Raw genomic sequence first — 72,089 nt, forward strand, 5'->3', positions numbered from 1 at the left:
CCTTTTACTGGTCCTCTGTGGCTACACATTTTGACAAATAAAGGCAGGTCTCAATTAGACTCCTGGTCTGTTCTTAGGATGTATAATACATCTTGCCCACTAGAGCTAGTTCTAAGTTGTTAACAACGTGCATACAACTATAATAGTTTAAACTATTGTCAACATGTACATACTACATTGTACATCAGTTAGATTCTCCACAATTCAATTGTTCAGTTAATTTTATGGAACATTTCAAACTGATGATACACGGAGCAGCTTTTAAAGCAATGGTGCTGGGCAATGTTGCCATCAATCGTAATGAATAAAGATGCCCTTCCCCCACCACTCCGCCACCCGCCCCGCCGCTATCCGTTCTAAACATAGTCAGACTTGCCACCAGCAACATTGCTCAAAAAATTGCCTCGTGTATCATCAGCTTCAGACTTCCTGGTATGGTAAACAAGTGAGAAGAAAAAGCCTAAATTGTATACAAGTAATATTCATACAGGTTAAAATAAACAACTTGATTCTAGCTTGTTTCCCATCTTTGCTGAGCAGGAGATTTGTGCAAAAGGCATTAAAGGCCTGTCCCACAGGCAGGGTGAGTTCAGTGACGTAAGAAAATAAAAGCCCGGGCTATTAATTTAAGTTTTACAGAAACTTAGTTTGTTTCATTTTTGTTTGTTTTGAACAGCATAGAATCACATAGTTGGATGTTTTATATTTAAAGTTTAGTGGTTTCTCCATGTTTTATGCAGAGTAGTGATGGGACAATATCCAGTACAAATCTTCCAAGGAGACATACAGGACATAGAGACACACTGGCTGTGGTTTCTAAGTGTACACTTTCACTCCACTCCGGGCAGCCACTGAGGAGTCTCCTTACAGTCAATATACAGGATACAAAAGTTTTTGTCAGTGTGGACAGTTAGTGCTTTGTTTCAGTGATGAACTGCAGCTGAAGTGGTTGTTAGGAGGAACCTCTCTGCCTCCTGGTGGTAAAAACATGTTTGTTCAGTATCCAGCAGCCTGACCATGAGCATGACAGGAGTGCAGGAGCCACTCACACAATCTTCAGGTTCCAGACAAAAATATATCTATTATTCATTTATACACACAAATATACACACTGTGGCATTAAATACACCTACTTGCCTCATTATGTGGTTTATTTTGGATCTTTGCCATTCCTTAACACAAATTATATTTACATAAGTGTGAAAACTGTTCTTACATGAATAATACAAGAATCTTCAATGTTTTTTTCTCTGCATTGCTCCACACAACTACAATGTACCCTGTACACAAAATTGCAGTCTTGATTGTTTAGAGCTCCACAGCCAGTGGTAAAAAAAGTATTTAGATCCTTTACTTAAGTAAAGTAGCAATATCACACTGTAAAAAATACTCCACTACAATTAAAAACCTTGCATTCACAACCTTAAGTTAAAGTATTTAGGTATTATCAACAAAATGTACTCACATTATGCAGAAAAATGCTCATTCATTCATCACAACACTGTCCACAGCACTTTGGTTCATGCATCTTATTCTATCTGGTGCAGCTCCATCACAGTGCGAACACACTATAAACTTGTATTACACAGCTGGTCCCTGACAAGGCCCTAACCTGCTCCACCTCTTATGTCAGGTGCACAAATGCAAACAGCTTGTTAGATCCTAGCTCTAGACTACTTGCTCCAACAGTAGGCCCCTCCTCCACTTTAAATGTCTTCCTGCCATGCATTTGCTCAATCCACTGTCAGTGTCCTTACTTCAAGGACACCACAAATCGGCCTACTTTACCAGACAAATGTAGCCTATGTTATTCCAACTATGTTATTATGCTATCCCTACATGTAGGCTAAAAATCATACTGTATTTTAATAAATATTGATTCATTAAAGATTAGGCTAATTTAAAACACAAACTCGTGGGGTTTTTTTTGCTTCTCTTGTCTGTCACAATCGCTATTATTTTCTTATCAACTTCCTTCAGGCATGTACTTTGACCCCACCGCAGAGCCGCACCCATGTTTACAATAGGCGAACGGCCTTCCTGTTCGCATGAGTGACAGCCCGCTCAGCCAATCATCTTCTTCTACAGGCGCGTAGGCGTAACTTCCTGTACAGTAATGCAAGTTAGTCCAACATGGCGGTTATGTCGCTCGCTTGAGTGTAAAGTGTTAAACCGCGTAAAAGTTCAGATAGTTACGGTATATTGCATTGGCAGAGAGAGTATATTTACACACATTAGTGTCTGTCGACTGCACGTATCGGCTTTTTTGGAAATGAAGGGGAAGGAGCGATCGCCGGTGAAGAAACGCTCCCGAGCGCCAGTTGATAGCAGAGACCGAGGAGGGAGCAACCCGAGCGGCAAGAAGACCGGAGCGCTGCCGACGGTTGGCAGCAACAACGGTAACGGCTCTGCTCAGGGTGGCGCTTTATCCAGGAGAAGTTTACACATCGAGAAAAGAGAGATGAGGGATTCAGACGGACACAATTCATCCAGTCGGGCTGGTAGCGGTTACGACTACGGAGTGGTTTCGGTGAACAAGCCTTACGGTGGCGCTGACATCGCAGCGGAAACATCCAGGTCCGGTTCACGCAGCGATCCACGGCCTCCGTCAAATCCCGACAACGAGTACAAGACTCTCAAAATAAGCGGGCTGGGCTCTCAGCTGAACGACGAGGAAATAGAGGACGGGCTGTTTCACGAGTTCAAGAGGTTCGGGGACGTGAGTGTTAAAATAAGTCGAGAAAATGACGAGAGGGTGGCGTTTGTGAACTTCAGGAGGCCCGACGACGCCCGAGCGGCCAAACACGCCCGCGGCAAGCTGGTGCTGTACGACCGGCCTCTGAAAATCGAGACAGTCTACATGAACAGACGCAGAAGCCGCTCCCCTGTTTCAAAAGACAGTTTCCCCTCAGGACAGAGGCATCTCCACTCTCAGAGACCCCTGTCTCCCACTGGGGTGGGGTACAGAGACTACCGGTTACAGCAGCTGGCCCTGGGCCGACTCCCCCCTCCTCCTCCACCGCCTCACATAAGAGATCTGGAAAGAGACAGAGATTTTTCAATGTATGATGCCAGGACGAGACCCCCGTTCATCCCTGAGTGTGCTGTGTACCGCGAGGAGGACCTGCTTAGCCCCGAGGATGACCATAGGGCAAACAGGACTTTGTTTCTGGGCAATCTGGACGTAAGTGTGACGGAGAGTGACCTGAGGAGGGCGTTTGACAGGTTTGGCGTGATAACAGAGGTGGACATAAAGCGGGCAGTGAGAGGCCAGAGCAACACCTATGGATTCATAAAGTTTGAGAATCTTGACATGGCTCATCGTGCCAAAGTAGCGATGTCTGGGAAAGTGGTGGGCCACAACCCAATTAAAATCGGCTATGGTAAACCTACACCCACGACCAGGCTGTGGGTGGGGGGCCTGGGACCCTGGGTTCCACTCGCTGCACTGGCTAAGGAGTTTGACCGCTTTGGCACCATCAGGACTATAGACTACAGGAAAGGTGAGGCGTGGGCTTACATCCAGTATGAAAGTTTGGATGCTGCTCAGGCTGCATGTACTAACATGAGAGGCTTCCCTCTCGGTGGCCCCGACAGGAGACTGAGAGTAGACTTTGCAGACACAGAGCACCGCTACCAGCAGCAGCAGCAGCAGTACATGCAGCTTCCCCTCCCCCTGCCACACTATGACTTAGTTCCTGAGCCCTTTGCCCACCGCCTTACTGACTCGGTGAGAGTGAGAGAGAGGTCCCCTCCACTTCCTGCTCGCTTCAGAGACAGGGACCTGTACCCCAGTGCTGAATGGTCTGGCCTGGCTGTCCACGACAGGATGCGCGGGGCAGCCTTTGATCCCATAGATCGTCTGGAGAGGCGTTCCCGTGAGACCTGGTCAATAGAGCGTGAGCGTGAGTTCCAAAGCCGAGATCTAGGCCGCAAAAGGAGACATTTGGATGATGGCTGCCGACTGGATCATTCACCTGAGATTGGTGACTATGGTCTGCGGCGCCATGGCAACTCATTAGAGCTCAGCCCTGGAGGGAGCAGTCGAGACGGCGGACGCTATAGTGACCCTGAACGTCTGCCTCGCTCTGGCAGAACCTCCCCTGTCAGAGACCGCCAGGATGCTGGCTTTGGAGACAAGAGAAGAAAAACACTCAGCCCAGCTGAGCCAGGCTGCTCAGAGAAGGACCGCAAACGTAAAGCCAGTGACTCATCTAAGAGCCCAGCGAGAAAGGAGAATCGCTTAGGACATCCTTCCTCCAAATCTGGCCAGCAGTCTAAGCCGGCAGCTGGGGGACAGAAGCTGAGCCAGGCCTGGCAGGGCATCCTCCTGCTGAAGAACAGCAGCTTTCCCACTTCACTGCACTTGCTGGAGGGCGACATGTCGGTGGCTACCAGCCTGCTGGTGGAGGGCTCCACAGGGGGTCAAGTCTCCCAGCTGAAGATCAGTCAGCGCCTGCGCCTGGACCAGCCCAAGCTGGATGAAGTCTCTCGTCGCATCAAGGCCGCCGGCTCCGGCGGATACACCATCCTCCTGGCCGTGCCTGGGAAATCTGAAGATGGAGGGCTCCAGGACGCCAGCAGCTCCACCGAGAGACCCCTGAAGAACCTGGTATCCTACCTGAAGCATAAGGAGGCGGCCGGCATCATCAGCCTCCCTGTGGGGGGAAGCCGTGACAAGGACCACGGAGGAGTCCTTCACATTTTTCCCCCATGTGAGTTCTCACAGCAGTTCTTGGATGCCTCTGCTAAAGCTTTTGCCAAGTCAGAGGACGACTACATTTTGATGGTCATTATCAGAGGAGCATCATAAAAAAAGTGCAAATTATAAACGTCTGTTTGTTCCACTCATGAACTGTTAAACTGTGAGCTGTAAAAACAGGGAGAAGTAATGATAACCAAGCAGGGTGACAGGGTTCTCCCTAACCTGCATGGTAGCTTGTATCTCATCCTGCTGAGGTTTATAGAAATGAAACTCATCGAATTGAATTTTGATAAATTGATGGATTTGATTATTAATACAGGTGACATGCTTCTACTTTTTAGTTGTCAGATAAATGTACATTACATAAAGGGTACTCTGCTTACCGTAGTTCAGAGCAAGCTCCAGTTCTGTGAATCAGTACTTTGTGTTGCCTTATCTCATTTCATAAGATATTCCTGTCATACAGTGCCTGCCTTTAACAAAAAAAGAATCTAAGATCCAAAACGGTATTTTATCTGTACACAGCATAGATTTAACTGGTCAGTGTCAACAAGTTTGTAGTACTATAATGTTTGTACAGCAAACCTAAAGAATTCATTAAATCAAACACCTGTACATAGAGAATTTCTCTTGATTAAGGAAATATATCTTTTTGCTCTATAGCGTATTCAAGATGTGCATCTGTATTACTTTTTTGCTGACTTAAGTAAACATTTTGAATACTTCCTAATTAAACGTTTCGTTATGATAGCTTTTCTATTTTTGTCAGTTTTGGCCAGTCCTGCTAAAGACAATTGTGGAAAAAAAATAATTCTCATGAAACAAAACCATTGTATTAGTCCTGATATCTGGCCTTGTGGACTATTTCTTCATAATTTACTTTTGGCTATGATAAATAGAGATGTAAGGGTTAAAGTATAATATCATTGCTCCTTTCTGAGCCACATCTGGAGGTTTTGAGACATTACAGTTTTTCCGATGTGTTTTCCAGAACTTGTATGTTGGGGTGGACACAAGCTGCAGGCACCTGCACATTATAATGCAGTTCAGTACAATAACCCAGCGAAGCATACTGCCTTCATGAAGCTAATCATGTTTAGTTTGTTGTTGAAATGATGTTCAAGAGGAGGTTTTAAGCTCTGTGTTTCTTTGTGACCCCAGGGTGTTGTATTGAACTACATTATCTTACAATCTAAATATTCAGGGCTGCAACATTTCATTATTCATTGATCAAGCCACTGGTTCTGTTCTTGATTGATCGGTCGAATCATTTGTTCTGTAGAACATCAGAAAATAGAGAAAGATAACCATATTTTTCTACGGCAATGTTTTCAAGCCCAAGGTGATGTCTTCACATGGCTTTGGTCCTACCAGCAGCCCCAAACCCAAAGATATTCAGTGTACTGTGATGTAAGAGAATGTTTGGCACTTTTTTGACTAATTGATTAACTAGTTATCAAAATTGTTGCTTAGAAATTATCTGTCAGTTGACTAATCATTTGAGCTCTAAATGTTATTACCATGGAGTTGACTCAACTCCCCTTGACCTCAAATCTGTGGGTGTTTTGTTTGGAATGGGGTTTGATTATACAGGGTTGCTTTTGTGTCCACTCCTTTTTATATTGTTGCCATCACGTTCAATTAGACTGAACAGTAATTGGTTGATTCAATTTATCACTTTTATTTTTCTCATGTTATAATCCACAAAGTATAATAACTACCCCAACAAAGCATATGTACTGTAAAAAAAAAAAAAAGAAAAGGAAAAAAAAGATGATGCAACTTACAAGCTATATGTAGGCCGTGCACATCTCTAATAACTGATCAGGAATCTATCCAAAACATTGCTACGCTATCAGTGGACTTTTGTGATTTAAAAAAAACCTCTGAATGAATCAGAGGACAGGAGGCCGCTCTCCAGTGGCCTTAAACACCACCTTCTGAAAAGACTGTTAATGATCGTTTTCATGCTTGATTTTATTTGTTTCAAATGGGGGGGGGGGGGAAAGAATTGTATACTCAGGATATCTGGAGAGAGAAAAGGAGAACATCAGTGCTCATGGGCCTAAAGAAGTTTACCTGTCAAAAAAAAAACACAAAGTGCAACATGCACTTGATTTTGTCTCAATAAATTTACTCTTTCGTGGGAAACACGAGTGCCTTGGAAGACAACTGTTGTGACCTTTTCTGTTCTTGGAATTGTCTATCAAACTCTCACGGCTTTATCGCTTTGACAGCAGGAGCCTTCCCGGCAGAAAGGAGAGGAAGTGTGAGAGTCCAGGGAGGTCAGCCTCTCAGTTCTGTGTTTGCTATTTATTGAAGATCACTTGTTGAATGAACTCTTTTGTGAAGAGCCTTTCATGTGACCTTCATTCAGATTGAAATTTGTCCGTACTAGAATACTGTTTTCAGCCTGTCTGCGAAGGCAAATCTAGAGTCACTGTGTCTCTTCAGATATGTGGCTTTCCCCTCAGTCGCCTCCGGCCTGTATGACTGGAGGTGAGGCTGAGAACTCGCCAAGTTCTGTCAAAATGGCCAGGGTCGTCTCCATCTGAAAGCCTCTTGGCGGAGGCACAGCAGCATTTGAAGGCCCCCCCTGTCTTCTGTCTCATCCGGCCCCAGCAGCACACAGAGTATTGGTTCAGCGTCTGCAGGAGCAGTGTTCATGTGTGTAGTTGCTTATTGTTCTTGCATTGGAGTTTTGAAAAAGATCTCTGTTCTGGGGCCAGACTTCAAAACATCTCATCCCGTGTCGGGGAGGGGGGGGGAAGAAAAGGTTGAGACGGTGAGACAGCATCTGCTTTATTTGCCAAAAAAATGGAAAGGAAACGCAACAGAAGAGAAACCATTGCCGTTACAGGGAATCCTAATCTTTTAGTTGATGTGTTGGTCTGATTTACACACTTAAAAAAGAAAAGATTCTGTGCCAAAACTGCATGTGAAAGCGAAGTGAAGAGTTTCCTGCTATGAGTCAGAAGCTGCTGCAGGATGTGTATCATCAAGACGGTGCTGTTCCTGCCCACTGCTGCTTCATCTCCAAACTAAAGGGACGTGAGCAGCTTCCCTGCAACTTCGGGCGTCCAAAACCTGCCGCGGCATGGGATTCAAGGTGTCCTGGAGCTGAAACAGGTTTGAGTCTCACCCCGGCTGCACCTGGTCCCGCTCCACAGGTAAAGTATTAAGATGGCCTAAACTACTGACCAGGGTATGTATTAAAATGTTTAAGCCCACTGCAAACACATCAGGCCCAGTTGCTGGTTAAAAAATAACAAATTACTAAAATTTAATGATACTGAAGTAAACTGCTTTTAGTTGACATAGAGATGCTGATTTAAAAATCCATGAGGTCTTAGTTTGTCATGTTGAACAAATATCCTGTTAGTGTCTTTCAGTCAGCGCTGCTGAGTGCCAGCTTACTGTGGGACTACTGTTCCCTTTTGTCTTTTGACACTTTTCTACTTGTCAGATTAGAAATAATTTAGCAGTGTTGGTCCCAAATGCACCGGCAAATCACACAGCCACTGCTGTAAATCTGTGGAAGAAGTACTCCGATTCTTTAGCTGCAGCTATGTATAAAATACACTTAAAGGTTTTTTCATTTTGTTGATAATTTACTTTACTTGAGTATTTCTGTATTGTGAGATTTCCCATTTCACTGAAGTAAATAATAAGGTAAAAGGGGCACTATCACAATGTAGAAATACTCAAAGTAAAGTAAGTGGGCGAGCAATTTATTAGCAAAATGTACTGTAAAATACAAAACAGCCCATTTCAGTATATTTTATTAGAGGATCATATGTTTTGTTTCATCTTAATCTGCAAAGTAACCAGCAACTAGGGCTGAACAATTAATCAAAATGTTATCGAAATGGAAATATGACCTAATGCAATATTCAAATCACAGGAGGCAAAATGTGTTACAATACCATTTTAAATGAAATATTGTCTACAGACATGTCCTGGCCTACATATCATATTCTACAGACTTAAGAAAACACATTTGTTTGGTACAGATCCCTGCAAGAATCACATAGTAAACATTAAAATATGTTTTTCAGTTAACATGAATAATTATGTGAAAATGATCATTCCCTCCAATATTGCAAATTATATTGCAAATGCAAAATCGATCAAAACAATCACTATTAGATATTCTTTTCAAAAAAATATACAGCCCTACCAGCAAATAAAGTGGTCAGATAAATGTGGTGAAGTAAAACGTAATATTCCCCGTGAAATGTAAAGTATAAAGAAGCATAAATTGAGAATACTCAAGTAAGTTACCTCAAAATTTTACTTTAGTACAGTACTTTGGTAAACATATATATTTATCTTCCACCACTGCAAAAAAATGTTAATTATCCTCAATTAGGACATCATGTGCCCAATGTGAGAAATCTGCATTAGTAATCAGGAACAAATAGAAGATGGTTAATGGAATATTTCTTTAAACATGCATCTACTGCATCTGCACATAACTGTATTTTCTTTTCTACTGTGTCCAACTCAGGTAGCTTTTGATAGTTTAAGATGAGCTATTTCAATTTATGAAAATGGATGAAATGAGTGTTGAATGCTCTTATTTGCACTGAGGGAAGGGGGATGCGATGAAAAGATAAGGTAAAAGCTTTTTGTAATGTCCAAGGTTTTGGATGACCGGGTATCACTCATCAGTTGGAGCACACAGTGGAAAATCCTCCTCGGGGTTAGTGAAAGTGGTATCATTGATCACACAGTTGTAGGTCAGATATGTAAACTTTGTGCTAAGATGACAAATTTAGAGTTTTGTTTATAAAAACAAAATGGCTGGTGTAATTAATTTGATTACAGATCTTAGGTGGCTGACATAAATAGTAAGTGTGTGTTTACTGTATTTGAGGGGGTGTTGAGAACTTGAATTACACGATTTCTGCAGTGTGATTGTGAAAAGGGAAATGTCACTGACAGTTCAGACCGTAGTTATACAATAAACCGACCCCTACATGAAGCTAAAAACTTTGAACAGGAGGTCTTTCAAAGAAGTTTCAGTTCATTCCTATAAGCTATATGAGGCATAGGTGTCATTTACACTGGGGACACGTCCCCATCCCTTTTTGAAATGGCTCATTTTGTCCCCATCACCTTTTGAAAGTATTTGTTAAAATAGTTCTGATAAATTGCTTGTAACAAGAAATGTTAAATAACAAATGAGAATGTTTTGAGAAAGGTTTATTTGCACAATAAGAAACATGCAATGCAATTTAAATATATATAATAAGTTCCTGATTAGGACATTATATTACATTATATTTTTATATTTTGTATTGTCACCTCACACCTGAATTTTGTGTTTCCATTTATATATATATATATATATATATGACATTTCAACCACGAATTGGTCCGGAAAATGTGTCCAGAATGCAGGAAATTAAGTGTTTAAGGCTAAATCTGGACCTGGGACCCCCAGACCCCCCAAATCATACATCACAGTAGTGAAAATTTATTCACGTTTCGGGAGCAAGAGTTTCACTGCACCCCTTAAATGTCCCCACCACTTTTAAGCACAAAGTGCCCTTGGGACGAGGGTTTGGCAACAAAGCCAGCATCTGATTTTATCCTCCAGCCATAACAAATTCAAGGATGTTGTTGTTGTGTTTCAGAAAGAGTGCTGCCTGTGAATCTGACAGAAAGCTGTCAATGAACCAGAGTTTAGATGTTTGAAACAGAGGATTTAATTGCAGCACATATTCGCAGCGTACGCTGTTACTGTGAGTTTGTATTATTAGTGTGATGAGGAAAACTGGGTACACTTTAACGCATTTGATCACTTTTTTAAAGAATCTCTTGATCCTGTATAAAGTCTGTTTCAGAAAATGTCTTCACTTTTTTACTGCTAATTTTTTATGAACTGTAACCAAACGGTGCCTAAACATTTTTTTGAACATGAGCTGGTCATAATTAAAGTGTTGAGTATTTCAGGTTGTCACCTCAGTGTGGAGGCAAGTGAGAGGAAACTCTTCTCTGTCTGTCCTCTTTGAAAAGACTGCAGTGTGACCGATTGAGCTCTGTAGAGCTTCACTGAACTCTGACGTTATGAGTGCATGTTGAATTCATCAGGAGGAGGAAGCATTCCTTGGTGAGTACAATTTAAAATAGTTTAAAAATGTGCACCTCTCCTATTTATACCTTCAGTGTTTTATATTGATGATGTAAACTTGCATTTGATTTGTGCTTGAATAAAGACTTGAAACACATTCTGACATTGTGTCTTTTTTTATTTTTTATCCTGCTTCGGTGAAAATGTGTGTTTACAGATTTGGAAATGACAGGATGTATTTGTCTGTTCTGGTTGATAGACCCTCAGTCCTCTATGGGGCAGGGGTGGGATGGACCAGAGAACAGAAGAGGGGGGAATGATACAGTGTCAGTATTTCTTTCTAACTAATGCGATAAGTTTATCCAGTTGATTTATGATGACGGAGAAGACAGGTGAGGTATTTATAATGAGACATTAATCTTCTTTCACACTTATGTCAATAGCATTAGGCCTACAGGCTTTTAAAATAACTCAAATTAAAGAGTAAACACTACTATATGGAGCAGAGGACCTTTAAAGTTGATGTATTTAATAATACTTGAAAATTTTTTATATGTATGTACTCAGTAGATGGGAAAAGTCAACAGAAACTGATTCACAGTCTGGGAAAGGTCAGACCTCATCTGGCTTTCACTGCCTATAAAATGGACTACTACTACAAATGAAGAGAGCACTTTTCAAGCCCTAACTGTGTGCTGAAGTGAACTTGATGTTGTACATTGCAAATGTCAAAGCCTGATGCAGGGAGTGGTTTTATGTTCAATCAAATATATTTGCATTAAAAGTCTCCCCACCACCTGAATCTAGGAGACAGAACTGGATTTCCAAACTGATTGATCCATCCTCTAACACCAGATAACTAAATCAAATAATTTAATTAGATGTAGAAGGTGTGTTTTCATCAGTAAGGTTTATAAGTAATAATGTTAAACAGGCCTGTAAGCTTTATATAAAAAAATGCTGTATATAGGTGCATTTAAAAATATGAATTTGAAACTTTCATATATTCTTATTTAATTACACTAAAGTGAAATATTTTAAGCCTTTTTGTTTTAATCTATGTGATTATAGCTTACAGCTCATGGAAATCAAAAATCCAATATCTCAAAATATTAAAAAATCTCTCAGTCTGGTTCAGTACACACAGCCACAACCATGGGGAGCTGTCCAGAAAAAATCACAGTTGCCGAGTCTAGAGGAAGAGTGGAGAGGCACAGAATCCAAGTTACCCAAGTGATCCATATTTTCAAGAGGAAATTGAGAGACGCCAGACCAACAATACCAACAAGCTGAAGGCCGCTGTCAAAGCAATCTGGGCTTTCATAACTCCTCAGCAGTGCTATGAGCTGATAGCCTCCATGCCACGCTGCACTGATGCAGTAATTCCTGCAAAAGTAGCTATGACCAAGTACTGAGTGCATAAATGAACATACTTTTCAGAAGGTTGACATTTCTGTATTATAATAGTCTAATATTTTGAGATTATAGTTTTTTATTTTCATAAACTGTAAGCCATAATAATCTTTATGTGTAATGAATCTAGACTTTTTTGACTTAAATTGCAGAAAGTAATTAAAAACAAACTTTTCCACAATATTCTATTCTGTTAAATTGCATTTTGGCATCATTTACCACCTGTACTGTAAAATAATGTATTTCAAATGTTAATGTAGTTTGAGGCTTAAGAATTTTTTATTATACAGTTACTTTGGATAAATGATTAACAGGAGTTAGAAACGGTCAATAGAAAAGGTGAAACACATTATTTAGCATTTTATATTCCACGATCTCTTAACACATGAGTGTTTATTTTATTACAGCAGCGTTGACATTTGATGCTGATTTCTGGCCTAAGTTTACTTTGAATAAAGAGCTGAGTAAACTTGTTATATTCTTATATTCTTAATTGGTTGATTGAATTAGATTAAAGGTTATTAGGAATAAAATACTCTCAGTACGTCTGTAAAGTGGTTTCTTATCAGTTCAGTTGTTGTAAGTGTTACAGTGAAAAAAGAAGGCAGGCTAGTTTTGACCTCCATACATAAAAACACCACCTGCTCTTGTGAATGAGATCATTGGGTCACTTTGGAAGTAAATGTAAATGCTCTGTACTTGTATAGCGCCTTTCTAGTCTTTTCGACCACTCAAAGCGCTTTTTACACCAGTCATACACATTCATACACTGACACTGACGGAAACTAACATTCACACACTGGCCGCCAGGGGCAAATCGGGGTTCAGTATCTTGCCCAAGGACACTTCGACACGCAACCAGGGGGAGCCGGGGATTGAACCGCCGACCTTCCGATTAACGGCCAACCCGCTCTACCTCCTGAGCCACAGCCACCCCGTTAAGTAATGATGTCTCTCTTTGTGTTGGTGGCCTTTCTGGCTGTGTCACGGGGTCTTCTCAGGTAAGATACACAACAAACTTACACTTACTCGTGATAAAATACGGTGTTTATAAAATAAGGGTGTTTATCACAGTGTCGATAGCTACAAAACTTCAAACAGTTTGATCCAATGGTGAAATTCAGAGTCACTCTCTTCTTACATCTGACATGTAATTAGGCATGTGTGCACGAAGCAGGTTTTGAATTTCGGTGGTCACATTGTCACCCTACTACCGGAGAGCGACCAGAATAGCCAGTATGTTTTTTGCTCAGTGCTCTGAAAATTTTGTGTTGTAGGATGTATTAAATATCGAAACTAAGGGACCTCAAGCAGTTCTTTTCAGATGCTTCCTGAACAATGACACTTTTTATAAGAGAACAACACATCAAGCAGTCAGCTGGTAGAGTAGGTTGTCCACTAATCGTAGGTGGTTTGATCCCCGGCCATCATTGGGTATATGTAAATGCACCAACCCTCTGAGATGCCTCTGCAGTGTTTACGAGGTGCTAATGGGGCCGGTTTGTCTGTTCAGGATTCCCCTGATGAGAGGGAAGTCTGCCAGGCAGCTGCTGGAGGAGAGAGGCCTGTTTGAAGAGTACAGGAGGAGGTTTCCATACGACCCTGCAGAAAGGTTTCTCCCCAGGAACGAGCAGAGTGCAGTGCCCATGACCTTTGACCCAGATGTGAGTAGCATGCAGCCACTGCATACTCTGCCCTGTGCAATACATCCTCTAACTAAGTGATCTTATTTTGGACAAAGATAACATACTATGGAGAGATTGGCGTTGGGTCTCCACTTCAGGTCTTTAAGGTTCTCTTTGACACCGGCTCCTCTGACCTGTGGGTTCCCTCCTTCAGTTGCACCAGCTCTTCTTGCGGTGAGTATAATAGTAACGTAGTGCTGATCCAGCACATGTAACAGGCCACCAATCTATTTATTATTTCTTTTTCAACCAAAAATGCTAAACATTTGCTGGTTCCAACTTCTTGAATACGAGGATTTGAGGCTTCCTTTGTCATAGATTATTGTAAAGTTTATATGTCCTGGTTTTAGACTGTTGGTCGGATATAAACAAGCAAATTTGAATATGTCACTTTCTCTCTGGGAAATTATAAAAAACAATTTTTTGGAAAATTACAATATTCCTGAGAGTATGTGCATATTCGTATGTAACAAAGGGTGTCTTTGAATATGAAGCAAAAATTAACAAAATGTACTCTCCTCTGCTGCTTTACCTCTCTCTTTGTCTGAAACTAGACGATTACGCAAAGTTCTACAGCTCAGCATCCTCCACTTTTCAGGCCGGCACAAAGCCTTTTACATCGGCTATGACAGTGGATTTGTAGCAGGGAGTACTGGATATGATAATATAAAGGTGAGGACAACATTAATTTTGTATTCTTGACCAGCGGCTGACCAGTCGTGAAAAGTGCTTTTACTCAAGTACTGTACTACAGTACAATTTTGATGTACTTATACTTAACTTAATTCCATTTCATGCAATGTTATACTTCTACTCCACTCAGAACTCAGAGAGAAATGTTAATTTTAATTCTTTTTACTTCACTACACATTTAAATGTCTATGAGTTTTTATGAGGTATCCTAAACTTCTCGAACGGTTTCTTCAAAGTAACTAAAGTAAAGTGACAAAAATGCAAAGATTAGACAAAAGTACCAAAAAAATAAGTACACAGCTGTTTATCAGAACTTTTTCTTCTTTCCTCTCTGATCAATCATCTCATGACCCCTCAGATTTATCTTGCAATCCTTCAGAGTGGGCTGACCCTTATGTTGGGAACCACTGGACTGAAGTACCAACTTTTCATAGTTGTGGTTAAATGGTTAAAACTTGCTCCACCTTGGCCGCTACTTATGCGCTGATGTATTAGTAAGCATGTTAAGTCTGGGAGGAAGAGATTACTCTTATTACACTGGAAGCATACACTGGATCCCCCTGTTTCGCACCACTAACTTTTGGAACGTCCTAATACAAAGGTACTTTCCTATTTTTCAATAGATTTAAATGTCCACTTTGTGTCTTAAACATTGCAGCCACTTCATAATTGACAATTTCTGGAGGTCTTCTTCTATTCATCACCTATGATCTTTGTAATCAATGCATTTCTGTTGATGCTTCCTTTATTTTTATGTTGCAGCATCAACATCAATGGGAACACTGTTGCGTGCTCTGCAGGTTGTGAAGCAATAGTGGACTCTGGTGCTTCTGAAATCCTCAGCCCTGGCCAAGATATTAACAACATCAATGGTTGGTTGGGAGCCTCTTCAGATCAGTATGGTGATGTTAGTGTTTTATTTTTAGTAAGTATAATGTTAAATGCCGTTTAAAAAAAGGCTGTTGGCTCTGTTGCAGGCTGTTGTGAACTGCAGCAACACAAATCTCCTGCCAGACACTGTGTTCAACATCAGTGGCTACAGCTTCGCTCTCTCTCTATCAGCCTATGTCATGAAGGTTTGTGTTTCAAGCTCAGAGTGATGTATGGTGCTACTTTTTAAGGCATACTTAAAGAATTAATAGTTGTAAGTAATGGCTTTATCAATGATAATAAATCCTTTATTAAGCCATAAATCCTTCAAGCCATTGTTAGAGCAATGTTTGCTTTATAGAGCATGAATGATTCATTAATATGAGTGTTGAGTGTTGAGGGCTGAAGAAGCTTCAGAGAGAACCAAGTCCAGCTGCCTTTGATTCAACCCTCCTTGGATATTAACATGGCAACGTTTGGGGTGTGGAAATGATTTTGGGTAATGTATATCCTCCACCAGTATAACTTCGTCTTTTTAGCTCTTTAATTCATCAGGACGACCCCTACAACGAACAGTCCAACCTTCTAAAAAGCTAATGAATTAAAAAGTTAGCTAAAAGACAAATACCAGCCCAAAAGATTTTTCTCAACCTGACAACCCAAATGTTGTCTTTGGAAATGCTTTGAATGATTTATGGCTTAATAAATAAAAATCTGAATCAACTTCAAGTACATGCACGCATACTGACACATACTCGAAGCTGATTCTGATCAGTATCAGAAAATCAGTAGATCTCAACATGCAGTGCAGAGAACAATGTTGCAGGATAATAATGATACAGACACAGATGAACAGAAATGTCAACCTAAACAAATATAAGCAAATGTAAACATACAGGAGGTATAGCTTTTACACACAGGCAAGTAACACCTGTATAAAATGTCAAGATGAATACAACAGTCCTGCAATAAATACTACCTTCATGAAGGTTAAAATCTAATAATAAATAATAACTTGAATAATAATCCGTTTTGTATTATGTGACAATGACAGGTGTTTATATTTTTTCATATTGTATCATTGAGGCTAGGCTAAATAGAAAACTACATCCTCCAAAAGGACACAGTTGAATAACCAGCCTCTCTAAAACAGCCTCAACACAAACTGAAAGCTTCATGCATGGAGGATTTATTGCAGGACTGTTGTATTTGACTGCATTAGTTTTAGGTGTACATAATAAACTGGCAACTGAGTGGATGTACAGGCTTGTTGTACACGGTAGTGCAAAGAATGCTGGAACAAATGAAGCTTACTTTATTTACAGAGGTGGTTGTATGTGCATATACTGAGAATATTATTTAAAATGATTTATAAATTATTTCAATCTGGAAATGACCTATTAAGCATTAATAGGCATTAGCTGCAACATATAAACTCTCAGTGTATGCCATATTAGAAAGTGGTTCCAATAAGTAAGTCAGACAATCACCTCTGAGGTGAGTAAGCTATTCGGTCATGCTGTCTGTCCTCTCTCCTCAGTCTGCCTCTGGGTGCAGAACAGGGTTTGCACCTGGAACGTGGATCCTGGGTGAGGTCTTCATGCGGCAGTTCTACACAGCCTTTGACGTCAGCAACAACAGGGTGGGCTTTGCTCAGGCTGTGTGAATACATGCGGAGAACTGGGTCAGTTTTAAATGATAGTAGCATGAGATATTTAGAAAGTAATTTACTTCATTTTGACTAAAATAAACATTGCTCTTCAGACCTTGAAGACAGCACGTCTTTGTTGTAAAAAAGGAATTCAAATGCCTGGTATGTCTTCCTAGAATATATACACTCACCTAAAGGACTTTACTTGGATTTTCAAGCACAACCATTTCTAGGGTTTACAAAGAATGGTGTGAAAAGGGAAAAACATCCAGTATGCGGCAGTCCTGTGGGCGAAAATGCCTTGTTGACGCTAGAGGTCCGAGGAGAATGGGCCGACTGATTCAAGCTGATAGAAGAGCAACTTTGTCTGAAATAACCACTCGTTACAACCGAGGTATGCAGCAAAGCATTTGTGAAGCCACAACACGCACAACCTTGAGGCGGATGGGCTACAACAGCAGAAGACCCCACCGGGTACCACTCATCTCCACTACAAATAGGAAAAAGAGGCTACAATTTGCAAGAGCTCACCAAAATTGGACAGTTGAAGACTAGAAAAATGTTGCCTGGTCTGATGAGTCTCGATTTCTGTTGAGACATTCAGATGGTAGAGTCAGAATTTGGCGTAAACAGAATGAGAACATGGATCCATCATGCCTTGTTACCACTGTGCAGGCTGCTGCTGGTGGTGGTGGTGGTGTAATGGTGTGGGGGATGTTTTCTTGGCACGCTTTAGGCCCCTTAGTGCCAATTTTGCATCGTTTAAATGCCACGGCCTACCTGAGCATTGTTTCTGACCATGTCCATCCATTTATGGCCACCATGTACCCATCCTCTGATGGCTACTTCCAGCAGGATAATGCACCATGTCACAAAGCTCGAATCATTTCAAATTGGTTTCTTGAACATGACAATGAGTTCACTGTACTAAAATGGCCCCCACAGTCACCAGATCTCAACCCAATAGAGCATCTTTGGGATGTGGTGGAACGGGAGCTTCGTGCCCTGGATGTGCATCCCACAAATCTCCAACTGCAAGATGCTATCCTATCAATATGGGCCAACATTTCTAAAGAATGCTTTCAGCACCTTGTTGAATCAATGCCACGTAGAATTAAGGCAGTTCTGAAGGCGAGAGGGGGTCAAACACAGTATTAGTATGGTGTTCCTAATAATCCTTTAGGTGAGTGTACTGTAAAGGTGAAAATCAACCCAAATGTTTTACTCTGATACGGATATGTGTTGTGGGGGCCACTAGGTGGCAGAGGAGTCACTGAGCTGCACATTCAGTCACTTCACCATTCATGTGATTCTCCTGGGAGGGGCTTGAGGAGAGGATGAGTCATCTTACTTAGAATTCAGTCTCTAAAACACAGAACTAAATGCCAGTCATTCATTGTCAACAGGCGCTGGCTTACACTCATGCCATCTGTGTCAGTGAGCTGAGATTTTCTTTAGGCTGCTGCATTTGTTCTAATTATAATCTGTGATTTAATATCCAACAGGGGTGCGTCATTCAGCTCTTTTCCATTTAAACGCGCATCGGCACACAGATGATCCATCATTAACCCTGTCATACCTTCTATGAACACACTTTATTCCATTTAACCTTGTAGTAATTAAAGACTACTCTGAATTTAATAATGGTTAAGTCTAGTTACACACAGTAACTCGGCTGGTAAATATGGTAACAGGAGACAGCAGCAAATGAAGCAGGGAGCATGGACATCCCTGCAGACCTCTTCAATCATTCATCCTGCAGAGGGGTTGCAGGACAGCAGGTGAGGTTTCACACTGCAGCATCTGTCAGACAGATGGACCAACATCTATACAAAACATTAACTCCTTTAAACAATGTCACATGAAGAAATGGAGGCAGCATGTTACACGCAGTGATTATGCTACACATAACTACACAACATCAAGATAAAGGAAGTTTTTCCATGCCTCATTCGCCTAGTGCTTGCTCTTGGTGGGAATTGTTGGGCTTCTGTAAATAACATCATAGAGTATGGTCTAGACCTGCTCTTTTATGAAAAGTGCTGTGAGATAACTGTTGTTGTGATTTGGCGCTATATAAATAAAACTGAATTGAAATTGAATAACATGAGGCTTAAATTATCTGAGGCCAAAATATAACCCTGATCAAAGTGAGTGTTCTGTCCTAGACAGAAACAGGCAGAGGAGAGTAAATACAGGCCAGAGTGCTTATTCTGCTCAAGGAGATCCTGTGATCAACCCAAATAAGGCTGAAAAGCCGGCAACACCGAATGTTGCCAGAACAAAGTAAGTCTGAGGGATAGGTGCAATAAATACATCTCCCTGGGTGAACAGTTTCTGCTCCAGTGAGCTGTGTGGTCTCCCATTTCACCCTCAAGTGAACAAGGCTGTCATTAGTGTAATATACTGTGGAGCTCCCATGCGAACATGCCCGACGAAAGCCTGAGCTTTGCAGACAGACATCCAGATCAGGTCATCATCATATTTGTTCTATCACATCTAGAGCACTCTGGAGTTAAAGTTTGAGAATTTGGGGAAATACGCTTAGTGACTTTCTAGTTGAGAGTTAGATAAGAATATCAATGTCCTTAAAACTGTTGGCCTCTTGCTTAGTCCAGTGTCACTTGGACTACTCCGTTAGCTCATGGTACTGGGGCCTTAACAAAGGCTTGAAACAGATACAATGTAAGTGAGTTTTGGAGGTACTGGTAGGCAGATTTTATCAGCTTCTGATGGAGCCAGGCTAGCTGTTTTCAGTCTTTATGCTAAGCTAAGCTAACCAGTTGTTGGTCATAGCTTCATTTTTAACATACAGACATGTAAGTGGGATCAATCTTCTCATTTTATTCCCTGCAAGAAAGAAAATTATTTCCCAAAATGTCGAACTATTCCTTTATCTTTATTTTTTTTAAATGTGTGTTACTGCAGCTGTTTGACAGATTCAGTGCGTTCATCTTACAGGAATATAGTGACAGAACATGATCCTGTTGCCATATGTTTAGTTTATGAAATACAGGATGGTACAATATTACACGGTATGATACAGCAAATAATAAATACAATAATTCCTACAGGATTGCATATACTAAAATATAGGTTTGTGGCTTCACACAGAAATACAGTTGGTAACCTAAACATTCTGATCACAACAAACTGTAAACACTAAACAGATTATTCATTCTTAGCATGTAACTCAGTCTTTGGTTATAAGTACCTTTTAGAGGTAAACAGAGATATGTACAGCATTAGCATACAGTAAATATGTGCCCCTTTTCAATTAAGATGTAGCTACATTATAATGCTATTAGACCACATTAGACTGCATTAGACTCACAATGTCAGGACTATCTTCAGTGCTGTAATTACCATAGAGACATTTAATTAAGGTGTTGATTCGCATAAATGATATTGAAAAAGCACCATTAGAAGTGAAAGTATACAATGATAGTTCTTTCAAAAAGATATTATATAATACTTAATAAACATTGCTGCATCTCTAATTAGGGAATTTTATTTTGCTGTTAATTTTCTTCACAGTTACAGTGTGTGTGATCTGTATCCCCCTGAATTTATTAAATGGTTAAATTTCAGCTATTTAAGGTAAGTTTAAAAAAAAGTATTTTTATAAACTATCTTCCATCACAATCACTCATCAGCAACAGACAAGTTTGTGAAAACATCATTTTCCCAGGACTCTGTCCCCTGTTTTTTTTTAAATTTCCTGATTTTTTTCCACGTGTGCGCATACACGATGGACAACATATTTTGATGTGAGCTTCTAAAACCAACAATTAAAAGGCATTTTAGTAATGTAACTAAAATTAAGACATGTTTGAAAATTGCTACTTGTATGTTTATGTTTCAGCTCTGTGAGGCAGCCTGCGTGTTGGCTGCACTACTCGCTGCTATTTCTGACTGTGTTTATGAGGCTGCTGGCTGGTTGATTTGTTCAGGGTTGGGCACTAATGCCCAGAAGCATTCAGTAGATGATATTCACTCTCACTTGTTTCCTCTGGGCGATGCTTCCTGCCAGCTATTAACTGTCCAATATAGCAGGATGTACTTTTATGTTACCAGTCTGAATCTCACATTGAACATATAATTATAACTGCATCATAACAACACATTAGGTTTATTTTTGGAATTTGAACTCACTGTCATGTATCCAGTCTGTCTGATCTAGAAATGGTATTATAGTCATTTGTGAACATGATTAACCCTTTTTTAAACAGTTCAAACTGAAGAACTGAGGCAGAAATCTGCCTTCAGGAGACAAGGTCTGCAGCAGCTGCACTGCCAGTGGACAGCTGAGTCACTTTGTTGACTTTACGCTTTAAATGAGCTTCAGCTTATTACAATGCTTATATTTTTTCTGGACCAGAAACTGTGATAACTCTGCAGACCCAACAGCTCACTTAATATGTGATCTGAAACAAGCTTCCTCTTTAAAACGAGGAAATGCACATTAGGCCATAAAATGGTTAGAATGAGCAGATGAGCCCCGCAACCCGACCCTGGATAAGCGGATGAAGATGGATGGATGGATGAGATGAGCAGATGAGGAGATCGAAATCTTTCTGTAACAATCACAGACTAATTATTCTGTACTACTGGATCTCATCAATGTTATATATGTTACAAGATGTGCTTTTTAAGTTCAATATTTTTTGCAGTGTCACCTGGAAAGTATGATGCCATGAAATCACTTTGTAAAATTACTGGCTCATCTTAAATCAATATTTCATGTCCATTTGTCTGTTAATCGTCAATAATTGTATTTATATTGATGTAAACACTTCAAACATATCAGTTTCAGTAAAATCTGCAGTGTCTATGTGGTCAGTGAGTAACTGCCACAACACTGGTTGTGGTCTGGTTTATCTGAAAACCTTTTGTTATCATGTATTTCTTGTTATAAAGTAAAAGAAAAATCAAATTATGGTAATTAGTAAACTGCAGTACAAAATGCACCACACAAAGTTCCAAAATGACTCAAAGTAGACCTGCATACAAGAAATTGTAAAAGTATTTAACAAAAGGTTGGTTACAGCAAACACACATAGTAATTGAGCATTAAATCACACTCAAATCGAAAATAATCTAAATACATAAACTTGCATAAGAGTAGTCCTTACAGTATCATGTCCTGTGAAGGCCAACAGAACTGCACAGGAATGTAAAACATTAAGCATTAATATTAAACATCTCACAGTATTAATTAAGTGAGCTCTGCAAGCTCTGCATAAAAATGAGCTTGTCTTTCAAGCTGCAGCGTCTGTCCAACATCTTTAAAACTTCTAATCTTTGTAATACTGTGATCCCCAGTGGATAAAAGAAGCCTGCTAAGTTGAGGAACAACATCAAAAAAACATTCTGTTTATCTCTGAGTAATTAGTGCTGTGGGTTTGTGTTTTCAAATATTTTCTAAAGGGACTGCATAGCAATTTCTTGCAGGGCCAGCCAATAATTTGCAGTTAAAGTGACACTATTGAAAATAATAGAAGCACTGATTGTATTTTTTAAAGACAATTTGCTTTAAGCAATAGAAATAACAACTTCAGTCCTGTATGAGAACTGAGATAACGGCATTTTAAATTATTTAAACCACATTTCTAGGCATAATTAGGATGTTTTGGGGTGTTTTTAATTTCTTTTTATCAAGACATTGCACTGATCATTTATTTTCTAGAAGCAGTAAATGCTACTGCAGCAGTGCCACCAGCTGTGAGAGCCAACTAAAGCTTTAACCTTGTTTGGAAGATGCTAACCTTTGCACACATTCAAAGCACACAAATCTCAGCCACAAGGATTGAGCCATCCCTGTCTCACCCTGCAGGCTGCGCCACTGAATTTTACAACACCATGGGGGTATCAGAGCACGCAGAGCTGACAGACTCTGCGTCAGACCTCCTTCTCTCGCTGTTGTCCCCCTGCCACTCCTCGTCTTCCTCGCCGATTGGGTTCAACCTCCCGTTCTGCTCCACCTGGTCCTTATGTTCCAGGAAGGCCACATGTTTGTAGGGGAAGCCGCCGCCCTCCACTCTTTCTTGACCTGTCTCCTCGTGTGCCTGAGAGATGCTAACAGTTGAAGAGTGGAGGCTGTCTCCTGGGTCGCTTTTCTCCGGGCCCTGACCTGGGCAACAAGCGCAGCGGCAGGGTGTGAGATAGAGGTAGATGAGAACCATCACGACACTGACCATACATGCTATGAGGGTGGTGTAAGCTGTTTTTAGGTTCTCCAGTCCGTTCTTAGAGGTGGAATTAAACACCACCACAGTTACATACAGTGTCTCATTGACGGAGTTGCTGGTAGCGTAGCAGGTGTAGACCCCTGAATCCTCTGCCTTCAGGGGCCCAATCTGGAGGCTGCCATCAGGACGCATCGCGGCAGTCTTGTGTGCTGAAGATACTGGGATGTCTCCAGGCAGCGCCCAGCTCTTCACCAAGTCCTTCTGCTTGGTGTCACAGTCCAGGACCAGGAACTGTTCCAGATAGGCTTCTTCATCCTTAATTCTGAACTTGCTGCAGTTCAAATAGACCTTATCCAGATCCAGCAAAACCAATTTCTCCTTCTGCAGGCCTGGTAACACACAAGTGTGGCTGCCCTTGAAGTCAGTGACAGAGCTGAGCTCCTTCAGGTGCCAGTGTGCCACCACGTTATACAGCTCACAGCTGCAGGGCAGAGGGTTGTTGTGGAAGTACAGGCCATTCTTGATCCAGGCGGGCAGAACCTGAAGCTCATGCAGGGGCAGGGTTTTGATTCGGTTGGACGACACATCAAGCAGTCTTAAAGTTTTCAGCCGGCTCTGCTCCTTTACCAGCTCCAAGGGGAAGCGTGAGATCTGGTTCTGGCTCAGGTAGAGCCTCTGCAGGCTGATGAGGCCAGAGAAGGCAGAGCGATCTATCTGAGAGATGCGGTTGTTATAAAGCAGCAGCACCTCCAGGTGCTCCAGTGGCTCAAAAATGACCTCGTCCAGCAGGCGCAGGCCATTGGAGGAAAGGTCCAGGTAACGAAGCTTTGTCACATACACAAATGCCTCAGAGGAGAGAAAGGTGAGGCCGTTGTGGCTGAGCAGCAGACTGTGTAGTCTGCTGAGCTTGTTGGGGGTCCACTCAGCAAGTAGCTTGGTGATTAAGTTGAAGCTGAGGTCCAGAACAGCTGTATATTGTGGAAGAGCAGTGGGAACATAGGTTAGATTCATTTTGGAACAGCTGATGATGTTGCTGGCGCACACACAGGTCTTGTGGCAGTCCAGAGGGCTTCCCATAAACTGTGCACTAACTCTCACTGTTGGCAACAATAAAGCCAGAGGTAGAACTGTAATAAAGCTCCTTCTTTTGAACACTGCTCCAGTGGCACAGTGGGAAGTCCAGAGTGACCCCCCCATCATGTCAGGATTATAAACTGTAGGAGTCTGGGTGTCTATTAGTCTTTACAGTGGAGAGATGAAGCTGTAAAGACAATAAGATCAATAAATTAGCGCTGTTTTACTGAAGATTCAAGTGAAAGATGTGATGTCATTCCTTTATATGTGGTGATAATGACGACATTAATGCTCAATGCAGCAGCCCGGTCAAGAGGTGGTCAAAAAGGGTGCTCAGCAAAAAAAAACAAAAAAACAATCATCTTACACCATCAATTAATTAGCGAATAACAAAACATTCTGTAAGACCCTAACAAACATTAACATGCTGTTGTTTGTTTCTTCCCATCATCAAATCTCCTCTCTGTCACAGACATTTGTTCCCGACAGGCACAAGTGTCCCGCCCGCTATAGTGCTTTACCTTGTGTCGGTTTCTTAACATCCGAGGAGAAAAAGGAGAGACTCAACAACAGTCCAGTCTTGGAGATGATCCGCTACAGGACAGTCTCACCCTGTTCATCACAGCAGCGGCGATCAGCGGTCCCTCTTCTGACTGTCATCGGGACATAGAGAATAACCGGAGAAGCCTGTTTGCGGTCTTTACTGATGAGGAAATGCAACCATCTGATAGTTGATCTGAACTGAGGAGGGGCGCATGCAGCAGACCGGGGGGTGTGTCGCCCCCCTCCCGCCTTTCGCCTTCTCTTCTTCCTTTTTACACACATGACTGTTTTAAACACTAAAGAGGTGAAGTGTCCAACATTATACTTCATCCTCAGCATCCTTCAAGAAGGCTTTTAAGCTGTTAAAGATTAGACTAGTAAGCTTGCAGCCAACATCAAATGATGTGTCTGAAATGTGCTACAGCATTTAAACTATTTTACTGTTTATTAAACATGTTGCATGTTGGCATGCAGCGTGGTAAACATGTAGCCAATGAATTGTCTTTGAGATGACGACGAGCTTCAACCCTGCAGCAGGGGGATTGCTGACTGCTTTTGTCTTTCCCCTCCTCGCTGTTCATTAGTTTATTATGTTGGCCCTTATCATTGGTCCTCGGGGATGTGATGGTGTAATTTTTCTTCCCTTTAAGGACGCATTAACTAGCAGTGGCTCAATCAGTACAGTGACGTCTTTAATGATGAAGCAGTTCCTACTTGGTCATCTTATTACCGTGGTGAAGGACAGGGCAAACACTCACTGTGTGTGGGAGCTGCAGCTGCAGCACTCCTTAGCACAGGAAGGGATGTGCATGCAGCAGTGCCTTAAGGATCAACATGGGGAGCTCAGAGCAGCAACAGCTTAGAGTCCTGTTCTCTGAACAGGATGAATCACCTTTTACACAGTCATTACATTATGTTATTGAGATTTAAACATGAGGCATGGTTACTTTAGGAATCATGGCCACATTAACCTGTTAGGGGCAAAAATGAGATTCAGGGCCTCTGTTAACCGCTTGTTCCTCCTACTTTCAGTGCAACGTGTACAATTTTCCAATGTATTATAATACCACCTGGCCTTGGATTTGCAATTTGATTTGACAAGTTATTTTGTGAATATGCAACATACAGTATAAGCACAAAAACTGAAACACGGTGGCCACTTCCGGGTAATGGAAACAAGTTGTGATCAGAATATTCACGTATCACCATCTTTTAAGTTGAGATATCAAACTTGTTTGCAAACAGTTGCTTATTTAGACATCTGGCAGTTATAGAGCAACATTTTCATTCATTCATTTATGTTTGTATATATTCATTTACATATGTCTGTTCACTCTCTTATATCTCTGTTTTGGTCTCCACCAACTCCTTAAGAAAAATCTGGTTTTGTTGCTAAATGCTCCCCTATGTTCACTAGCTAGTTGCTAGTTTGGACTTCTGGGGTCCCATGCAGGGCAGGTGCCAGCTTTGCCCGGTTGGTAAGCCGACCTTGTTAGCAATGCAATGTTATTTACACCAGGAGCCTTGGGTTATAGCTTAGATTTGAGACATAATCCAGTGCGTGCACATTAATGCATCTGTACTGACTACACCTATTGTATTGTTGGCAGTTTGGATAATGTATAAACAGTATGGAAGACTCATTCACACACTCAAAACACATCAGGTTATGTTGAAGGTAGTTTATTTGGTTCATGTTCAGGGTTATATCTGGCATCAAGTGGACAACGCAGGAAAATTAGCAGACAGAACATAAGCAAAAGGCAGGTAAGAGGACACTCTCTGAGGGCAATTATAGACATTGTTTCACAGCTGCAGGGCAGGGACCATGGAGACAGGGTCTAAAGCTGAAGAAGGTGAAAGGGCAACGATGCAGATGTCAACATGACAGATGACCATCCATCTCATGTATAGCTGCACATTAAATGCCTTGTTATCAATCTTCTTAGCACAAGGTCACCTCACGCAGAAACCCTCACATGAAACGTGATGAAACGATCCACATGTCTGGTTGCTATGGGGGCCAAGGGTAGGAGTTGAGGGTGGAGCAAGCACACAATGGAGTACCATGCATAAAAGGACTGTCATGTAATGTGTGATGGAATCATTTGGAAGGAGAGATGAACAACTGTGTGTGGAGAGAGGAGAGGCACATTACCTGGAGTTTGCAGACAACATGAAATATTGTGTGATTTGAATCAATGTAAACAATATAAACAATATAAACGGGCCAGTTCACGTCCTATAACATTAATTAACACGGGCTGTCAGTAAGTAACAGTGCCAAAAGGCAGCAGCGTGAACACCGAAGGGAAGTTGTGACGTCACCTGGGAGCAAAAGGTTGACATGCAACACTCGATGTTGACCTGCAAGTCTTTGACTAAAAGGTTTAAACTGTGGTAAGAAATCAGGGCACGGTTTCCGTGGTGAATTGAGTCACACTGTGAGGTCTCACTTACAGGAAAGTGTGACTTTGTCCAGATACCTTACATCCTGGAGACTTAATATATAAACAATCTTTATCCACATCCCATCGAAAGAAGTCCCCAACCCCAACAGATTTTAAAAAGAATCTACAGAATTGGTAGTGATGCAGGGAAGTAGTATACATTATTACATAAAGTATAGTATATATATAAAGCATTACATGGAAATACCCCATGACTGGAGGACGTATCTAAAATTGTATTTACTTGAGTAAATGTACTCAATTACTTATCACCACTAGTAAATGCGAGTGAAAAAACGCAGCCTATCCTTCCTCCTTCCTTCTGATTACTCTACAATGGAAAACTGACAGCAATGTGATGGATGTGTCAAAACTTGGATAATGAGAAAAGCTCAATCAGATATCTGCTCAAATAAACTCATACAAATTAGAAATCGACTAAAACCTTTTTGAATGTCCCCGTGGAAAATGCTGTACATCGATTAACTCTAGAGTGCGGTAACTTGAGGAGTATTATCTGACATTATCATCATTAATCTTTTTGCCAAATGTCTGTAGGGATCCATGCTTACATCCTCTCGCTAATTGGTTTGTATTACGTTGTGAACTTACGAGTGGAGTTAGAAGAAATGGAGAGGACACGTTTTCATTCAGGGCTGTTATTGATACCTGTATCCTAAACACTGTTACAGTGTGAGTTTCCATTAATTTAATTTATATGTATTTACATGTGCCGCCCCACTTCAGGGTCAGAACCCACCTGATCTTGTGCTGGAGCTGCTGAAGATGATGGGAATGTGTGAAGCATGCTATATTGTGAAAAAGGATAATTCATTCAGAGTTGAAAAGTGAAACATCAAGCTCTCACTCCACTCTACAGGACCACATGTTCCCACTTTCCTGTGAATCTGGTGTTTCTCCAACATGTCAGTTGTTCGTGAAATATAAACAGCCTTGTTTTAAACTTTATGACACTAAACCTTTAGGTAATTCAATACATTTGAGTGTTTTTTTATTCTACGACATAGAAGAACTGTCTGAACACACAAAAGAACATTTCCATCAAAATAATTTATTTGAAAACCTAAAATGCTTTTCACTAGATGACAACAATATACACAACATGATTATTTGAGGTCCAGTGAGATATGGAGCTGTGTTGCTGAGACCGAGCTGTGCAGGCGCAACGCATCTGCACAGCTCCACTGTATAATAATGTGACATGGATCTCAGCAGCAGTAATTACCCGTCATTAGCCGAATGTTTTTAGTGTTAGGACACGGAGATACACGTGCAAGAGACACTCACACACACACACACACACACACACACACACACACACACACACACACACACACAAAAACAAGCACATTATCCTACTTGTGTTCTACATCATTGCTGCCATGATGCAAGGAACGTTGCCTGGTGGCCTTTTTCTTCTGTTAAAAATGAAAAGTATAACCTCAAATAGCAACAAATAGTCAATAAATCCCACGAGAAGATGAATGCCAACAGTAAATTCATCCTACATGTATTGTCTGTGTATCCAAGGCCTGTTATAGCATATTCCTCTGTGCCATAGAGCTTTATTGTTGTCCAGAAACTATTAATAATACATCATTGAGCCACATAGTTGCACTTGGTGTCATCTTTCTTCATTACTATAAACACACACACTGTAGTTGATCCTATATACAACCTTCTACTGCTGTATACACTCACTAGCTCACCACATGTGTACTAATCTGCGTCTGAAAATAGTCCCCAACTAATACACTATTTGCTCCTGTTTGAGTAATGTTAGCTAAAAACTGTGTCCAGCTGTTTTAGAAAATTAGTGAGCCTTTTTAAAAACAAGTATCTTTGTGACTAGCTTTTAAAGATTTATGTCTTCAGCTGGAACCAATGGGCTTGAGGCTAAGAGCCATAGACAGGCTGGTGAAGTTGGGAAGCGCTGAGAGATGATTCATGCTGGTTTAAGTCATTTCATGGGAGTTGTTGACTACAACAAAAAATACTACAACAAAAAATACCCCGATGCTGCTTTTCATTGTATTCCACAGGTTGATCACAGGTTGTTTTGGACTTCAGGGTTTGTCATCCTCTTTTAAATGTAACAACGAATAAAATGACGATATATTAAAACAATAACAAGCATGAGCATTTAGGACTTTTTTTTTTCATTTAGCAATCATTGTATTGCCTTAAGAAAGATGATTTAGGTATTTTTGGAGATGTGTACCATGCTGGTAGATTAATATTAGTTCTTATAATAATTTGAAAGAATAAAGTTACTGAAGCTTTTGCTTAATAATATTGTGAATGTTTACATAGGTTATTGCATATTTCTTCAGTGAAGGATCCATAATAACACTGATATTCCTTCAACACCAGAGAAGGAACACATGAAGCATAGAGACAAGAACATTTATATGGTTTCTTTGTTTTAGAGAAAACAATTTGGTGCTGTATAACCATACAGACACACACACACACACACACATATACAAAATATGATCATAGTACGAGCCAATGTTAAAATCAAGTGTTTATTGTTGTAAAAATAATTGTTGTTATCAGGAGACTCCCTAGGTGATGTTCCTGTCCTATGTGTCTGTATTGCCTGTTTTTTCACAAGAGTGTGCATGTGCACCATGTGTGCCACACGTGCAGGTGAATTTGTCTTGTTGTTCACTCCCGTGTTCGCCTCTCTCTGCATGGCACTGGTGCACTTTAGTTATGATTAGGTATGTGCATATTTAAATTTGTTTAAATGTGTGTGCGATATCAAAACAGTTCTTAGAGATTTTACGGTAATCTCTGTTGCAGGGGTTGAAGCAGGTGGCCACACACACACACACACACACACACACACACACACACACACACACACACACACACAGTAAAGTGGACACTGCCACCATCTGGCAGGTTTGCTGAGTTATCTGAAGTAAAACCCAGATCCCCAATTGAACCTTAAAGGTTAAGTTAAATATCAATTCAGGGTTTCATTCAGTTATTTAACCTGTTTCTTGGCCTCATGCCAGCAATGACTGACAGACTGAGAGAAGAATGCCTAATGGGATTTCTATAAAAAAAATCAAAAGCTATTATTTTTATTAGGCTACATTTAGATGTCTTCCAACATTCATTTTTACTGCTAAAGATGGCAGTCTAATTGCAACAAAAGGTGTCCTAATGCGTTTGTTATATCATGAAGCAAATAAGCAGAGAGACACTGCTACTATGAGATATGAAATCAGCTTTTACTTTAGAATTTTAGCAACACTAACCGCAAAGCTCTCGCACATTATCAATCACTTGGACTCTTATTTACGATGTTTCCTCAAACTTTTATCAGGTAAAATACTGGTTAAAACAAATTAACCCAATGATGGTGTGACGACTGAAATGTCAGAAATAACAATAATAATAACGTGACAGTGTGCAGGATCTTCTCAATTTCAGGTGGGATTGACGTTACTAGATTTTTAATCAATTGCAGTTGTTGACTTTGAACTTACAGAGGAATCATCATCATACCAAAAACATATCAATTTATTTAATTAACCACGTGCATTTTGCATCATAGCAGGCACCTCCCTCAGACTACTTGAATGTAAACTGATTCCTGAGGAAACTTTCAATGTTTAGCTTTTATTGCTGTTTCTAGAAGCAAAGTGATAAAAACAAAATTCCTATTATGAATGACCCGTAATGTCTGCTATCATCCAGCACAATATTATCCAACATTGTGTATAATTCCTGATGCCAAACAATACTTGAAACTTAGGAATGATAAAGCTATCGAATGTTCATTTGAAGCATAACAGGAATAACCCAACAAGATCTTATTCTGTATCCACACAGTCACTTTGTATTATAGTTGTTCCTCCATCCTGTGTTTGACTGTATGCTGCGTTATAAACCTTCCTCAAGTGTCTCCAAGGCAACATTCATCACTTTACCCTTTATCTCCAGTAACATCACTCCAACACATTTACAAGATATCTGAAAACATGACATGGCAGACACTTGTTAGAGTAGCATGTTAGACATTTGTAAAGAATCTCTCCTTCAGATATGTCAGCTATTTGTGGAGCTTGACTGAACAATGTTTCTGTGCTTTTGCTTTGATGTTGTTAAACACAAAGCTCGTTAATGTTCTCCCATGCCTCGGCACACCCATGCTAAATGTGCATTTGAATTCAAGTTGATAGTTTGTGTAGGTTGTAGTAATTATGTTTTGATAAATGTAATGGCGTGAATTTATTTCTGAGTGCGGCTGATATTTGTGCGTCCATATCTATGGGTAGTTATTATTGGCAGTAGGGGCTCTCTGGGGTTAGTGCAGCGTCCTTTGCTATTTCTGAGTACGAATGTGGAGTCTATTTTCAAGATTGCCATGGAAACCATTGTATTTGTGGTAGCAGCGATTGGTGCTGCCGGCCAAGATATGCCGGCAAGACTCTGCTATTTTTGTCATGAGTCAACGCCTGATACACACACTAATGCACACACACTCAGGTGTACATGCCTGAATACAGATGAAAACACACAGATACACTCGCACAACATGCAAAACCACACCACATACTTGTGTTAGTCATACATGCTGTTAGAGAGGCTTTATGTGTTACACAAGCATGTGTGTGTTTCACATCTATCCTCAGTGTTACCAGACATACATCTTCACCATGACAACAGTAGTAGCCTAATCGCTGTCCATTAAATCTCTCCACCCAACTGCATCGTGGTCTTTTACGCTCTGCTGTCCAGGCATGGCTGAAGTATCGACAGGAAGAGACACATGATGTTAGTGTGTAATCAGTCAGGTTTAAAAGATCAGCGGTTACTATAATCTTATATAAACATTTAAAATAAGGAATCTGATTACAGGTTGTTTACTACTGTGATGTGTGATAATAGAAGGTGGAAGGTTTTTGGCTTGTCAGACTGTGGACAAAAATGCCATTTTCCAGTCTGAAATGAAGAGTGGCATAGCGAGATGTAGTAGGGCTGCAACTAACATCATAATGTTATGTTTTATTTTCAGTGAATCTGCTGATTAGTTTCTTGATTAGTCAATCAATTGTTTTGTCTGTAATAGTGAAAAATGCCCATCACAATTTCCCTGGGGCTGAAGGTTAAAAATTACTCTTTTTGTCTGACTGACAGTCCAAAATGCAAAGATATTCACTTCCTATCACACAACACAAAGAAAAGCAGAACATTTTAGGAACCTGAGATATTTAGTCATTTTTACTTAAGAAATGACTTGCTGATTCATTTGTTGTTGATAAACTAACCAACTAATCATTGCAGCTCTACTATGTGGTCTTCATAATCTGTAAAATGAAACTTAAATATTAGATTCATTATTATGAGAGTAACAAGTCTCTTTCACTATTGTTCATCCGGGTCTGTCGTTCCTGCTGCACACTAAGTACAATGATATGTGGGCTGAAAGCATGGTATAATATTTTAACCAGAAGACATCAGTTCTCACCAGTGACATTATAATAATAAGACTATTAGTGGACTAGATTAATCAATCAATTCAGGAGAGGCACTGCAAATTAAAACATGCAAACTGATTTCCATGAAATGCAAATGTTGTGTGTATTATAATGGGGAACCTTACAAATACAAATGAAAAACACCTAGGACATCCTAGCAGCTCTATGCTTGCTCCTTCAGTAGAGTAGCCTTACCCATAATAGCCCAGATTTCATTGTTCTCCGCAGACAGAGCACTGAGATGGACCATATATGCAAAAGATCACTGTGGCAACAGGAGCACCAGTTTGAAGGCTGAGGCCTGTCCTAATCAATGCCTCACTGTTTCCATAAATGTTACTGGAGTATTGGAGGGCACTTTGGTGGATGAAATTACCACCTGAATCATTACTGACTGACAAAAATACATAAATTGAGAGAAGGACAAGAAATAAGTGAATAGATGTGGGAGTGAGGTATCCTATCCTATTTCTCGAGAGGAAGACCAAGAGGTCTTTTGGAGACTAAAGGTTTACAGCCATGCAAGTGGCCCCAAGAGGCTGTAATCTGTTGGATAAATGGAAAATGGATAGACAACGTTGCTGTTCACAGATCCTTGATGCTAAGAGGGCAAAAATATCTAATATTTGACCTGAACATTCTGTTCATATTCCCATCAAAATCTCTGTAGAGTGGCAGCTTTATAACGTGTCAGGCTGCATTGTTAGATTTGGCTCAGAATTCAGGTGTACTTATAGGCACAGCAGCTTTGCTTTGAGTTGAGAAATACAGTTTGCAAGCTAACTGGCTAACTTTCCGTTTACAGCCCTATAAAGGCCTCATCAGCATGTTAACCTGCTAACATTAGCATACGTTTAATGTGCCCACAGTTAGTGTGTTTATATATCACTGAATACTGATATTGTGTGATTATTAAGATTTAGTTTGTAACACGTGTACAGCTAGCATGTTATCATTGTCACCATGGTTGCTGCCAGCATTCAGCATGCTAGCATGAAATTTTGACTTGGTGGTGGAATTAGAGGAAATCACCAAACTCATTTGATTTATCCTCTAAGGATGATGACTGTCTGTTAAATGACATGACAATTTGATAAAGTAGTCGTTGAAATAGGGGAGACCGGGTGTGGTTGTAACACTTTTTGCTCCAGGAACTATAACTCGCTGAATTTATTAGCTAGAGTACTCAAACTTTTATACAAAGTACCCCCATTTGTTTACTACAAATGGCACTAATTCAATCCTCTACAAGAATATACACAGACCACGTGAGTTGGTGTTTTTTTGTTACAACCTACCCCACTTACTAGGTTGTAACACATGCTGGGGTAAGTTGTAACAGTTAGACAAAATAAGTAAAAATGGATGCCACACCATATGATATGCTTCAAAAACATGTATAGTGAAATAAATTAACAATGTTTCTCTTTCTCCCTGTAACAGACTATGTCTGATTGACTCGCTTGTACGTGTGTATGTAGCCTACATTTGTCTACTAGAACAAACTTACTTATACATGATACACACTATAATTGATGTACACTTTAAACACTTCTACAACATACCTTATTAAAGAAAATCTTTGTACAGCTTTAGTCTAACAAAAACAAACAAACAAATCAGTGTGTGTGTCTGTGTGTGTGTCTGTGTGTGTATTCTTAAATCACACACATTCAGTCACAGTCAGTGCTTGAAGTGTGCCAGTACTCATCAGTATGCAGTACTGGCTCTTCTACATTTTACATTTTGGCGCACGAGCTGCCCGTACACTTTTCTACCATCTCCACCGACAGAGACTGAGTAGGTAAAAGACTGAGTGCCGATACATACGGCAACATGTGAACAACATGTGAATGGGGAGTACTCGTCTCAGTGCTGACAAATGAATGCTGGTAACCCTGGAGTGCAGGCATAGTGAGCTCAGAGACTGCATAGGTCACTCTAAAACTGTAAAATATTAAAATCAAGAAAGTCCCTAGATGTATGTATAGGGGAGGGTTGTAACACTTTAAATAAATGTTACAATCCACCCCACTCAAGGGGGTAAGGCACAGTTGAAACAGTGAAGCCGACAAAACCCTGTGACATCCCGTCTCACATGAGAGATGTAAACGTATTGCTTAGATTATAAACTCTCAGTGAATCTAAAACTATTCGGCCATCAGTGATGCTGCATTGGTTTTTGGCAGGTGAGCCTCGTAGGTGGACTAACAAACACACTGAGCCAAGAAACTTTTTGTTCGTGAAGCTATGTAGCTACCAGAATTACGTGGTTTCTGTCATTGCTCTATGTCATTAAACCACGGTTATGCTGCGCGATCATGCGCAGTAGACACTGGTGCCAACAGGAAGTAACCCTGTAGTAGTATTTCATTGGTCCAAAACTGGCTTCACTGCTCTCCATTCAAACCAGCGGGGTGGTTTCGTCCAGTAATATACTGTCTATGACCCCACCCTGTCAGCCATTGTTTAGCTAGCTGTATTAGCATAGTGGTTTGAAATTAGCAGGGGGAAAACTGCATCACATGTTGCCAATGAAACTACAATTCAATCTAATATAAGTCAAACAGTATCTGCAATAGTATAGATACTAAACAAAATATAGTCTTGGTAAAAAAATTTACTTTCTGAGCTCAAAATCAGTTTTTTCTCTATATATTCTTAATGTGCCCGTTTCCAGCCTTGACAATCACCATGCCTGATCGGGGAGGAAGCCCACAGTCACACCTCTCCCCCGCTCCAACACCATCTTCAAACAGTCACCTTCCCCCTCTGACACTCTGCCCCCCCCCCCCCCCTCTGATCTCTCACCTGCACTCAAGATCTGTGAAGAGGACGTAAGCCACCTCTTCCAAAGGCAGAAGACCAGGAAGGCTCCTGGCCCAGACGGTGTCTCCATTCTGCCTGAAAATCTGTGCAGACCAGCTGGCCCCCATCTTCACACAGATCTTCAACAGATCACTGGAGCTGTATGAAGTTCCCTCGTGCTTCAAATGCTCTACAATCATCCCGTTCTACAAAAACCCTCCATCTCTGGACTAAATGACTACAGGCCTGTCGCCCTGACATCTGTAGTCATGAAGTCCTTTGAAAGATTGGTGTTGGCCCACCTGAAGGACATTACAGTTTGCCTACAGGGCTAACAGGTCAGTGGATGATGCTGTCAACGACCCTGTTCGTGGACTTCAGCTCGGAGTTCAACACCATCATCCCGGACATCCTCAGCACCAAACTCACCCAGCTCACTGTGCCAGCCTCCACCTGTCAGTGGATCGCAAACTTCCTGACTGACAGGAGTCAGCGGGTGAGGCTGGGGAACATCACATCCAGCACCCGGACTATTAGCACTGGCGCCCCCCAGGGGTGTGTGCTCTCCCCACTGCTCTTCTTCCTCTACACCAACGACTGCACCTCAGGAGACCCATCTGTCAAACTCCTGAAGTTCGCCGTCAACACAACGGTCATCTGCCTCATCCGGGACGGTGATGAGTCGGCTTGCAGATGGGAGGTTGATCAGCTGGCTCTCTGGTGCGGTCTGAACAACCTGGAGCTTAACACGCTCAAAACTGTGGAGACTCTGCCCCCCATCACCATACTCAACAGCCCTGTGTCTGCTGTGGAACTCTTCAGGTTTCTGGGATCCACTATTTCCCAGGACCTGAAGTGGGAGCCCAACATGGACACCATCATCAAGAAGGCCCAGCAGAGGATGTACTTCCTGCGCCAGCTCAGGAAGCTCAACCTGCCTAAGGACCTGCTGATCCACTTCTACACAGCCATCATCCAGTCTGTCCTCTGCACGTCCATCACTGTCTGGTTTGGATCTGCCACCAAAAAGGACAAGGACAGACTTCAACGGACAGTCAGGACTGCAGAAAAGATCATCAGTGCCAACCTGCCCTCCATTTCCAGAGTCAGGAAACAGGCAGATGGATGCAGTTCCATCTCACCCCGGACGCAATCTGTTCCAGATTTTCCCCTCTGGTAGGCGCTACAGAGCACTGTACGCCAAAACCAACAGACTTCCCACAAGCCATCACTCTGATGAACAGCTGATTTCTGACTCATGGTGTCAGGAACAATTCTTGTGCAATAACCCAGTAACTCTGCCTCTAATTAGCCACCTGTTTACTGGCTAACACTTATTATTTATTCACCATTCTCTATTTCAGTGCTGTTCATACTATCATATACTATCATATCGTAGATACTGTATACCAAATCCACCTACCTCAAGTCACTACTCCTGCATAAAATACTTATACCTATTTATTCCAGCATCTAGTGTTGTAGTACTCGAGACCGGTCTTGGTCTTAAGACCACTTTTTGATGGTCTTGGTCTTGTCTCGGACTCGACCGCATTTGCACTCAGTCTTGACTCGGTCTCGGACATTGAGGACTCAGGGTTTTATTTCAAGACCAGTCAAGACCGTAACTTTGGGAATATCAATAATTTGCTTTTGCATTGTCTGATTTATTTGTTAACATTCTAACTTTGACTGGAAGTAAAACATATTGCTTCAAATGCAACCAATAACCCTAATTAAAGACTGTCATCCCTCCCTGCGATGCTTATGTTGATTTCAGCTCTTAGTGTTTGTATGTGGGTGTTTTAATGGGAATGTGGATCTTTCAGATCAATTTGTTAAGTACCTATTATCTCATTCCAAATTTTATTGCGTGCTATGCAATGCAGGGAACTGGTCTTGGTCTTGACTCGGTCTCTCCCTCCCTTGGTCTTGGTCTCGACTGCTTGTCTCGGTCTCAATAAACTCTGGTTTTGGTCTTGACTTGGTCTCGGTTTGGGCGATCTTGACTACAACACTACCAGCATCCTTTGCACTATGCTTATTGCACTGTGTACATGTATGCATGTATATGTACCTGTATATCACATCCACCTCCGACATGTACATACTCCTGCATCCTTTGCACTCTGCTCACTGCACTATTTGTCAATATGTCTATATTGTTTTTGTTCATAGTGTGTATATTTATGTTGTCTATACTGAAGTCTGTGTCTGATTTTATTTTATTTTAATTATTGGGATTTTGTATGAGTAAGCACATTGTGACTAATGTACAATCCAGAGTCAAATTCCTCGTATTTGTACACATACCTGGCAATAAAACTGATTCTGATTCTGAAATACTGAGATAAGATACTAATCTTATCTCTAATTGGTCGAATTGGTGTTGTTACAACGATCCCCATGTTACAACCATACCCGGTCTCCCCTATATTGTAATACATACTATATTTATATTGTATAGTAGTGTTGGACTAATAGATATTTTCATCCCTCGTACTACCCTGAAAGGATGGCTAATAACTACCGCGAGGAGATAACTTTCATCATCACACATCCTCATTTCTGAAAGTAATGTTTGACAATACATTAAGGACACTAGGACCCTGTGGAGACAGCAGCTCTGTCCCTGTTTCTCACTGCCTCCTGCTCCATCTCTGCAGTCACTTGTGTGTGAGTGGAGGAGGGAAAGCAGAGAGTGAGCTGGTGTCTTTGCAAGCATTTACATCAGCATCGTTTCAGAAAAATCCCTGCTGCCACAGCTGAACTCATCTGGCGAGGAGGATGCACGCGGCAGATCAAGGGACAGGAGGAGAAACAGGCTCATATATTGGGAAGTATCTCAACAGCATCCACAAGGTACAGTGATTTATGTCCACTGTGTACCTCAGCAGTGGGAGTTACACCAGGTTTTCATCCTCAGAGACCAAAGCAGCAGACAGCTACACCAGGAAATACTCTGATTCAGGTATATAATGCTCCCTGCCTTGTTCTCTCTCCATCTCTTTCCCTCACGCTCCCTGAATCTCGCCACATTTTTTCGCTCTCCTCTTCTAATCTGCTGATTATATACTGCTGAGCGCAACGATGCATCTAATTCACTCATAATGTGACATATAGAATGTGGGCCTTGCTTTATACAGTGGGTGTAATGCACTAATGATTAATATATATACGAGTAGGCGGTAAGACATGACTAAACCAGGCAGAGGGGTTAAACTGAATTAGGAGTACCCCTATGTGTGATTTAGAGACGTTGCTCAATGAGGGCAATCATTCATAGGTGATTAGGGAGGTTAGGGCTCAATTTGTACCCTGATTTATACTCTTATCACTGTAGACAGGAGACAGAAAAACCAGAGCTTTTGCTACAGCTGTGGCAGAGAGCATTCATAGCATTAAGTAACTAGATTTCCTTGATCTGACACATACTGTACATATAGCAGCAGCCACCCATGCCTGTTTGTTGTCTTTAGGTGCCCAATTTGTCCCCTCCTTGAATGATGCATACTTAATTGAGTTAATTGGTTTGAGGCCTGGCTTTGGATTACCTTATCAGTAAGACTGCCTTAACAGAGATTTGAGAAGGAGGATATTATCTCATCAGAGTGAATTAATCTTAATGATAGCTGGGGCAAAAGTAACAATGAGCAAGAGGAAATGATCCGAAGGATTAGTTAATTTGACACAGAAGTGCAAACAAGTTGTCACATACAAACTCCGGAGAAAACACATTTGCATTTTATTCTTACCTGTCTTTCTCTCTTGCTTTTAGGGCGGGTAGTGACTGATGGCAGACATGAAGACTTTCTAAATGGACAGGAATCATAAAATCTGAATCTCCTGACAATCACAGCATCATCCTCATCCGCAGCTTTTGACCTCTTTTTCAAGCCGTTGTTTTCTGGCCGCACTTCCTGGCTTTGAAGGATGGGTGATGGGCCTGTGACTGATCCTGCCTGCCTGCCTCTTCCCACCCTTCAATGGAGCTGCTGTGGAACTCCTCCCACCCACCTCCACAGCTCATGTCCAACATGTCTGCCTCCTATCTGCCTGAGGGCTGGGCCCTGTCCCAGTCGCTAGCCCTGCTGGCCATGCTGCTCATGGATCTGCTGGCTGTGGTGGGTAATGTGGCTGTCATGGCGGTCATTGCCAAGGCCCCACAGCTCCACAAGTTTGCCTTTGTCTTCCACCTGTGCGTGGTGGACCTGCTGGCAGCCCTGGTGCTGATGCCCCTTGGCATGCTCTCAAGCCGAGCCTTCTTCGGGGAGGCCCTGTGCCGGAGCTACCTCTTTCTCAGTGTGTGCCTGGTTAGTGCTGCCATCCTCTCTATCTCCGTCATCAATGTGGAGCGTTATTACTACATCATACACCCGATGCGCTATGAAGTAAAGATGACTGTTGGCCTGGTAGCGTCAGTGCTGGTGGGGATATGGGTCAAAGCCCTGGCAATGTCTGCTCTGCCTCTGCTCGCTTGGTTGCTGCAAGGTGGAAGAGCTCCTCTTCTGGAAAGTAGTGCTGTAGGGGGAGGAGGAGGTGGGGCAGTCCCATCTCCCCCTGCTCAGGGTCACAGGCGCTGTTCACTACACTGGACAGGGGGAGGGTCAAACCGCCTGGCCTTTATGGTCTTGTTTACACTGGTGTATTTCCTGTGTCCACTACTGGTTATTCTTGTTGTGTATTGCAATATGTTCAAAGTGGCTCGGGTTGCAGCCATGCACCACGGGCCTCTGCCTACCTGGATGGACACACCTCGTCGTCAGCGGTCAGAATCACTCAGTAGCCGTTCCACGATGGTTACCAGCTCTGGGACAGGGACTGGGACAGACAGAGCGACTCCACAGCGCCCCTTTGGGGGAGGAAAGGCTGCAGCAGTGTTGGCAGCGGTAGGCGGACAGTTCCTTTGTTGCTGGCTGCCCTACTTTACTTTCCACCTGTATTCAGCGCTGGCTGCCAGCCCTCCAGCCACTCTAGCCTCTCTGGAGGAGGTGGTCACCTGGATTGGCTACTTCTGCTTCACCTCCAATCCTTTCTTCTATGGCTGTCTCAACAGACAGATCCGGGAGGAGTTGGGCAAGCATCTGCCTTGTCTGTTTCGGCGAGCAGGGACTGAGATGGAGGACAGGCTGCCAAGCCGTGAAGGGTCCATAGAGGAGAATTTCCTTCAGTTTCTTCAGGGCACTGGCTGCAACTTGGATCCTCAAAACTCTCACAGCACCTCCAGTCCTAAAGGGGAGGCCTGCTGCCCTGTGGCTCAGTCGCAGACACCGGAGTTAGCGCAGCCCATACCAATTGATTTCCGTATCCCCGGACAGATTGCAGAGGAGACTTCAGAGTTTATTGATACTGAACAGGCGAAAAACAACCATATATATACAGACACTTAAATAATGTCTTTATTTCCTGAAAATAAGACGAATTTTGATCATTCAGATATAAACCGTATCAGGAGTTATTTCAGTGAAAACATGTTTCTCTGTTTTTACTGAAAATTGTCCAGCAGTTCATTTAAATTACTTTGAATTCTACCTTTGAATCATTGCACTTGGCCTCATCAGATTTCATCCTTAAACAGTCAGACACAGTTACATGCAGTTGTTTGAGATGCATTTCACACTGTAATTTGTGAACAGGGAAATTACTGTTGGATTTTAAAACATTCCACACAGCTGCTCAGCTCTATACAGTAAACGACTCAGTGAATTAATATTGATGTAACTTATTAAAGCCTTTTTAAAAAAAAACAAAAAACATTTATTATATATTGGATTCTACAAAGGTAATAGAGTTAAATGTTTTCAGAATATCCCTTTTGGTTTCAAATAAGGGAATCCTATCTGAAATACACTGTCTCCCTCTCAATTAATTTTCTTTACTATGGTGCAGTGAAGCTCTGCCATTAGACAAATTGCCGTTGGTATTCAGAAATGAAGATTAAACGGTTCCACACACCAAATGATACTGTATTTGTAACTGCCAAATCAATCATTTTTGAGACTCTTGTAAGCTGATTATTTTTTAAAAGAGTTTTGTAAATTACTTGCAAGAAAAGTAATGTCAAAGAAGACAGCAATAAAATACACTAACTTATGACAAGTATTTAAGGGATACATTGAGGGAAAAGCACAACTGTCACTTTTGATTGGTAGTTGGGCTTTCAGCAATGATAATGCCACTCTTAACCCATATGCCAATCTGATTATAATCGATTATGAGGCGAACATACTGTGGCCTAACTCTCATGGAATTGTAACGAGTTGTTTACAGATAACCATCTGAATTTTGTTCTCCTTTCTGTGGTGCTTATTTAAATACATTTCACATCTCTTTTTTATTTCCCATAAAGCAAGCCAGATCTGTTGTGACTCAGTTTAGGATGTAGGTTGACTTCATAACTCATCTTAAGTCACCCAGCTTTCTACCATGTTGATGTATTTATATTTGGATATAGATCTTAAAAATCAGTATTCTCTTGATGCACTCCATTGCATTCAAATGTGATTCTGTTTCCTACATTTGTTAAATGTACTAAACTGTATGTTATGTTAAATTGTATAAGTTGTGGGTTGTGTATTTCACTCAACACACCCCATTTTTCTTTTTATTCGTGAGTGTAAGTATTTGTTATGAATTTCTTTACAAGGAGGCTGATGTATTTTGACACGTATGTAGTAACTGCCTTCTTTGTTTTTCAGCTGTGGAGATTTGTTATCCCGGAAGGAGAAAGCATTTACATTTTCTTTGACTACCCTGCTCATCAGGGTTTTTACAGTACCTCACATGCAACATTACAGTTCTGCACAGTTCCACGTCTAGTATGACTCCTGCACGCTCTAATCTAATGTTGTAACCAGGCTAAAGCAGGTGCGATTTGCTCATTGAGGCTGCATATGATGAACTGATGTGGAAATCGTTGGTTGAAATAATGGATTCTTTCTTACGCAATGTGGATAACAGGGTTTTTAAGATATTCTTCTCAGAGGTTGTTTTTGAGTGACAACACCCATCCAAAATCTAAAAGCTTGTTGAGCTTGATATCTTCTTTTCATCATGTCTAAATATCCCAAACTGTGAATGATGTTGAATGTTTGTGTTAGGATTTTCACTTGTTCAGAGATAGTTTTCTCATGCTGTGATTAAAATAAAAGTATGACTTCCACTGTACTGCAATGACATGAATGTGTTTAGAAAAGTACATGGCTAAAACTTGAGTGAGAGATACTGTTGTAATAAAGAGTTTCTATGTTTGTAAAATATTTTTGATGCGTTCTCATAATTTCACAATATGATATGCTGCTGTCACAAATACAGTTAAGTGATACCCAATGCATGCCTAACATTTAGGGTCTTTTCGTTTTTTACTAATTGTCTCTGATTCAATGTGTGTGGCACCATCTCTCTGCTTTGCTTTGATATTCCTTTGCAAAGAGGGGCGTGGGAGGATACAGGATACATTTTGACCTTAAGGTAACATTTAAACTTCAAAGGCTAAAGCCAGTGGTACAACCATCAGGAAGAAGAGATGTAACTTTCAATATACTGCAAAATATTTATAGATGGATAGGTGCAAATGTAAAGAAAACCTTTACAGATACTCAGTTTAAACAAATATATCCTGCCACTGTTTAGTGCTGTGTTTCGGTTGGAGGATGCTGGTGCGCGACAAGCCTCACACCTCAACGATGGACCTCAGTCAAACCGCCCCCAGCTTCGCCAGGCTCTGCCATCCCCATGGCAATTATTACCTAGTGACATTTCTCAGTGCTGTAGTGGGCGGTAGGAGGAGCTTGCTCTATTGGGAATCCAACAAGACACCCTTATCTGTGACTTCTTAAAATACACTCTCTAGACTAAACCAGAGCTGACATTTGCTATGTTGTTATTTGTTTTCACAATCTTGGGATTGCTTGTGTGAGTATCTCATACTGTAAACTGAAATAACTCCCCCTATGCTGCTGTTTACCTTTGATTATTTCTTTGTAATCTTGTATTTTTTCACCTTAATATCTTTAGTTTTTAAATTGAAACTTAAATGTTCTAATCTGACATATTATAATCTAGATTCATTACATTAGAACATTATATTTCCTATTGTGCCCTAATAATGATAATAATAACCTTAACACAAGCAAACAACAGACGTTCAGCTTAGAGTAGGAGGTGCAGAACAGGTATGATAAGCAGTATTTACTGACTGAGTGCCTGGAAGAGGGCAAAGGGTGTTTAGCTAGAGTGAAATGATGGACCATGGCCTGTAAAAGTGTGGGGTTTCACAATAAAAGCCCAAAGATGAAGTGAAAGAAGGAAGTGAGATGGTAATTTCCACACATTTATACTGTATGTAGATATTGCATCAGTTTATCATGGAACAAATACAAATGAACTAAAATAATCCCATTAAAATAAATCCTCTATGTGCTTGCCACTTGGGGGCAGTGGAACAGCCTGAAAACACAACACTGACATACAGCTTCTGCTGACGAAAGAGGTGAGACTGAACCAAAACAGTAAAGTTGAACTAAAAAAAAACAATGAGCAAAATGATGCTAAAACACTCAGTGGAGCTGAGGGGAACTGCAGAGTCAGGTGATCATTTTCTGCGTGCTTGTCACTATGAGTGATACCTTACATTACATATAGTCATTTGATACATTTTGAATATAAAAATATTGATTACTACAGCTGTAGGCATCATTCTATATATAATAATTAACATATTTTTCTGTTTAATGTTGTTAGCCATATGGGATACAGTAACCAAGGCAAGATTTGGTGTCAAATGAACATTTTTTGGTGATATTGAACAGCAGCCCTCAATGTATTGTGCTGCCACTGTAAAGACCCAGATGTTCACTCAAAATCTTATTTCAGTTGTTGTTATTGACCTTGTCCTGTAAGGGGCAAAAGTACCACTGAACAAACCGAAAAAGTTGACTCCAGATGGAGGTCAGTGCTGTAGGCTACATTACGTTTCCTGTTGCTGGTTATCAAGAAGAAGTGAAAGCAGATGGACAAGCCTGTGGCAGATACACAGACTGGGAGAGCAAGAAAATAAAAATGTCATTTCTTTGTTTCCACCAACTTTCCAGGCACACTGTCAGCATTTCACAAATGAGACATAGTGTTGCAAAAGGGAGAACTAGACAAAGTTGGGGAGACGCGATTGTGGAGGAGGGGAGGATAGATAGCAGAGAACAGAGGAGGAGGAACAAAGATGAAGAAATATGATCTGAGTAATGGATGTAAAATGGAGAGAGGAATAAAACTGTCAGATAAATCAGCAAAATAAAAGTGGACATTACAAACACAAAAAGGCTAAAATGATTTCAACATCTTAAGACAATAATGAAAATGCAGCTACAGCTACCTTCCACAGGCCTACAAGTGATAGTTATTATTATTTTGATCATTTGATATTTTAGTAATTGTTTTGTTTTTACATTTAAAACTGATTTTATTTATTTATTTTTATTTTATTATTATTTTTTAATCAATTCATTATTTTAAAAAAAATTGTCTATTAATACACACACACACACACACACACACTCACACACTTTACTGTTTAATTTATTTATTTTATTTCTATTTTTTTATATATTTTTATTTTTTAACACACACACACACACGCTTACTGTTTTATTTATCTATTTTAATTTTAATATATTTTTATTTTTTTAACACAAACACACACACGCTTACTGTTTTATTTATTTATTTTATTTTTAATATATATTTTTTTTAAACACACACACACACAAACACACACGCTTACTGTTTTGTTTATTTATTTATTTTTAATATTTCTTCATTTTTTTTTTAACACAAACACACATACGCTTTGATTACTTTACGCTTTAATTACTTGTTTAATGAAATGTATGGGGTTGATTGTTCTTATGTTGTATGTATGATGCTTTGGCAATGTTGTTGTTACACATTCATGCCAATAAAGCTCAATTGAATTGAATTGATAGTGTGGGCCTTTTTCACACTAAGACGATTCTTGTTACAGCCTAAGTTATTATATAAAGAAAACCACTTACCACTCATATTGGAACCCTGTACAGCACCAGTGAATATATCAACATCATATCAAGATCATTATTGTAACAGGATCTACTCAGTTAGGCCTATACATCTTAGCTATTGGTTTTAAATGAAATGTTGGACTTCAGCCCTGAGTCATCCAACACTGGAGGTCTACTATGTGTTCTCATTTATATTAAGTGCCTGGCAGTCATCCAGTTTGCTTTTGCAAATAGAATCTCTAGTAGTTACTTCAATGGAATACACAACCTATATATTTGGCATTTTACAGATGTAAATGCTCTGTATAGCTAATTCTAGTCTTTTCGACCACTCAAAGCGCTTTTAAACTACATCTACCATTCACACACTGAGCCTAAGTGCTCAAACAGAAACTAACATTCACACACATTCATACACTGGTGGAACAGCCACCAGGGCTTGCCCGAGGACACTTCAACATGCAGCCCGGCTCCTCCAGGACAGTCAGTGGTCAGTGGTACTGTTCTTAGGTACAACTTTGAGATACTTTTACTTTACTTGAGTAATTCCGCTGTTACTTAGCTATTTCTACTCGACTTTACTTTCCACTTTTATTTGACAATGCTTAAATACAAATAATAGTTATGCAGTGAATTAAACTAGCCAAGAGTATAATAAAACAGCTCAAATTAGTCCCACCTTAACCAGCTACAACATTAAAATTATGCTTATAAATTTATAAATTAGTGATATTAACCCAATAATATAATATATGACAAAATAGGCTACTGTAACATTGACAGAGCTGTTCTACCTGCATAATATACTTTTACTTTTGACAGTTAAATTCATGGAAATACTTCTGTAGGCCCACTGTGAGACACATTTTGAATCCACTTGTAACGGAGTATGTTTACATTGTAGTATTGCAACTTCAATAAAATATCTGAATATTTAGTGAACCACTGAGTCTGGTGAGTAATTTCCCCAAAGTAAGCATAGCTGGTGGTGTAAAAAAAACAGGAATAGAATCACTGTGATTTTACTGCCATTTATATACAACAAAACTCATTTAAAATAGAGGTCCTGGAGTTAGATCTCCTTTTGGTGCAAGTAACGTTAAGGTTTGTTTCATTTGGTGACCTTCACCAGGACTCACCGTCGAAACAGGCGGCTCCTTTAAATCTTCGTCCCTCTTTTGAGGAAACTACATTTACGTCAAAGAAATACCCGATTCCAGAAAAGTATTCGAGCAAAGGTGAAGATTAACCTCAGGTAACTGTTCATTGTTAATTCAGGTAACTTCGCTAACCGCTATTCACTGACGAAAGGTAGACTAACTGACTTAACGGTTAACTTAATAAACGTTTAATTGTAACTAACGGTTATGTATCAGACGTTAACTAACGTTAGCGGAGAGCGTTGTAAACTGTCAACAAGTCTAGGAGATAGTCTAGCACACAAAAAGCACATTTTAACATTAGCTATGGGAACATTTTAGTTAACTTCACAGGAACATTAAATAAGCCTAGCGGTCAGGTTTAAGTTTATCATTAACTGATATCTTATCAGCTCGCTGTAGCCATCTGCTGTCATTTTAACGTACCGTGGTATGTTGCTATGTGTTTTTGCAGGAGATTTCCTGTCTTGTATCAAGTTACAGTCTACTTCTGCTTCCAGCTGGTCCTCAACAATGTCAGGTGGTAAGTCAGCAACCCGTGACAGTGCAAACATCGTTACGTGAAACATAACCCAGTGTTCAGTTTGAAATACGGGACGTTTAACGTTAGCCTAAAATATCAAAAGCCATCTGCTGAACGTTACCTCCAGCAGTTAAAAACTCCTTGAATGTTCTAGTAAGCAAAGTCAGAGGTCTTTCTTGGGCTCTTAATTGTGTTTAGTGGCCTTCTACCAACCAAAGTGGCTTGTGCATCACAATTAGAGGGTTTCACAGCTCATGGCACCCTCTATCCTATAGAACCTTGCCTTGGATAAGGAAAAAGTAGTAATCACTTGGTCTAAATATTACTCTGTTTGTAGTAAAAATAGGGCTGGGCGATATGGCCGAAAATGTTATCACAATAAAAACATTTCATACCATTTGATATCGATAATTATCATGATAAATGTCAAATCATTACTTATTTCAAACTTAAAGGCTGATTTTTGCTCCTAGGTGAAAAGTTGAAAAAATCAGATGCCAAACAGTGGATCACTCCACAAATCTGAGGTAGAACACTCTTCTTTTTTCAACAAATATGAGTAGTAAACTTCTTATATACAGTCTATTAGTAAATCTTTTTTCAGTCCCTTTTCCTCAACAAAATAAGTATTTTAGTAGAAAAATTAAGCGCAAATTCGTTAGTGATTTAAATGAATTAAATACCTCTAAGCTGAACCTATTTTTTTTTTACCTATAACATTTATTGACATATATTTAACATTTGTTATATTGTTATTGAGGAAAATTACATTGCGATAATTATAATTATTGTTTTATTGCCCAACCCTAAGTAAAAGTAGGCCTACTCATGTTTAAGATTAATGCTGCATGTAGCAAGTAGCATGCAAAAAATGTGCTTTTGGAGAATACTGGGAAAACTTAACTGGACTTTAAAGTAAATAAAAAAACTTAACCTCTTTTTACTGTAAAACGATATCTGTAGCTCTCTTTACCTTCTTCCTTTTCAACAGTTGAGTATAAAACTTCATAACAAAATGTCATCCTTACTATCAGTCCTGGTGACTAGCTGAAGTACTGCTGTAAATAGGAAAATGCCAAGGCCATGTTTTGGAAAATGCAAAAAAAAAAATCCTGTGCTTGCTTTTCTCATGCATATGTTTGGCAACATCCACCTTTGAATGCACCATGTACGTAATCTGATTAGAGAAAATTAAGCTTTGTTCAGTTGGGTTTGATGTCGTTTTACATTTCACATTACCTAGAAGAGAGAACACTGTGTTTTCGTGTGTTTGGTGTATGGCCTCTGTAAACAAAATGCTGAATTCCATGAGCTTTGCTCTGAAGGAGTGAAAAAAAATCCCCCAGCAGCCAGTGATCTGCATAGTGGTCTCATTTTTAGCAAAAGGGTGTGTAGACAGAAAGCTTACCCAAGCAGCTGAGAGCAGGGAGAAAACCAAAGAAGGAAGAACAAGAGATATCTGGCAAACACAACAGTCTCCTGTTTCCAGGTAAGGACTTGAGAATGTGAGTAATTTGGTTTTAGCAACATGTTGGACATAGTCATGGGGGTAGTTAAGATTTTGTTTCAGACAAAAGCAGGCCTCTGTTTTTTAGCTGCTGCTGCTACTCCACATGCTGAGCGTCAGCTCTCTCAAGAACTGGGTCAGCTTTCAGAAAAGGCTGGAGACACCCTGAAACAAGATTTTTGTTTTAACTTGGGAAAGATGAACCTTGATGACTTCTTCTTTTCTCAGTCACCAGAATTTATCTTTGAAAAGATGTTTTTACCAAGCTCACTTAACAGAAAGGTTGAATTTTAGTTATTTGATTGTTGTATGTGTATGTCTGTTAGAAATAGGGCTGCAACCAACAACAAGTTTCATTGTTCATTAATTTGTCAATTATTTATTAGTTGTTTGGTCTATTAAATGTCATAAAATTGTGAAAATGTTGATCAGTGTTTGCCAAAGCCCAAGATGATGTTCTCAAATTTCTTGTTTTGTCCACAACCCAAAGATATTCAGTTTACTGTCATGGAGGAGTAAAAAAAATGAAAATAACCATATTTAGGAAGCGGGATTTTGATTAAATCTTACCCAAATTGTTTATCAAATAGTTGCCAATTGATTTATTAGTTGACAAGTAATCAATTAATAATTGCAGCTATAGTTATAAATATTAAGGGCATAGTTTGATCAGGTTTGCGATGGGATTTGTTGTTTTTAGCCCAATTCATCAATAATTAAAAAAAAAAATAACTTATAGATTGGATTTCAGTTTTAGAGATCAGTGTGGTATTGGGTTTGGTCTCAGGCACAGTTGTGCTAAGATCTGATCCACATATCACCAGTTTCTTAAATCTAATTAATTCTAAATAAAGATTGTTTTTGTTCAGAATTGATCACTATCAGCCTATGCTGTAATCTCAGAGGCCAGTTTACCTGCAAAAATCTTGAGCATCCTGGTAGGAATATCAGTTTTTTGTTCTTATGGGTTTCAATAGAATTAGAGAACAATGGGTGAGGAAATGAATGGTTGGGTAGCGAGGAAATCTTCAGTGGTGGAACGTTAAGGACAGCCACTACAGTATATTTGAAATCCTGTGCTATCCCTGATAAATGTGCTCCGGATGCAGCATGTAAAAATGATCACACTTCATGAAATGTTCAGTATGCTGCAGTCAAATTATGGTGAAGCCCCTTAAAGTAAGATGTTTTTTGTTTGGTGTCATTTCCAATTTTAGTTTTGATAAACTGAGGCTGCTTGAACAGCAAATTGTGTGCCCAGAAGGGACAAACATGTTTTTGTCCAATTGCATTATGTCTTCATACCACTAGATGGGGATGTTTACTGTTTTTTTGTAGCTCTCCTGCTCTGGCTCCTCCATAAGTGAATTTCCAAAAAACACTGTTAGGTCAGTGTTAGATAAGTAACGGTCAGTGTCATCCAGTTCAGTAGTATACAGTAGATGCGGTTTTTATACATATGTATATTGATCTTAATCCTTAATCTGAAATGATTTTCCTGAGATTTTGGTATATCCTGGGGAGTGTTAAGAAGTCTAAGAAAGGTTATTATTTTGAAAATCCAAGTCAGAGCCAACATTATCACATGCAGTAAAAATATTTTTGTATTGTCTGTATGATGGTTACGAACAAAAGCTTTAACTTTGTAGGACTTTCAAATATTCGAAAAGTTTTATTTTACAGTGATGAGTGTGGCTACAGCATGAAGTGTCAGTAAACAAAAAAAAAACAATTAGCAGCTTTATTTGTTCTACTTGCTGAGGCTGTGCTGACGTTTGGAAGCTTGTGTGGTTATTACACTTCAAATAAAAGAGTGTAGTAATAGTTAATGGTCCTAAACTACAGGGAACTCATGAGAGAAAGTTGTGCACGTACTTGTGGCGGGTTGCATTACTAGTGTTGCTGGGCATTGGTTGTCACTATTTATAATACTTCATGTCAGGCGGGCCCAGGCTCTGTGTGTTTTGGCTCTCCGTCTCCCCTCAGAATTTTCCAGCAAAGAAGATTGAGAGTTCACGAGGAGCTTACTCTCTGAGCTGGTTTCTGTGCTTATCAACTCTGACCATTCTGTATTTTTAATTTGTTTGCCGTTCATCTGGATCCTCCTGGATCCATCCGGGTGAACACACATCCTCATGATAATTGGTATATCTAATGGCTATTTTTAGATGAGTGGAAAAACGTTTGTCCTTCACTCCCCTTGGCGCTCAGCTGGTAGGGTGTAGTCGGTCTTCCAGGCTTGCTGGCTGTCATGCTAGCTACACAGTTTGGTCTGCCATGCCCTCCTCTGTGGCCGTTTTTCCCTGCTTTGGCTACAGGAAGCTCGTTCCTTGGTTTCTAAGGCAACCAAGTAGGATGACCCCCAGTGGGAGCCGGGGAAGCCTTGGGCTGCCTTTGAGCTCGTCGCTGTGCAGCATGCATGCTGACTTGGCTGGGAGGAGGAGCCAACTCCGCAGAGGAGCTTCTCCCGGCCCAGTGTGGGTTCTGCCGCCCCGCTTCCCCACCGTGAGACAGCACTCCAGCACTACAGCTGGTGCTCCTCTCTCCCTCTGCTGGCCACCGCGAAGCTCTGACGCACTCTGCTCCAGTAGTAACAGGAGCACAGGCGGCAAGATGTCATCCTCTTCCTCCTCCAGCAACGATGGACAAGGGAAGCCTAAACCTAAATCCCCGTTTCGCAAGAGGGGCAGCCTGCAGAGCACCACCAGCCCTGGTGAGTGTGAGTGATGGGGGGGGTCCTGTAGAGGTGAACTCTCAGCTGTTACTTGAATGTGGAGCCAGAACATTACACAGATACTTGTGCAGTGGCATTTAAGAATCCATCCTGCTCAGGATGGAGCATTAAGGGAGTTTACAGAGGTGGGGTCTGCTGCGGCTCTAGTTTGTTGCTCAGTTTTGTATCTGTTGTTGAGACGTTTGTTGACTTGAAGCTTTAACTGAGGTTATATATTTAACATTCAGCATGCATTCTGTTTTAATGCACTTCGCTGCAAAGAACATTTTAACTAAACTAGAGCTTCAATTAATCTATTGATCAGTCAATAGTCGGTTGTTTAGTGTATGAAAAGAAAATACGGACAAAAAGCACATTATCAGAGCAAACCCTGTTATTGGTGAGGCATGAATCAAGAAATGTTTAGCGTTTTAATTTGATGAATGAGCTACAATGAAAATAATCAATAAATTATTAAAATAGTTGAAGATCTGTCGATTCAGCAGTTCATTAACAAATCTTCAGCGCTAAGCTAAATGATAATCATGACTGACACTCTAAGAAATGTTTTATTTAGTACCACTGCAGTGAGTCAAGTCAATAAATGCATTAATCCAATAAATACATTATAATACACCCAAAAGTAAATGTGTTTAAATATGGATTTGACTCTGCTTTTACTGATGTTGTTGTGATTGCTAAGGAAACAACACAATGTTATACTATAGAAACTTATCCCTCAAAGAAGTGCCCTTAATGGACCCCTTATTCCGTCCCCTTTTAGCAAGTGTCACAGCCCGGCTCATGGACTGTAAAAAAACAGGATACACATGGGTAAACTAAACAACAAAGTCATTTATTAATAAAGAATAAGCAAAACCTATGAGTGGGAAGAATCTGTAAAGTCAGTAGTGTAGGGAGTGGATGAGTTAAAATGTGCTGCATGGATGTTGTGCTGTAAAAACAAAGACAAGAAACCAAACACAACAAAGGAAGCTGTGAGATGAGGAGGTCCAACCAAGCTGACTGCTGCTCTGGCTTGTATGCATGGGGCACACCGGGCCCAGGTGTGTCCCATGCCTCTGATTACTCTGCCAATCAGGTCTGCAGCCCTGGAGACAGGAAATAAACCAAGGCCCAATCCCAAAGCCCTAAGCCCTGAACCCTCACAGACTTTACTGACGTCACTTGGAAAGTGATTGAGTTTAAGAGGCTGCAAGGGCTCAAAATGCTGTAAACGGGAATGGGACAGCACTTTGCCACTTTATCACCTTGACAACGCTGAAACACGTTGCACACTTTTTATTTTATGTTTTTGCCTGATTTAAAGTCCTGCAGGCTCTCGCCCTAGAGTGGAGGAGAGGTAAATGTCAATATATATTTGTCAATAATCAATACACTATTGTTGGTCAAACAGAATCATTAATCAAAAACTAAAATAGTGTGTAATAAGGTGATTGCATTCCTCTGACTTCATGTGTTCTATGCACCATCTTAAGTTAAGAAAACTTTCAACAATGTTAATATCAGCGTAGGTGTTGATGCTTGTTTGTTTACGGTTTTCTTCTTCTCTTATAACGTGGATTTGCCGTGATAATTCTCTCGCTTCCCCTGGTAACCCCCATATTTCACATCATACCGCTATGAACTGTGGGAAATTCCCTCAGCCGAAGTCTGGAGAAATGCGGACTTACGAAAAGGGTCTATAAAGGCCTCAAAATGTCTACGAGAGAGCCCTTGCGCACTTGACGATTTGACAGTGGGACAGCCCTAAGCCCTCTCGGACTTACCATGAACGCGCCACAAAGTCTGTGAGTCTGTGAGGGTGGACATTGGGATTGGGCCCAACAGCAGTATGAACCATCATACAACATCATGGCTATCATGGCTGTACTGGCCATGGCCTCTCCTTATCTCATCAACCCTGGGTTAGATGGAGCAGTGGTGTTGTTTTATCTTGCACCTTCCACCTCTCTCATCATGACAACAACAACCTCCCCAACCGTTTGGCCAAAAAATTGTTTTCGTTTAGTAGAATACGCAGTGACCGTGTGGAGAAAAAGAAATATCATTATTCAATTTAATTTATTAGGATCCCCATTAGCCGTAGCCGAAGCAACAGCTATTCTTCCTGGGGTCCACACAGACACAAAACTCTAGACAGTATAGTACACAATTACAGATAATCACACACCAACACAACAAAGACAATATAACCATACACAAACACGATACAACACACTATATAACCCAGTTCTCATCAGTAAAAATCACTCAACTGAACAAACAGAAGAAAAAGAAAATAAGTTTATGTATTATCTAGACAGTACATTGCACTATATAGAGTCTGAGCGTCCTTGGATGAGAAAAGCTGTTTCGCCAGGAAATGTTTCAATGACATTTTAAAGCTATTTTTACTCTTCTCCTGAATAATATGCTCAGGCAGAGTGCTCTATGCAACCATAACTCTATACATTGCAGTGTTCTTCATCATACTGGTTTTCGTTTTGGGTATTGTAAATCTACCCTAAATAGTGCGCCTAGTGTAATAGTCATGCACATCTGAGCTCCAACATAGCTGTCTATGTAATACCCTTGGTAATTTAGTAACTGAAATCTTTTTTATAAAATAAAGCAAAGAGGCAGTACATCTATCTTTTACCTTTAACTAGATTAAACAGCTATACATTGTATTTACATTAGTTCTATATCAGCATCGAAGTGTACAACGTGCTGCTTTATTCTGAGTAACTTGAAATATTTTCATCTGAGTCATGGAAGCACTGGACAAAACCACTGAGCAATAATTTATTTATTGTTACTTCAGCTAAACATTACTGCCTTTCATCCTCCTTATACATTTCAGTTAAATTGCCCCATTAGCGTCCCAGATTTGATAACGATGATGAACTTTCTCACTGAGTGTATTTTTTGCTCACTTTAGCGACAGTGACCTCTGGACTTTTGAATCAAACTTGGACGAATTTCAACAAAGTTCACATCAAAAAATTAAGGAAATGCAGTTTTCCAGCAACCCTTTTAGATTGTTTGGGTTTAGCAACTTGGATAAAATATATAACTCTTGTTGGTTGCTGTTAGGTAATTAAGATGACAAAAGAGTCAAGAGTCTCTCAAATGCTACTCTTTACATAAGATATTAGTTACTGACGTTGACTTTTTAATTGGACTTTGTTACCACAGGCCTTTATCTTACTGGCTTATGTTGGTGAATTAATTAGTGTTACAGTTGTGTCAGTTAACAAGGTATGCATGGGGCTTTCATTAACTTTTTAGTGTGATGTGATAGTGGCCAAATGATCTTAGCTCTTTGATTACCTTTGAAGTTGATGCTAACTGCTCTCTGTTGGGAGAAACTAGACCAGCAATATATCTGTGAAACAATTAAATGTTGATATTGATTCAGTTTGAAACCGCTGCCTTAGTGTGCCACAGCACAGTGCAAATGTTGGGTGTTTTGGGGATATGCGGCAGCAGATCTCAAGCAGTAACTCACATTGACAAACACACATACTGTATTTGCTGAGGAGTCCTGTCTTTGCTGCAGTAATAAATAACTTAGAGGTCTTTCCATCCATGCAGTCATTTAAGTCCTCTCAATTAGCCGCTTGGCTGAGCCCCCTGCTCTCCCAGTCTGTCATAAGAGCCACATGTAGGCCATCCGTTATAGTACTTCCATCTGACCACGCTAGCCTGTTAGCGTTCTCGATGCCAAATTGCTGAAAAGTCTACTGTAGCTGTGGCTTGGGCAGCTGGTGTTTTTATCCACATCATGAACTGAAGCGTTGAATATTTCCTGTGATACGCCTTGTAGCAACACCAGAAATAGCTTTGCATCCTTTCAAGTATTTATTTATCCAAAAATTCACATCTCTGGCACTGCTGTACATTTTAAACAGTTCTCTTATGTAAGTGTTGGTGTTGATTTGCTGGTGGAGACATTGATTACTCAGCCAGTGTTCTCATCTGCAGGAATTTGTCTCTGCCTGCAGGCTGCTTTCTCGCTGGACCTTCATTGCATCACATGAAGCAGAATATGTAATGTCCGGGCTTTGCAGCCGAAGCCATTTAAAGAGGCTATTAAAGCATGTGGTAGAGAGGTGGAGGGAATTCCTCTCTCCAGCATGAATCACTGCTGCGATTTCTGTTGTGATCTGATGCAGAAGCTCTTACCTTGATCTTCACTAACTTCCTGGCCTCTAACTTGACACTACCTTGTGTACCTTTTATCTGTAGGCTGTCATGTAGTCTAGCTTGTCAGAAGATTTTGTTGCAACCGATTTTCTTTGCTCCTGTCAAGTGCACTCAGTGGTGCTGTGATCCCTGCCTCATTACCTGTGTGTTTCTGTGCACTGTGTTGTACTGGGTAATGTATAGATATTAATTTGCCACTGATTTGAGCATATTGTCGAGAACTCTATTTAAACTGTGAGCTCCACATTAATCTGTATTATTTCTTACTCACTGTACATCCTGCTCCACGTTGCAGGTTACTGGCTACTTCACTCACTCCACCACTCCAGCCTCCCCCTGTTCTGGTTCATTATTAATCAGATATACTGTTCCTGGCATGTCTTTCATGTGGTCTCTTTCTCTTGAGCTTGTGTGTTTTTCTGTATCTCATGACTTGCCCAGTCATGTGGGTATGGGCTCTGTTCTGTTACGTCTGGGGGGCTTTGTTACACTCTTCCCTGAATTGTTAGCACATCTACACATTGTTGCCCTGTGGACTTTAACCTGGCAACCTCTGTGCCCACTAAACTCTCTCACTTACCTCCTTACAAAGCAGAACTTCAGTGTCACTGCTCAATTGAACCATATTATTAATAGTGTCAAAATTGAGAAATGAGAAAATTGAGAGCATTGAGGGTACCAGTGAGGACACATTTGGGACTAAGACCACCTAACAGGTATGGGGATAATGACTTATGAATTACAAAACAGTCCTTAAACTGTGTATGTAGGCCAGTTTATATATGGGTGGTTCATTTTGGGGAAACAATGTGTGAAGATTTAGAAGATTTTCTGTGAACTGCTTTTTCTATGCAAAATTTTAGTAGCACATTTAATGAGTACAGTTTTGAACTTTTACATCTCACCACTAGAGGGAGTTTCCGGCACAAAAGTACAGAAGGACCATTAGTTTGAAACAAGTGGCTGGTTGTCTGCGTCTCAATGTTTGGCTGTCCTGCAGTCAGACATGAGTGAGGACCAGTTTGCTCTGTGTTTTTTGAGTGGAAAATTCCAGTGCTTTCTTCTGCTATGAATAGCTCAGTTGCTTCTCACGTAACAGAGGAAGTGTGTCAGTTCTGGAAAAGAGATTTTAGGGGGCAGGAACCAAGGCCTTGAACGGTATAACACCAACAGGTGGGCCTGTTGTTGCTGGGGGGCGAGCAGATAACGAGTCCTTTTCATTGTCACCACAACATTAACACACACACACACACACGCACAGAGCAGCAAGACTCAACATCATGCCATTGGACACACCGTATCTCACAGGGGTGATTTTCTGGCTGACAGACAGTGCTTATACACATGGTTATGATGGGTTGTATTTCATCGCTGAGGTACAGTTAAGCTTTGGTCTGTCCCCACTCTCAGCATGGCTCCTATTAAAGATCTGTTTTCATCTAATCCATCGTATTTGATCACAGATGAACCGGCGTCAGCTGATGTTTGGTCCCTGACTGGCTTTTTTTATTGTCCTGTGACCTCAGTGAGTCAGTGAACTGCTCACACACCACTCCCTGTTTCCCTCAACGATCTCCCAGCTCTCACTTTTTTTTAGGAACACATGTACCTCCACACTTATGCCGTGTGAAAAGATGCATCACAGGGAGAACACCCATACGGTTTCTCCACACACACTCGCATACATCACAGTTTATTGATCATGAGAAAGCTCTTGAGTATAATTCTGGGGGGGGGGGGGGGTAACAAGACTCTTGTTATTGCCACCAGCTTTGGTCTTAGGAATGGAATATTAACCTCTCAATGTCCAGGCAGTGCAAAGTACAAGGTGCTACATGTTGACAGTGTCAAGTGACATGGTGCTCCTCTTTGCTATGTTCAGATATGGTGAGAGCTGCACTGAGGTGACAAGAGGTTTGGTGACCAGACAAGGCTCTGGATAATCACAAAATCCTGGAGGGGGAGTGTGAATGTGTGTGTATGTATCTATTTATTTTTTTAAATTTTGTTTAAATTTTTCATTGATTTTATCTGGGTTTTTTTGGTGTGTTGGGATGTGTGTGTGTGGGTGTATACATCGCAGTATACAGTTTGTGCAGGTGATGGGCCGCAGGGAGAAATTGTTGTTTTGAGAACTTTCCCGATGGACTCAGGAAGACAGTTCCACAGCAGCATCTGACTACTGAGAAGCCATGAGTATTTTGTGGAAATATTGGTCTCTTTTATTCACATGGGAATTTTTCTGCAGCGTTAGAGATTAGGTTTGCTTGACATGGATTTGCCTTCTCTTGGAGAAAGAGAGTGAAAATTGGTACACTGCTCTTCTGTGCTCTTGATTAGTCTTTTGGGAAAAAGATGTGTTGAACACAACAGGGGTAAGAGCAGAAAAGGTCAAAGGAAATCAAATCTCAGACTGCTTTTAAGAAATGTGATTTAAAGAAAAAAGGTAGATATGTACTTTGTCTAAACTGAAATTCACACCAGCCTGTAGCTGGTCTTTGGCAACAAACACATTCACACCTTGCTCTGTTTTCATTGTTGTAAGTAAAGAAATTACATCGTCATCATGGCACTACACATTAGCACACAGTAGCATCTGTAGAAACGAACTGCTACTTTTACCTAAACACCTCTTTATAACTTTCTACATATAAAGGCTCCTCTATAGGTTTCTGAATAAGTGAATGAATTTTGAGATACGATCTCTTCCAGAGGCAATTCAAAGATGGCCCACCAATAAATTAGGGTGTAGACACCGTTTCACTGAATAGGAAGTTTATGGTTCCAATTTCTAGACAGATAAAATGTATTCAGAAACTCATGTCACATTATAGCCTGTTTAGATGCTGGAGCTGGCCTTGGCTCGCAGCAACAGCCTCTTTCTATTGACTCGCTGTCTGAAAAACTGCACACGGTGCAATATGATCAAAACAGGGCTAGGCTTGGACACATCAATTCTCACAAAACTGTTCTAGGTTTGTAATTCTTCTATTCTACATCGCTGATCTCCCAACCATTTTATAAGCTTTGCACTCTCCAAAATGCAGCCTACACCACCACCACAGGCTTTCATGGAATGAAACCGCATGTGTTTATTTTCCATAATAAAGTCATGAGCAATATGCTTCCACGCTTTCACAAGTCTTATTTATTCATCATGTTTTGTTTTTATCTTTCATCTCTAGGATTGATCAAATTCAAATCAGCGTAGCAAACAGCATTCACTGACATTGATATCATTTGAGATTAGTGCAAATGTGGTGAATACGCTTCAGAGGTTTTTATTAAGGACCGTTTGCTGAAATCGTTAATAAAAGTTTTTCTTAGTAGTATTTCTTAAGTATTTCTTGACACAAAAATAGATTTTTGTTTTGGCTGTATTTAGTTAGACCTCAGCTTAACTGTAGAAGTGCTGCCTACTTAGCACACAGCAGAAAAGATGTGGAAACCTCACTATCCACCACATTTTAGGTTCGTCATGTAATAGGCCTCGCAGGAAGAGCAATGAATGTATTGTGTATCTACGTCATCTTTTTTTCAAAAACTGTGGGTGACAAGTAGGTGTCGATTGTGGCCAGTATCAATGCTGTTTCTGGGATGCGGTGATAAAGTGTCTTCCACTGTTAAAATGCATGTAAAAATCTAACTTTAGTATCTATTATAAATAACTAGGAATGCATCTTACTAGTACAACACGGTTCATGAGTAACTCTCATCATGCAACTTTGAAAAGAGGAACTCCATTTGTCAATGTGTAAGGCCCATAGATCCATAGGGCCATTTAGGCTACCTCTCCACCTGTCAAACCGAGTTAGTAAATAATATGGAGTTTGGATACAGTAGCAAGAACGAGAAAAACAAACATTAGCAAATTTTACCAGCGTGTGGCTGTTGCTAATTTTGCACCCAGCTCTATACATAAGCAAACAAGTTCAAAAAGGAGAAGACTGGCTATTTCGTATATTCTTATTACCTGTCACCCGGTCTGATTACCTGCGAAATCAACGATTTATAGCACACATGAGGCGGTTTACATTTCCCCATGCAACGTTTATCAGTAGTACATTAATAAGTTAAAAGGAAGCAGGAGGAGATTTTTCTTTAGAGAATTAGATTTTTGACGTTTTATTTTGTTGTGGCTGATATTGGGACAGGATCAGCAAAGAGATAAAGGGACAGTGGTGGACGACTGTTGTAAACACGAGTCAATCTTAGTGGATTCAGCTATTTAAAAAAGAAAAATAGTATTAAAAACAAGTTGTGTCTTTATTTCACTCGGACCAAAATTCGGGCCCTAGCCAGATCAAGATGTTTACAGCACGAGGCGGTGGAAACTCTTCTGCTTTTGCCCACAGGGGCCGCCAGAATCAATACAAAACAGTCCCTTGTATTTGTTTTAAATAGGGGTTTAGCAGATTTCTTGTACTTCCTTGTGTTGTGCAGCAGTCATGTGATAGAGGAAGGAAATAGCCTCCGCAGGCATCATGTGATTGGTGGAGAAAGTTACGTGGCGTGCAGAATTTAAATGAGCTCACTTGTATGTACACACAATCATACACCCCTCTCTGTAATTATAAGAAATCACTCTACAGACATTGAATTCAAACATCTGACAGTAAAACAGAGTCACAGCAATAAGCCAATTGAAGCAGATCAGAATTCATAAACAATTTACAAAGAAAAACAACATGGCACGGACCATAATACAGTGTTGGCAACTACATATAAGGCAAATAAATTTATGTTGAAACATGTCTTCAATGGACATGTAGCAATTGTTTTTAAGTAGTGGTATTCATAACATGATTTAACGGTTTGCAGTCATGAGATGATTGAAGAAGTGTGTTTATGAATAAGAGCTGGCAGGCAGAAAAGAAGTGGGAGTGGCCAGGGCTGCTGGGCCGCCTCCATTTTACAGCACAATAGAGTCTGAAGTGGCTCACCCCTGTCCCCTCCCCTGTTTTGCCACGTGGTATGTTCCAACCCAGTATTTAAATCCGGGAGCTTGGGGGCTGTGCTGTTCATGCACTGAAAACCGGTGTAATCCAGGAAGCAGCTGAGAGGCAGAGGCAGAAAGAGAGAGAGGGAGGACGAGAGAGAGAGAATCAGAGGAAAGAGGAAAACTGCTTCACCAGCACACTTGAGGTGGCGACAGATACAGCAGGAGAAGCAAAGAAAAAGAGAGAGTTGTGTGATCCTGTTATTAGGGCAGCTTGTGTTTAGGAGAGAGAGAGAGCATATCTTGCCTCTCTCTTCGCTGTCATTTCTCTCTCCTCCACTGTGCCAGCGGGGGATGGTACATCGTCTGTCCCAGGCCTAGTTACATGTCCCAGCATCCCGCAAGAGCTCAGACAAGGCCACTGCTGCGACAGTAACGGAGACTGTGAGAACAAGACAAGACAGTGAGAATAGAGGTACTGTAACCCATGCTGACTAATGATGATTAACAGGAACATATACTGTAGAGCCTGTTAATGTGCATACTGTTTTATTACTAGTTTCAGCAGTTCTCTGTGACGCCTGGTACTTATCACTCAAAAAATACTGCACAAGCAAGCTCGTAGTGACAGATAAGGTGCTAGTAAACACAGTTGCTGCGTACTGGAATAAGCTGACAACATGCAGAAGACCGTGGGAGGAAATGTAGAAATGAGCTTCTTTAAACCACAAGCAGATGGTAGAGAAAAACACATCAGGCATTTGCTAGGTTGGTCATTTGCTATGATGCTGATATTTGGAGAAGCTTGATGAGTTTTTTTTTGTCTGGCTGTTGCAGTGGGTGAACATCAAGTCCCTGCTGCTGTTTGCTACAGTCCTTTATGTTGCAGTTATATTACTCAGTGGATTCTCGAGTGTGTGCTGACGAAAACCAAAACATAACAGGGCACACGTGCAGTAAATCAGAAAGGCCGTTGCAGTGGAGTTTCAGAAGCAGGAAGAAAAAAAATGTCCTCAGAATTGCGTCTTCATTAATGCTGTACAGGCAGGTTTGTGTGAGCAGATGTACTGTAAACTACTGGGGTCTGAGTTCAGAGCCCACCTGTACATGTCGGCCTTCCTGATGTTTTTTAAGGGCAGTGTTTTTATCGGAACAGCTGACATCTGTTTTTTCTGTTTGTGTTGTGACTTATCTGTGTCCTCTTAAAGGCTGTTTATGGTATAGAGTATTTTTGTCTTTCCAGCAGGCTGTCAACTTTAAAAAAAATAAAATAAAATAAAGTGTTTACAAAGGGAAGTTACAGGCAGCAGTTTTCAGATGAAAAATATCATCACCCACATTTGTTCCCTTGCACCCAGCCTGTTCAGTACTGATAATAAATGTTCGAGTCGAAGACCCGAAGTAGAGGTTCATTCTCATCTATAGTTGCTAAGGAACATCTGAAGTGTGTGTCACCACTCTCCCCTTCAGGGAATAAAGAGAAATCTGTAAAGGAGAAAAGATTGGAGCCACAATTGCTCTAGACCAAAAAGTAAACCAAAACACTTTATTATAGGGAACTTCTCACACATGCATAGCTTTTCGGCCATCAACAGTTTCTCTTATTCTAAGATGCCCATCATGCATTGCTGCTATGTGACATCCCTGCTTGTACATGACTTTTAGCTTTGTAAGAGCCTCCCTTGTGTTTGCTGAAGTCCAAACATAGACATAGACAGCCTTTATTTAATTAGTGTATCTCTATGAATATTCTCATGCTTGATAATGTTAATGATAATGGAGTTTACATGTCTGAATAATACATAACATAAGGTCTGCTGTGTAAAAATAAGTAGAGCTGGGCAGTGTTATTGTTTATTGACTTTTAGCTGACTGTGATGATGCGATCATTACTTTGTTGTTCTACAAAGTTCTACAGTCAAAGCTAATAATTTAGAGCAAACTATGCATACAAATTAGTTATTGAAGTTCATCTTTTGACACGTACGAAGTCTGATGTATGGTGAAGAGACTGGCACGTGACCATAAAGTATCAACAAACCAATAACGACGTTGAACGGGACTGAAACTCACACAAGTGCTTGTTTGTACATTGCCAGACCACAGTGATGAAGGGGAATTGCAGGCTGGCATTGTGAGGCTACATGCACAAAGAATTATTATACAAGTATATTTTTCATCTCATTATTTATTCGAGACATAAACTGGGGATTGAAGTGTGCCTGACAGGTTATTGGCTCTAAGTGTCATGGTTGGGAATTTCCTGACTTGACGATGGACTGTGCCTGTTTATTTGCTATTTGTGTACCCAGCACGGCACGCTTTGAGAAGAGACTGTGCAAGGCCAGATGTATTCACCAAAATGCCAGTTACCTTGAGTGTTGTTATTGTCTCTTTGATGTTGCTGAACATCAAACATGTAGTTGATGACATAGACAACAGTTGTCTAACAACAAGGTCTGTTTTCAGCACAATGTCCCGCAGCTGATAATTTGATGATTTAATCAGGAAGAACACACCATCTCCTTGACAGATATACTCGTCAGTTACAGAGAAGGATAGAACAAATGTAGAAATTAAACTGGAAGATAACTGAGATTATTGCAGTTCGCCTCTACAGTGGCAGCAAAATCTAATTAATTCTCTTGATATCTTCATGTTTATCATCACAGTAAATGACTCAGCCAGTAGGCCTGGCGGGGAAGTTCTGGTAACAATGTGGGGCTTATGGGACTTGAAATATGTTGCATAAGTTGTTTTGTTGTCAAAATTCACTTTACAGCACATAAAATCAAAGTTGGCAAATTGACATTGATTTTTCTGGTCATGGAGTATTTTCATGGACGTACTGTACAACATTTTGTTTGACTTCTTCAGTATATAAACCAGAATGGCTCTGCAAAAACTAGTCTGCTGCTACTTCTGGCCCAGGGAACGGGGAGGATGAGACAGGCTGGAAGGATTGTATTGATCCTTAAAGAGCAGAGTCAGCTTCGCAGATTCTAGGTGACCCTTTCTCTGGTAGGGTTTAAAAGAACAGGTGGGTGGTGTGCAGACTCAGGTCCCAGGGATGTTAGAGAAAGCTGAGATGGAGAGCTTTGTCAACATTACTCACTGGTCTAAGAAATTAACAAAGGCTACATGAAGGCAGAAGGGTTGAATTAGTTTATTCTAAAATAGATAACACAGTAAACGGCATGTTTGACATGAGGCTAGAGGCTAGGATTCTTGGCCTTGTGCCAAAACAGATCCTCATGCGATCTTCATCTGCGTGTTGGTTTGAAACAAAAGAACAAAGCAGCTTATGACTAGGCTTCACAGAAATACTACCAAAAAATGTGTTTATCTCCACACTCTTTCACAGGTGAGTTACACAGATTAAATTTGTCTCAAGGATAAGCCCACAATCTCCAGTCTAAAGTGATTTCTGTGGTTGGACTCCATCATGACTCCAACATCAAAGACATCTATCTTTATTGTTAAAAAAAACAGATTAACAGTATTGCTTTAATGTACCTGTCTAGCTGCTATTTGGACAGATAGATTTTCTTTAACCCCTTAACGCCTGAATTTATTTACAATAAAAAAAATTTAAAAAATACTTGTGTTTTCATTTGCTTTCAAGCTGATGTTAAATTAAGTGAAGATTGTTAATTTGTCTATAGAACATAGAAAAGATATAAATTCAGGTATGTGTAGGTATGATGCAAATTAGCGACAAGAGGCATAAACGAGAAAACCAGGGCTTGCAAAAGGTTCCTAGGTACGTATCAAATATGCACCAACAGGCACTGGGGGAATCCATGTGCTATCTTGGCTTGCAGTCTGCAAGGAAGAGGTATGATGCGAATTCGCGACAGTCGGCGTCAAGGGGTTAAATGCACCACACCTGAATAAATCATACAGGGCTGTTTGACATAAGTCTTCCTTTCATGAACTTGCTAGGGCCTCTGTTGTCTTGATGGTTGGCTCATGTGTTGTCATTGTTGTTGTTGCCTTTGCATGTCAGTCGGGTGATATTTGAAAAGGTATCGAAGTACACAGCAGAATATGAGCCAATACTCAGAGAGCGAATTTGCCATATTAGTTTGCAGAGTTTCCCCCAGCTTTGTTGTGTTTACTTGTATAGATGTGATTAGGAGGTTTGTGCTCCTTATTACCATAATGTCACTGAGATAAATAGCGCTGGGAGTGCTGGATTAAGAGTCATCTGTGGTTGAAAGGCCGGAGGATTACACGGATGCTATACTGGGGTTGACTCTGTGTGTGTGTCTGTATACTTAAAGCCATCTGTTTGTCCATGTGAAAATGGACGTGTCCTTATATCCACACACGTGTGTACTACAGACATAACAAAGATATGTTTGAGGTCATTTACGAACAGTGTTCCCATTATGTGGTTTGTCCAGCAGAGAACACTGACAAGTTTATTTTTCAACAGTAAAGTGGTCCACTAGGGACATATTGTGATCATACATCTTTCAAAATAAAATTGATTAAATCCTTATCAAAAACATTTAATATACCTCTTTTTATGTCCTAGAGCACCACTGTCAGCAGATCATGGCACAGATGTAACTCGCATCTTTTAAAACGTCTAGGTGTAATATTGAAATGTTTTGTAGTGTAATGCCAGTATTTGTATACAGTGGAGAGTTACCCTCTGTTTATTCCTAACTCCACAGCCTTGGAGGCAGACAGCAGATGGCAGAGACTAATTGTCACAGGCCAGACACAGAACTAATAACGGTACCAATTATAGAGGAGAGTGAACGCACTGCTCCCAAAGCCATAGATTTATTATGAGCGTGTGTGCAAATATAACTATGGTACTGTACTCTTTGAATTATGGTTCTCTTTCATTTAAATTCATGACTGTCTTTAGAAAGTTCCTAAATGCACCTCAGACAAATGTGTTTTTGTGTCTTGGTGGCTCTCTTCGGTTGTGCTTGGTGAGTCTGGAGTGGAGCTGGCTTCATCTGGTCTTGCAGGTCTAGAGTGGGGAAGGCCCCTCTGTGTCATCCCCAGGTGTGTGTACGCACATGTCATTGTGTACATGTGAGTTAGTTAGGGTAGTTTTCTAAGTATGTGCATGCCCACCTGTGATTGAAGTGACACAGTATCTGCTGCTACAGCTGTCTGTCCTTAAACCAGCCTCTGTTATTGGACACATTAAAAGCATTTTCACTGTCACCAGAGCTCCATAGGCAATCATGGTTATGCCCTATTTGGATTTGTTTGACATCTGGATGAGAATTTATCTTTTGCAACTGGTATTTTTGTGCATAGTTTTCTGCCCTCAAACCACCACACGAGGCAGTCTTTGGGAAACCAAATGTTAACTAGAACTGCAAGCAGTTATAAGTGGGGTCCAAGCCTCCCGGCTTGGGGAACCTGTGGAGAATAAATGAGCAGAGTTATAAATGAAAGGGGCTTGCGGTCACGGAGATGTGAAATGAATGTATGTCTATGGGAGTGTTATTTGATTTCCAAGTAGTAGCGCCACATAGAGGCCGATCGACGCCAAATTTCATACAGCCCCTCGGGAGGGCGTGCCAAATAAGGTCCCTGAGTTTGGTGTAGATCGGACATTGCAAAGTTAAGATGTGACATGACGTCCTGTTTTTAGCGTTTGCGCAGATTTTTGTTAGCTTGTAATTGGGACATTTTTTGTCGGATCAAAATTCCCTCTACAAACCTCGTTCGGCTTGGTCCAGAGATGGTCCGTGCCAAGTTTAATGTCGATCGGACTTGCGGCTTCGGAGGAGTTAATTAAAATAGGTTTTCCAGTTTTCGCGATTTAGCGAAACAAAATTGTCATCGCACAGAGGCGTGTCATATACCATTGGAATCCGCAGCATCCCCCAAACACATGGACGTAAGTAGGTTTACGAATGTACCATGTGGTGGGCCGTAGTTATGAGGCAAAATGTCGTTTGGTTGAAAATCCCATTGAAATGAATGGGGTATTTGAGCTTCGATTATAGCGCCAGCTTTAGTCTGAATTGCACATGACGTAATTTCCTGTTAGTAGCGTTTTTCGCAAACATTTGTTAGCATATAATTGCGACATTTTTTGTCGGATCAAAATTTCCTGTACAAACTTTCATCAGCTTGGTCCAGAGATTATCCGTGCCGAGTTTGGTGTCGATCGGACTTGCGGCTTCGGAGGAGTTAATTAAAATAGGTTCCCAGCTGCTTCGCTGGTACTGGGAACCGTGATGCCTTGCATTCGCGGGTTCCCAGCCCACTCAGGCTTGGACCCCTAATTATTTTCTATTTTGGTAGGTGATTGCACTAATTAGTTTTTTCTGTTACGTATTTGTCTGCCTCTGTTTTCAACAGACTGTGAAATGATAAACAGTTGTAAAGAGACTGACATACCCCCGCTATTGAATTAACTGTGAGCCAAAGCAAAGCACCCAGATGGTCCATGTGTATCTTTTACCCCTTGAGTTCTGTCTGTTACCACACATTGCATACAGTCTCTGTGTGTTACAGAGTGAAGAAGCCATGTTATATGTGTGTTGGTGTGTTTGGAAAGAGGTCTTATGGATTGTAAATTCTTTACTGTCAGAGCTGTTTTAATAGTAAACATTTTACATTGTAAATTACAGGCTCCATCAACAACAATTCTTTGTATAAGCACACACAACACACTGTAGTTTGTTAGTCTATAAAATTCATATAGCTCTTGTTCTGCTTCATACAATTGTGAAAAGATTTCTGAAATGCATTAGTCAACTGGAGGTATTTACCTCCATATATTACTGATAATTTACTTAAGCAAGTCTATCTGTGTGATATAGCCTGACTAAGTAAAAGATAAATATAGCGTAGTGTAAATTGCCAGGTTACTTTGCAGAAAAGAGACAATGTTGTTAAATGTGACCTTTCTCATGCAACACTAAAAGGATGTGAGTTTGTGGCTCCAGATTCAGAAAACTAAAACATGTAACGTAAACATGTATGTCTTGCCAAACTCAAAATATAATACAATTCAGTAAACGGTGTGAAAGTATTTTTACATAGCTAAGAAAATGTACATAGATTACAGAAACATTTACTTATCACTTAAAAAAGTGAAACTAGTTTAAAAGACTGTGAGGCTGACCCCTTCCTTTTAAAGGTTCAGTGGGTAAGTTTTAGTGGCATCTAGTGGTGAGGGTTGCAAAGAAATGGTCACCACTCACCCCTCCCTTTGCAAGCGCGTAGGAGAAGCTACAGTGTCCGTCTCGCTCTGTTGGCTCTTGTGCTAAATAATACGTGTGGAAGTTTGTCCGTTTGGGCTACTGTGGAAACATGACGGCGCAACATGGTGATGTCCATGGAAGGGGGACCCGTGGTTATGTAGACAGAAATGTCTCATTCTAAGGTAATAAAAACATAACGGTTCATTATGTAAGGTCTTTATACACCACTGAAAATATAGTAGTGTATATTATATTGGATTTCTGTCAATAGATCATCCTAAATATTACACACTGGACCTTTAATACAGACAGGAATGTTCAACTGCTGTGCTTTCTGGATTTTCAGCCCTTTTCTGGTTAATGGCTATTTTATGTTTGAATGGTGGCACATGTGTAAATGTCACCCTGGCCTTTACTGAGGACCTAAAAGAAAACACTCTGTAACTAATCATTTCTGATTTTGTCAAGGTGACTCTGTGTGTTTCTGTCACATACTGTAACTCTCTCTTTGTCTACCTACAGACCTGTGCAGTGCATCAGGGCCCAAACCCCTCAAACCCCAGAGATCCCTTCCAGGGACGCCTGTTTCTCTCACACACCATCCAATTGACCTGCGAACATCTATGGAGGAAAAGTACAAAGAGATTGCTGAGGTAAAAAATTCAAAGCCACACAGACAAACACTACGATACATGATTACATTATACATTTTAGACACAGCTACTCAAAATAACTATTCACTTTTGATTAGCACCCATGCACCAGTTTTCCAGCCATTCAGTTATTTAATGAGCTATTACTGACATTTGTTTGAATTTGGAATAGTTGTGAAAATACATCTTTGAATCCTTAATAGTTAATAGTTAATAGTTCACCAATTAACCACTGTGTATTGTTGGTGCAGCTTTTGCCTTTGGCCTTTTGTTGAATGAGTCATCATGTAATAATAAACTGCCTGCCTCTAAAATAAGGCTCAAGAATCATACCATAAAAGTGTGCATAAACAAACTTCTTATTTTGAATCCTTCTGGCTTTATGTGAAGGTAAATGTAACCAGAGGTGTGTGAGCCTCAGAGTCTGCCACATGACCATTGGTGAATTAGCGATTGACCTGTTTTCTTGTTTTACAACACCATAAATGTATAACTCATGTTTGCACAAGGAGCTGTTCACACGCAGCATGGCTGAGAGCGAGATGCGAAGCGCTCCTTATGAGTTCCCGGAGGACAGCCCCATTGAACAGCTGGAAGAGCGACGGCACCGCCTAGAGAGGCAAATCAGCCAAGACATTAAGTGAGGAAATGCAACACACACACACACAGACACACAGTCAAATAAACTCTCAGACAGACACAGCTCTCCATTGCCCCCATCTTTTACACACAGTCTTGCTTTCAACCCGTGCACACATGCTTATCAGCTTCCAACATGCCTGTTTGCAGGCTAACTAACCCTAGCTAAGTGGGCTAGCCAGCAGTTGGCACCTGTCCTGGTGTTCAGTCTTCTTCTTCACAAACTTTTATAAGGAGGTGGGTTCTGTATTGGTTGCCAGGTTTGATGCTATATGCTCCACTAAGCTGATCATTTGGGTGGTTATCTGACACAACCCCTGCAAGCCCCTGTTTATCAATTGATCACTTAATACCTAATAGGCTTTGTGTGTATATGTATGTATGTATGTGTGAGTGTTTGAGAGTGCTTGTTTGAGTGTGTGTGCGCGCTTGTGCATATATTTGGTGTGCTTAATTTCTTCTCACTACCTCTGATGCCCATCTGCCCCTTCCCCTGCTGCCTTGCCTACACTATCCTGCCCCGCTGTATATCACCCCAAGGCTTGAGCCAGAGATCTTGCTCCGCGCCAAACAGGACTTCATGAAAATCGACAGTGCGACAGACCTAGAGTGAGTGAGCTCTGCTTCAGTATGCATGTTTTATGTAGTGATTTTACTTTTTGGTTGTTTATTTTCTTTTAATTCATCCCTATATAGTGTGCCTGCACTCTTAGAAATGTGCATGATAAACTACGTACTTGACTATTGTAGTATTAGTCAATACCATCCTATGAAAGTTGAGGTCAAGGGCAACTGGACTTAATTGAAGACATCTTCAACCAAGTTGCCCTTGACTTCAGCCTTCGTTGGATAACTATGACATGAATGACTGAGAGCCTTCACAGATATTAGTCAATACCACACACTTATCGGTGTCTAGTGTGCAGTATTTAGGAACTCTGAACTGGTGGAAGTACTTTTCTCCAGAACCACTGACAGAGATAATCAGCATATTGGAGATGGACCACATCTTCCCCCTGCTGGTGACTTGATACATGTACAAATGGGTACCTTTTGTCTCTCAAGTGTGAAAGTCTGCGGCTGTAAGTTAACTATTGGAGTTTATTATGTAGATGCATTGACATCTTAATGCTATCCCTGAAGAGAACTCATGCATATTTTTTTTCAGCGTGCAAGGTTTGCAGGAACACAATGGGCTCACCAAGACCCCAAGAACTGAACCACTGAAATCCTGCCGAGAGACTTGAAGATTGCTGTTCACTAATGTTCTGCATGCAGTGGCCTTAAATAATGACAGAATACAAACTCTCAACCTTAATGTGTGCAGAACTGCCAAATCCAAGAAGGTTGCAATCACAGCTTTTAATGTCTACAAAATACTGAATGAGGGTCTGAATGTATATGTAAATGAGAAAATTCATTTTTTTTGTGTGTTTTAAAGAAAATAACATTGTTAACGGAGTGTGTTGATTAAAGTGTAGGGGTCAGAATACTTTACAAACTCATTGTTTCAAACAATAAACTGCAGTAATTTCTGATGTTGCCATTACAACTTAATAAAATCACTGATTCTCTTCATTTACTTTAATGCCACTCTTCCTGTTTATATCCACATGTACCCTCATCGGTCCTGCCTCTGCATACCTTTCTCTTGTTTTTATAATCTCCTTTTCTCCGTCTCTATCCTTTTAAGGATAATGAAGGAGAAGAGTGTGGACTTCTTTGATGGTGCCTTTAAGGAGAGGGCATTGCCAATGGAGAGAGAGTACCAGCGGGTCTCAATATCTGGAGAGGAAAAGTGTGGGGTGAGGAGCTTTTTTTTAATGTGCTTTGTGTGTGTTTTCATCATCACATTTAAACCTAAACTCCAGTAAGTTCAATTTCATCCATTTTCTTTACTGTCGGTCTGCCAGGTGCCCTTCACCGACCTGGTAGATGCTGCGAAGTGTGTGGTGAAGGCATTATTCATTCGGGAGAAGTATATAAATCGATCTATGCAGAGTTTTTGTAAGACCACAGCTCACGCCCTGCAGGAGCTTGGGATGAAGCCGCTGGATCTGAGAGTCTATGATGATATACCAGAGACCCCTGTAGATGCTGGTATGACATGCACACACACCACACATATACTATGTGTCTAAAGTTGGGAAGAACTAGCAGTTAGAAAGTGTACATCAGAAAGGATAGAACACATGGTGGAGGCAACACATTCTTCTGTCCTGTTGCCCATTATTATATATAACATACCAGGAATTATTGAAAAATTAATATCAGCTATTATGGTAATTGATTAATCATTTGACAAATTTTTCAAGCAAAATGCCAAAACAATTTCTTGTCCTAGCTTCTCAAATGTGAGGATTTTCTTTGTTTTATACGATCAAAACAACTCTCTTTTATTGTCATTAAGGCTAGGGTTGGCAACCAGCAAGAGACAGCTAGATTTTAAAAGCATCAAAATAAAAAAATCACACACCCCTCCCTTCAGGCCTGTCATTAAATCCAGTCCTCAAAACACATTTTCTTACAGGTAGAGTGCGGGCACTTAGGCTGGTTGGTAGGTAGGACCGTGCTTATTATAGCCCAGCCACATCTACAACTTCCGGATTTTTTTATTTTTTGTGTCGAAGAGTTTGATTTATTGATTGCTGTCGGGATGTTAAGAGAATTTCAATAATAATAATAATAATAGAAACTGTAGTCACCTGGGACTGCTATGTAATAAAAGCTTCTATGCTTTGTCTCTTTTTATCTGAGCAATAATCGTGTCATTGTTTATCATTTTAATAAGTATAGCATGGATGAAATAACTTTAATTAATATCAATTTCTTGTT

The 72,089-nt window shown here is 40.6% G+C and overlaps 5 protein-coding genes across 15 annotated transcripts in view; 4 read left to right on the forward strand and 1 right to left on the reverse strand.

Annotated features, from left to right (window-relative positions):
* The first annotated feature begins 2,067 nt into the window (after positions 1–2,067).
* On the forward strand, positions 2,068–10,941 carry LOC123987588 (RNA-binding protein 15-like). The gene has a single exon (XM_046076594.1). The coding sequence runs from the start codon at positions 2,117–2,119 to the stop codon at positions 4,811–4,813; it is 2,697 nt and encodes an 898-aa protein (XP_045932550.1). The 5' UTR covers positions 2,068–2,116; the 3' UTR covers positions 4,814–10,941.
* Positions 10,942–13,142: 2,201 nt separating this feature from the next.
* LOC123986878 (chymosin-like) lies at positions 13,143–17,111 on the forward strand. Its single transcript, XM_046075295.1, is given in 10 exon segments — positions 13,143–13,198; positions 13,711–13,861; positions 13,939–14,056; positions 14,437–14,493; positions 14,496–14,554; positions 14,934–14,955; positions 15,071–15,176; positions 15,338–15,482; positions 15,553–15,651; positions 16,986–17,111. Coding segments are annotated over 10 exon segments (939 nt in total).
* Positions 17,112–19,979: 2,868 nt separating this feature from the next.
* On the reverse strand, positions 19,980–25,027 carry LOC123986764 (amphoterin-induced protein 1-like). Its single transcript, XM_046075121.1, has 2 exons — positions 24,883–25,027; positions 19,980–24,548 (listed from the first exon to the last, which is right to left on the reverse strand). The coding sequence occupies exon 2, from the start codon at positions 24,485–24,487 to the stop codon at positions 22,949–22,951; it is 1,539 nt and encodes a 512-aa protein (XP_045931077.1). The 5' UTR covers positions 24,488–24,548; positions 24,883–25,027; the 3' UTR covers positions 19,980–22,948.
* A 14,640-nt stretch (positions 25,028–39,667) lies between these two features.
* LOC123986765 (G-protein coupled receptor 61-like) lies at positions 39,668–41,071 on the forward strand. Its single transcript, XM_046075122.1, has one exon. It carries the CDS (start codon positions 39,668–39,670, stop codon positions 41,069–41,071), a length of 1,404 nt encoding a protein of 467 aa, XP_045931078.1.
* Positions 41,072–46,834: 5,763 nt separating this feature from the next.
* The window catches only part of LOC123986762 (AMP deaminase 2-like), a 32,766-nt gene continuing 7,511 nt past the window's right edge, over positions 46,835–72,089 (forward strand). Inside the window, exons 1-8 of one of the 11 annotated variants that reach the window (XM_046075117.1) lie at positions 46,835–46,970; positions 47,330–47,398; positions 47,872–47,925; positions 68,485–68,615; positions 69,125–69,255; positions 69,795–69,863; positions 70,948–71,059; positions 71,168–71,354. In XM_046075117.1, the coding sequence (XP_045931073.1) occupies positions 68,586–68,615; positions 69,125–69,255; positions 69,795–69,863; positions 70,948–71,059; positions 71,168–71,354 (529 nt within the window). In that variant the 5' untranslated portion in view covers positions 46,835–46,970; positions 47,330–47,398; positions 47,872–47,925; positions 68,485–68,585. Of the gene's footprint in view, positions 46,971–47,079; positions 47,399–47,871; positions 47,926–48,821; positions 48,888–51,172; positions 51,619–60,914; positions 61,245–68,484; positions 68,616–69,124; positions 69,256–69,794; positions 69,864–70,947; positions 71,060–71,167; positions 71,355–72,089 lie in introns of those variants that run through there. The other 10 variants (XM_046075116.1, XM_046075114.1, XM_046075113.1 and 7 more) reach the window with 10 other exon arrangements.

Source organism: Micropterus dolomieu, linkage group LG18 (assembly GCF_021292245.1).
Source record: "Micropterus dolomieu isolate WLL.071019.BEF.003 ecotype Adirondacks linkage group LG18, ASM2129224v1, whole genome shotgun sequence".
NCBI lineage: Eukaryota > Metazoa > Chordata > Actinopteri > Centrarchiformes > Centrarchidae > Micropterus > Micropterus dolomieu.

Coding starts and splice junctions, on each gene's coding strand:
- LOC123987588 (XM_046076594.1), top strand. CDS start 2,117: ATGCAAGTTAGTCCAACATGGCGGTTATGTCGCTCGCTTGAGTGTAAA.
- LOC123986764 (XM_046075121.1), bottom strand. CDS start 24,487: ATGATGGGGGGGTCACTCTGGACTTCCCACTGTGCCACTGGAGCAGTG.
- LOC123986765 (XM_046075122.1), top strand. CDS start 39,668: ATGGAGCTGCTGTGGAACTCCTCCCACCCACCTCCACAGCTCATGTCC.